The sequence below is a fragment of the Amphibalanus amphitrite genome, unplaced genomic scaffold, assembly GCF_019059575.1.
Source record: "Amphibalanus amphitrite isolate SeventyFive unplaced genomic scaffold, NRLGWU_Aamphi_draft 000618F_arrow, whole genome shotgun sequence".
In the NCBI taxonomy this organism is placed as follows: Eukaryota; Metazoa; Arthropoda; class Thecostraca; order Balanomorpha; family Balanidae; genus Amphibalanus; species Amphibalanus amphitrite.
This window is the reverse complement of record NW_024882112.1, coordinates 321,102-393,190: the sequence shown is the minus strand read 5'-3', so window position 1 is coordinate 393,190 and position 72,089 is coordinate 321,102. Positions and strand designations below refer to the sequence as shown.

The following is a 72,089-nucleotide window of genomic DNA, read 5'->3' as shown; positions in this document are numbered from 1 at the left end:
CAAGTTGTGAGACTCCAAATGGATACTAGGTACTCCAAGGCTCATTTCCCTGTGAAATCTCCTCTGGCAGTGAGGGCGTTGCGAAGTTGCGACATCTGAAGACCGTGCAGAGGTTCACTTATGACCTCATGGGTCAGTGACCTGATCTGACCCGAAAATATGGTTGGTGTCAAAAGATCCGGCTTGATTCAAAGGTCAGGTATGCTCTCTATCACCGGCGTGTTCGGAGCTATCGCGAAAAAAAACTATGGAGGGGCGGCACCCCCCCCCCATCGGCCGGTGAGGGTTAAGGCTCTCAGAGACCAGTACAGGGCCTGCAAAGGGCAGGATGAGACCTTAAGATGCCGACTTGGGCCATCAGAGGCTAGTGTGGGTCCTTACAGGCCAGCATGGGCCTTCAGAGGTCAGAATGGGACCCTAAAATGCCGGCATGGGCCGGTGTTGGACCCCAGAGGCCAGCAGAAGGCCCTCAAAAACCAAGATGGGCCTCATAGGCCAGCATCGGGTCTTCAGAATCCAGTGCAAAGCCCTCAGAGGCTAATGCGGGTCCTTATAGGCCAGCATGGGCCCTTAGAGGTCAGTGTGGGGCCGTAACAGACCGGCATGGGCGGGACCTGAACCTAGAGACCAGCGGAGGGCCCTCATAGGCCAAGGTGGGCCCTCAGAGGCCGATGCGGACCCTTAGAGACCGGCATCGGATCTTCAGAATCCAGTGCGTGGCCCTCTGAGGTCAATGTGGGACCCTAAAATACCGGCATGCAGTGGCGTATCCAGGGGGAGGCCAAGAGGCCATGGCCTCCCCCTTTGGCATCAAACATGCAAGTGGGCCCTTTGGGTCACTTGAGTGCAGTGACGTACCCAAGGGGGGCCACGGGGGCCCGAGGGGCCCCTGGTCACTTGAGGGGCCCCTGGTTATCTGAGGGGCCCTTGGCTACCTACGGGGCCCCTGGTTATCTGACAGGCCCCTGGTTGTCTGAGGGGCCCCTGGTTATCTGAGGGGGCCCTGGTTACCTGAGGGGCCCGTGGTTATCTGAAGGAGTCCTGGTTACCTTAGGGGCCCTGGCTATCTGAAGGGCCCCTGCGTTACCTAAGGGGCCCCTGGTTATCTGAGGGCCCCCTGATTACCTAAGGGGTCCGTAATTACCTGAGACCCCCTGGTTATCTGAGGGGCCCCTGGTTACCTGAGGGGCCCCTGGTTACCTGAGGGGCCCCTGGTTATCTAAGGGACCCCCAGCTACCTGAGGGGTCTCTGATCCCTTGGGTGGCCCCTGGCCAGTGTCCTGAAGAAACCCTGGTCGCCCAAGGGGCCATGTTTACCCGGGGATTACCTGGTTATATGAAGGGCCCCTGCAGTCACATGAATGCATTTAGGTACCCGTGGAGCCCCTGGTATAACCGGCCCCCGGTTATCAGGTCCCCTGGTCACCTAGTGGGCCCCTGGTCGATTGAAAGGCCCCTGGTCACCTGAGAGGCCCCTGATCACCTGAACAGCCCCTGATCACTTGGATTCAACGGCATAGCCAGGGGCGAGGGGCACATGTCCGTTATAAGGTTTAGGGTCCCCTCGGGCCCGAGGGACCCTGCGGTGCCAATTGGCAGCAGAGGGTTCGCGCTGGCCACGCTTCAACTGGAAAGGACACCACAGGGCTTGTGAGAACACCCCATGGTCTCTTGTGTAGTCACACTTATCTCCAGAAGGGTCCCACGCCGGGTTCTAAAGGACCTTGCCGGCCTCTGAGGGCCGTTGCCGGCCAATCAGGGATCAGCTGTAAGGGCCCCATACCCGTTTGTTATGGCCCCACGGTCCACACCAGTTTCTGATGGCCTTCACTGCCACATCTAAGGGTCTCACACCAGTGCCTCTTAAGGGCCTACTTCGGTGGCTCTGAGGCGCCTCTGGCGCCTCCGAGGGCCCTAGGCCAGCGCATCTGACGACCACTTACCAGCGACTCTGAGGGCCTCCCGGCCTCTGAGGGTCCCTTGCCGGCCTATGAAGGGCCACCAGTAACTTTCAGGGTCAAACTGCGTCAAACTATCTTAAAATGCCATTTGATGGCCCTCATAGGCCAGCGTAGGGCCCTTGAGGCCAAAGCTGAGCCCCCAGAGGCTAGCGTGGAGCCCTCAGAGGTCGCTTTGGCGGCCATAAAAAAGCTTAGACTTGAGCGTGGGACCCTTTGACGCTGGCGTATAGCCCTAAGGAGCCAGCGCTCAGCCCTCTAAGGCCAGCGTGGGACCCTCTAAGGCCATTGTGGGGCCTTCTAAGGCCAGTGTGGGACCCTCTATGTCCAGCGTGGGGCCGTCGATGTCTAGCATTGGGTCTTTTAAGCCCAGAGACATGGGACCTTCTTAGGTCAGATTGAGGTCCATTGGCCACGGAGACCAGCTTGGGGCCCTCTGAAGACAATGTGGAGCCCTTTTAGGCAAGTGTGGGGCCCTCTGTGACCAGCGTGAACCCTCTGAAGCCAGCGTGGGGCCATCTGTCATCTGACTCCAGACTTGAGGGGCTGGTGCTTGGCCCTCAGAAGCCAGCGCGGGCCTTCATAGGCTGGCGTCGGGCCATTAGAGACCACCTCGAGGGCCTCGGCAGCCACTCTTCAGACCTTATGCATGTTTGGGACCCCTGAGGCCCTAAGGTAGGGGTGGCCCTTAAAGGCATGCGTGGGACCCTCAGGGGACATCGTGGGCTTCTAGAGACCGGCGTGGGTTCGAGAGCGGCATAGGGACATCAGAGTCTGACTCAAAGGCTCCCAAGAGCCAGCGGGGGGCCCTGTGAGGTCAGCCATAGCATGGGTCTCCTGAGGCCATTTGGGGCCCGGAGGCCAGCGTGGTTCACTCTGATGCCGGTGTGGGGCTTTCAGAGGCCAGAATGAGCCTTCAGAGGTCGGAGTGAGGCCAATGTGGGCGACATAGAGCCATCAGAGTCTAGATCAGAGCTCAAACCGAGTCGGGCCCTTCTAAAGTTAAGGGTACCAGCCCTCAACCAGCGCAAGACACTAAGAGACTGACATCTGCCCTTTGAAAAATGTTACAATCTTTAACCCTCGCCGGCCGAGGGGGGGGGCGGGTGCCGCCCCCCCATAGGGTTTTTTCGCGATTGCTCCGAACACGCTGGCGATAGAGAGCTGAAACTTGGCATACCTGACCTTTGATCCAAGCCGGATCTTTTGACACCAACCGCATTTTTGGGTCAGGTCAGGTCACTGACCTATGACGTCATAAGTGAACCTCTGCACGGTCTTCAGATGTCGCAACTTCGCAACGCCCTCACTGCCAGAGGAGATGTCACAGGGAAATGAAACTTGCAGGATCTAGTATCCATTATGAGTCCCACAACTTGTATATCTCGGATTTTTCCTAAAGGTCATATGAGGTCAGGTCATTTTCGTGACCTCACCATTATAAGTCAATGGGGAAAAATTCAAACTGCTATTCTGGCGCCGGGAACGATGTCCAACTATCTCAAGCACGCAGAATCGTGATTTGATGCACTGCTTGCAAGGTTAGATGCGTCACTTTTGCAATGTTGACCTTGCGTGACGTCATTTATGACGTCATCAAGGTCATATTAGTTTTTCGTCAATAACTCTTGATCAAATTGAGGTAGCGAGTCGGGAAAGCCACCAATGGACTCAGGAAGACCTGCCGAATCGAATGATATGCAACATGACCTCTTTCGACCAACTTCGTGACCTGGGGGTGCTGACCTGACCTTGACCTGAGGTCAACACCCCAAGTTGACCTGACCCGGACAAAAAGTATATCATTCGACACGCCTGAGCGAGACGAACACGATGCTGCCAAAATCGGCGCTCTGCGGCCGTTTTTTGCGAAGTTATTCACCAAAAACTGAGCCGTACCTTGGGGCACTTGACCTGACCTCAGAGGTCACCGGTTGACCTAGGACCTTAAAATCGGGTACCAATCTCTGCGTCTCGTAACGGCGCACACGCTCGTTTTTCCGCGACGCGCTAGCTCCACCAGGGGCGAAACGGCGAGGGGGGGTCGTACCCGCCCCCCCCCCCCCTCGGCCGGCGCGTATGTAGAAAACCAATAGGTCCGGCGAGGGTTAAAAAAAAATCGGCAAAGACATTTTGCTTTTGATGATCTTTAGTGACCCTAGCGACGACCAAAGCAAAAAAAACTATATGCCTACTACTGAAATAAATTGTACGCTATAGAGCTATCGATATCGATGCCTTTTTCACGTTTCAACATTTTTTTAGATTGCCGAGTGTGCCTAAAAAGGCTCCCTCACATGGCAAAAGTGGCAAAGAACCGCACCTGGGCGTGAGTTAAGTACGCTATACTAATGGGGCCCCTAAGGTAAGGATGGGGCCCCTCGAGCAGGTTTGGCCTCCCCCTTTCCAAGATCCTGGATACGCCACTGCCGGCATGGGCCGGTGTTGGGCCCCAGAGACCAGCAGAAGACCCTCAAAAACCAAGATGGGCCTCAGAGGCCGGCATCAGGTCTTCAGAATCCCGTGCAAGGCCCTCATAGGCTAATGTGGGTCCTTACAGGCCAGCATGGGCCCTTGGAGGTCAGTGTGGGGCCCTGAAAGACCGGCATGGGCCGGCGTTGGACCCCTAAGGTCAAGATGGACCATCGAGAGGCCGATGCGGACCCTTAGTGGCCGGCATCGGGTCTTCAGAATTCAGTGCGGGACCCTCAGAGGCACCTAAAGGTTAGTCTTGGGACCCCAGAGACAGAAATGAGGCCACCAGAGGCCGGTGTGAGGCCCTCAGACGCCGGCTGGGCCCTTGAGGCCGGTTTAGGGGCCCTCAAATGAGGTCAATGTGGGTTCTCAGCGGTCAATGTGGGCGCTTGACCGCCACTGAAGGGCCCTCCGAGATCAGTGTAGGACCCTCAAAGACTGGTTTGGAAGCTGTTAATAGCTAGCGTGGGATTCTTGAGCCTCGTGACAATCGAATAAGGGCCAGAGCCCCATACGCCCATGGGGGCCCATTAGTTGTTTGGGGGGGGGGGGGCAAATGATATGATGGCCCCCTGATTAGCATTTGGAGGGGGGAAGGGCATGGCCCTGATCCCCCCTCTGCGACCGCCACTGTACTGAAAGTGGAAGGGGGAGGGGCAGATACAGACATTGCTGGCCCACAGCCTGTTTGAGCCGAGGCGGAGGCACGGTCACCCTGGCCCCCAGCTAGTACGCCTTTGACGAACTATGCCTACCCCAAGCAGATCCGGTCAAGCGTTGGTCGTTTTTATACGCATTCTCCTGCACCGTGCTAGTATTGTCTTATACCTATTCAGTGCTCGCTGTCCCGCGCCTCGTGTTCAACAAAATGCTGTCACCAGGACCCACAGTCTTGTCTCTGATATGGTTTCATTCATTGAGTGAAGGAAATTGCGGTCAATAACGCTGTAGAAACAAAAGGGAATCTTCATTAAAAGGGCAAGCTGAATAGTTGTCAAGTTACCGGGTGGTAGGGTACAGACAGACACTTAAGTCAGCAAAAAGTGTGTGTGTGTGTGTGGGGGGGGGGGCAGTTAACATTGCTGGCCCCCCCACCTCCGAAAGTGGAGGGGCCATGGCCCCCCGGCCCCCCTGTTCCTACGCCTATGCGGCACCCGTGACCCTTTGTTACATCCCCGAGGTCATCTGAGATATTGAATGGTATCTAACAGTTTTCACTTATAACCTTTAATAGAGGCGTGCTAGAGCGATTAACCTTCGCCCCAGTGGGGGGGGGGGCATATGTTACCACCCTGTCGCGTTTTTTGCGTATAAATAAAAAACCGCGGTGCGTAGCGCCGCGCCGCTTGGGGTACCTTTTGGTACATCAATTTTGGACAATGTGTGAAATTTTTGACCCCAGGTCATGTCAGGTCAGGTCACCAGGTCAAGTTAAATGACCAAGCCTAAAACAAAGTTTGCAATTATGTCCAGCCTGCAGTGTTTGTCAGAAAGGTTTTAAACTTGGTGGATTGCATGCTGTTATGGGCGCCTACAATTTGTATATCTCGGATTTTTTTATATCCGTGACCTAAGGTCAGGTCAGTGGCGTGACCTTTCCATTACAAGTCAACGGAGAAAAATGAAAATGCCTCTAGATCCGTGTGTACGCATCGGAACAGTCCAAATATTTCAGAACCACAATGATTTAGTCCACTCGTGATGACCAAGGTGTCATTTTTGCTGATAGCCTCTAGACAGGTCATCCGAGGTCACTTGAGGCTACAAACAGTTTTTTGCCAATAACTCGCGATTGGAAAACGATAGAACGCTGGGGATGGTCTCATTGTGTTTGTCTTGTTGAGACGCATCGACTGATATGCAACATGACCTTTTCCGGTAAGGTCATGACCTTGACCTGAGGTCAAATTTTTAAGTTGACCTTTCAAGGTCAAATTATAGTTCATTCGACGCGTCTCGGCGAGGGGAACACGATTCTGGCAATAGAAATGCCGTGGCTTTTTGTAGTCGAAAGTTATTGTCGAAAAACACTTTTCGTAAAAACAGCTATTTTGGGAGTTTTTGCCCTCTGGAGGCTAAACCGTTGACCTGAGGTCAATATTGATAATGACCTTTTCAAAAGAAGAGTTCAAAAGCTATCGATTGCCGTTCCATGCGTTTTTCTAGTTACCATAGTTCCTGAGATAGCGGCATGTTTTCTGAAAAATATAATGACAATTGGCAAATTTTGACCTTTGATGACCTCTGGTGACCCCAATATTGCTCTAAGGTGAAAAATGACCGAAATACTTACTTTCAAACGTACGCATTGAGAGCTATCGACTTCTTTTTACCGCGTCTTTCTAGCCCTCTTGGTTTTTGAGTTAGAGGTGGGTGGTAACATATCCCCCCCCACTAGGGCGAAGTTGGCTGAGACCGCCACTGGGGCGCGGGTTAAAGCGGTCGCCAGCTCCTCGATTTTGGCATCATCGTGTTTGATTCGCTCAGGCAATTCTCGAGAAGTAACGAGAAGTATACCTACCACCCCCGCACCCTCAGCCGGCGAGGGCTAAAGCATGTGTCGACTGTCGCACATAGGTATCCTATTCTATAGTTCGTCTTTGGTAACCTGACCTGACATTGATCTTGATCTTTGCATGACTCTGTGACCTGTGTGCAATGCATCATGTCTTGTTAGCAGAAGAACGCGTTTTGGGCAATCAATTTCAGTCCATTCTTCGCAACCTGCGCTCCAAAGCTGATAATGTAGAAACTTGTATTTTCTACCATTGACCTGACTTTGACCTGACTTTTGCATTTTTTACCCTTGACCTGGCCTTGACCTGACTTTTGACGTACTTGAAAAAATGTGTCAAGTGTCCGTCTTGTTGGGAGCTTTCGATTGCCATTTTCTCCGTCTTTTTACGACAATCGGCGCAGAATCTGCCCCTCGCCCGGAGACAGAGCTGTTTAATTATCCTATGTCCTTTCCCATTTTAGAAACGAAATAATGTGCATGCGTACGCACCTTTTCTAAAATATTTATTTCAGTTGAAAACAGCATCTGGACAGAAGAGAGCGGCTAATAGGAGAATTATAACAGTTGATACCTCACTGCTCAATATCTTGGCTACATCATTCACATAGCAAAGGCACTTCAATTAACCCTCGCACGACCAGGCCATTTCTCATAACACGAACGACCAGGGGGGGGGGGGGGTGTTACGACCCCCCCTGGCGTTTCGAAACGGAAGGTTGTAGAGCTTAGCGAAAAAAACCAACGGATTGCTCTCAACGAGATCTCGCGATTGGTGGTATATTTTTTGGTTCTAGGTCAACATTTGACCTACTTATGACCGGTCAAAGGTCAAATTTTCCGAAAAAAAATCAAACTTTTTCAACTTTCCGCGGCGATTGCGGCAAAACGGTAGGAGATATCGACTTGAAACCTTCACTATCGTGTTCCTTGATCAATTCTCTATCGTTTGGTATGTATTTCGTTTCCCTAGCTCTAAAAATGGCGCGTTGGGAGCGCCGGAAGTCGGCAAGGCCACAGTCGGCGGCAGAAATTCGAAAAATCAAAATTTGAATTTTTGAAATCTGATTGTATTTTTGGATTTGGGAGGTCCATTTGCTCCCTATAGAAGCTAATATTGCTGCATATTCCCATTGAGGTGACAAGAATTAGCAAAATAGTGGTTCGGGCGCTTTTCAAAAATAGTACCGGACGCTGTTCCTCTTGTGACGTCATAGCTCCGTGACCTGACCTGACCCGGTCAATTTTCTTGCACCACACGATAGCCAATGCCTGCCCCAACATGCATGGGAAGTTTCATCATGATCCATCAAACAATGTGGGTATCACCGGCAGAAAACCTAGGGATTCGGCGCACACGTTTGGTAACTGTCGGCCGGAGGCTGTACCTCTTATGACGTCATAACTCCGTGACCTGACATGACCCGATCAATTTTTTTCGGCAAAAGATGCGCAAAGGTTGCCCCAGAGGGTATTGAAAATTTCAGCCCGCTACGACAAGCCGTTTAGCGTGCACTTCGAAAAAACCTCAGGGGGGGGGGTTGATACAACCCCCCCCCCCTAGGCGTTCTAGGGTTAATAAGAGTAGCGCATGTAGGCCCCACCCAAGTTGCCCCAATATCAGGCAAGTATGCAAAACACCCCAAATCTGATTGAATTCCCATAGAAAAACACAATTCTAACGAATAGTGTTAAGGGACAAATCTGAAGCATTGACACATATTCGATATTTCACTACTAAAAGAGTATTATAATATGATGCAGGTATTCATATCAGGCCGTCAGCAAACTGCAAAAGCTGACTGCTAAAATAGATCAAACGGAAAGCTGAACACCAACAACAAAAAATCACATCCATCTCAAAGAGATAGCGATTTCAGGGTCAGCCCAGCACCGAGTCACGGTTGCGACGGCAGCCGGTTTCCAAAGACGGCCAGCTCGGCGAAGTCGAGGAGCAGCATTGCACGGGTCAGCCGGACGTAGCGGCCGGTCAGCGGAACGGTGCACCGGAACAGGCGGGCGTAGCCTTTGGCCACGAACGGCTGCTCCAGCCACACGCAGCGCGCCGAGTGAGTGCTGTTGAATGCCGTCGGGTGGCTGCCAACGCGAACCTCCGTCAGACGGTTGCGGTTCTCCGCCAGGGTTGAGCCGCAGCAGTCGACGCGGCCAGCGTACACAATGCTGGTGACCTGCACTGTCTGGCCGAGGTCGACCGTCCACGCCGCTGTGGGCACGCGTACCCCCTCGGTCGTGTGGGCGAAGGTACGCTCATCGCCGTCGTTGCCGTGCCGTGCCGGGTATTTTCTGTCTTGCATGGTCAGCCAGCTAGCTCGGTTCAGCGCCAGGTTATCGCCAACGTATTGACAAAGTGCATTGAACTGGTGTTTGAGGCAATGGCCGTCGTGGATAACCATGTTGCGGTTGATGATACCACAGTCATCTGGATCATGAGCGTTGGGCTGCCCCTGGTCCCAGGCGATGTCAGTCGCCTCCTTGCCGTCGCTGGTGACGTAGCGTCCCTCCTCCAGCATGTCCTCCATGCCGATCCAGATGTAGGTACTCGTACTCTGTCCCTCGATGTAGCTGCGGAGCGGCTCCAGGCCTTTGCGCGTCACCTCTGGTAGCAGTATGGCGCCGTCACGGAGACAGATGTTAGCCGCCCGTAGTCCATTACCGGCTGGGAGCATACGAAGCCATTTGTCACCTACCTCCTGGTAGGAGGCCGGCGGGGTGCCATCTGCTCGGGAAAAGCTCCACACAAACGACTTCACGTTGTCAGTGGAGTTGACTTCGTTGGTGATGCCTTCGGCGTACATCCGGCAGCGACTCTGCTTGGCGGAGAAATCGAACGCCACACAGCTCATCAGCGCCGCACAGGCCAACTTACAGGCGGTGACAGAGCCCACGCTCGTCTCGGAGATGAAACCAGACGCCAGTTGGCGGCCGCTGACGTCGGTGAAGTTGCCCGCCTTCCGACAGCCGCCGGTGCCGTCCTCCCGGACTGTGCCGTGACAGCCGCAGACGCCGCCCGCACACGTGGCGCCGGTCACCAGCAGCGAGCAGTCGTCGTCGACGGCGCACCGCTCGCCGAGCCGGCGCACTCCGTGGCGCGCGTGCCAGAGCCAGTCACCGGAGCTAGCCTGCGTGCTGCCTGGAGCGGGCAGCAGCTCGGTGAGCCGGCAGGTGGCCGTGCCGTCGCTGCTGCCGTAGCCGCGACAGGTGTGGTTGGCGAGACACAGCCGGCGGCAGTCGCAGGCGTTCACCGGGCTCAGCGTCTGCCCGTCGTCATCGCTCGACGAGACATCGCCCCCCGGCGGCAGGTCCTCGAAGGAGAAGGCGCGCAGGTGAGTGTGCACCCGGGACTGGAGGTCGACCTCCGCGCCGGCGGTGTGCCGCCAGCCGGAGGCGGCCAGCAGCGAACACAGCAGAGGCCACATGGTGACGCGTCCGACGGCGAGCGACCGTCGCAGCCGACTGCCGGCTGAACTGAAGAGCTCGTCGATCCTGCGCTGCGCGACCGTGGGGCGCTCAACAACCAAAGTGCACCGCGAGTTAGAGGGCTGCTCTTTTATTTCTATTGGTGGAGAATGGTAAAGACCTCCGACCATTTTTTAATGTTATCAGAGAAAAGTCAAATCTAGAATTTTGGGGTATATCAATGAGATGGTCACTTTCAATCACTCTTACTGGTATTTGCTCCCGTCCAGTCGCGTGGGCGGGGATGAGCTCATCTCTTGGACTTAGACTGAGATGTGATACATATATTATATCATACGATTACCGATATCAATACCGATTAGCATGCCAGCAGCTGTAGTCGACTGATATCAAAATAGGCCTTCCTTATGTAAGTTCAGCTTATTCCTTTCATTGTGTATTTAATTGCGTAGTCAATTAATTGTGTAACCAAATTTGAAACGCAATTAAAATTACTAACACAATTAGTTGTTCGAATTCACAGGTAATAATTCGATTACATAATTTTTGATTCAATTACACAATCCATTAATTAATCAGGCAACCAACTGAGGATCTAAATAATTAATTGCGTAATCAGTAATTGTGTATCCAAATTTGAGCGCAATCGGCACCGCCGTTCTTCAGATCTGAAAGCGACCCCCGTACACACGTGCGCACGTGCAGCAGCACCCTAACCAAAAAACATTTGAATTTTTTGCCAGGTATTCAATGTAATCAATAATAAACTACTCCTAATGGAGTAAATTTCATTAGCAAAGGAGGCAAGCCCCCTTTCAGCTGTATTTTTTTTTCTTCAAAAAGCAGGGATGGTCAAACTCCGGCTCGCGCGATCAAAACGAATTCGGGGTGCTGTTCGGTCCCCGTTTTTATCAGCAGACTGCCAGCCTGCAGGCGTTCCTAGGATTCGCATTGGTCAAATCCAAGTGATCTGCGAGGCTGCTCAATGATAGGCCAAGAACCGCCAGCAATGAAGCGCTAGATATATTGGAAAACCGAGAGCATATTGCCACTTATGATTTTTTTGTCCGAATATCTAAATTACATAGGCTGGAGCGTGATCGATGAGAGGTTATCACCCGCTGCACAGAGAATAAATGTCTTATACTAGGGTCTAGGTCTACAATACGCAGAGTCCCTTTCCCCCGAAATGTCCAATGAAGTATGAAAACACAACTCACGTTATTGATCGCGCAATGATAACATCGAACGCAATTATCAGCCGTTAGCCGGCTTCACCAAGCTCGGTATGCATTAGCGATAAGACCCAGACAGAACTACATATCTTGTATCTTTCGTTCGTAGTGCAGGCCATATATATTGTATGCACATCAATTATTTACTCGTTAGGCGGCACGGGCGGACATCGATAGCAGCGCCTCTATCGGTCACTAGGGAAAGCTGGGCTGTAGGCGACGAAATATCGGCTGAGTTGTCACACGTTGAATAGGTTTATAGACATCCGTCTTGTGAAAAAGGTGAACTTTTGCCTTCAATATTTCTACAGGCAATTTTAGAAGTGTCTTCACATGGATTACAAAACCGTTTAATTTATTGTATTCACTTCAAACCTTCCCTATTGTTCTTGATGATGCGGGAACTATTTCTACATTAGTGTTTCTAGCTTAGTAAAAGAACATACTGTGCAAACGATGAAAAAAGCATAAATGGAAGATTTTAAATGCAATTTTCTCTAACAATTAATGGTAAATTATCTACATATCAAGGAAAAGGTGCATGCTAACTGATAATTTAAAATTCTTGGGGCCAGTTGTTTTCTTCTTTTCTTACGTCGCCCCAATGGCCGCGAATACACTTGTGATAACGCCTATCGTTACATATGCATTGCAGCAAAGTTAACACATGCTTCAAAACATAGTGCAGTCCGGAATGGGCTACAACTGACGATGTTTCGTCAGAAACGGTGTTTGACCTATGCATGACCATGGGGCACATTACATAACGAGAGTGACGGGGGGGGGGGGGGGCTAGCTCTACAGAGCCCCCATTGTCAACATTCAAACGGCGTTAAAAAACAATGGGAACATTGCTTAGCAAAAGCTCATTTCACTGAACCCGAAATCACCGATCGCGTCACAGGTCAGGTCAAAATGAAAAGCATCAATATTAACCCTCGCACGACCAGGCCATTTTTCATAACACGAACGACCAGGGGGGGGGGGTTGTTACGACCCCCCCTGGCGTTTCGAAACGGAAGGTCGTAGAGCTTAGCGGAAAAAACCAACGGATTGCTCTCAACGAGATCTCGCGATTGGTGGTATATTTTTTGGTCCTAGGTCAACATTTGACCTACTTTTGACCGGTCAAAGGTCAAATTTTCGGAAAAATAGACTTTTTTCAACTTTCGGTGGCGATTGCGGCAAAACGGTGGAAGATATCGACTTGAAACCTTCACTATCGTGTTCCTTGATCAATTCTCTATCGTTTGGTATGTATTTCGTTTCCCTAGCTCTAAAAATGGCGCGTTGGGAGTGCCGGAAGTCGGCAAGGTCACAGTCGGCGGCAGAAATTCGAAAAATCAAAATTTAAATTTTTGAAATCTGATTGTATTTTTGGATTTAAGAGGTCCATTTGCTCCCTATAGAAGCTAATATTGCTGCATATTCCCATTGAGGTGACAAGAATTAGCAAAATAGTGGTTCGGGCGCTTTTCAAAAATAGTACCGGACGCTGTTCCTCTTGTGACGTCATAGCTCCGTGACCTGACCTGACCCGGTCAAATTTCTTATACCATATGATAGCCAATACTTGCCCCAACATGCATGGGAAGTTTCATCACGATCCATCAACCGATGTCCGTACCACCGGCAGGAAACCTCGGGCGTTGGCACTCAGTTTGTGAAAATCCGGCCGGAGGCTGTACCTCTTATGACGTCATAACTCCGTGACCTGACATTACCCGATCAATTTTTTTTCGGCAAAAGATGCGCAAAGGTTGCCCCAGAGGGCATTGAAAATTTCAGCCCGCTACGACCAGCCGTTTAGCGTGCACTTTGAAAAAACCTCAGGGGGGGGTGATACACCCCCCCCCTAGGCGTTCTAGGGTTAAGGCATGATCACACTTTGGGCTCTAGCCGCCATCATATGTCACATCAAGCTCGTTTTTAAAGCTCAGGGGCATTGAGAATGTACTCGGTACGTTTCAGGTCAAGGTTGGGTCAGTCTAGGTCACAAATGTTCAAGCCAATTCTGAGGCTCGTATAGGTCATGTGACATGTTTTATGATCCATTTCGGACACAAAATTCGAAAATGTTTGTGCCATCTGAAACCTCTTTAGCTGGATATAGCGAACAAAGGTCACGGTCAGCTAAAATGGGTTAAATTTCGATTTTTTTGACGAAATAGTCGACTTTCCGGTGTGGTGTGACCTCAGGAGCACGACGGTGTTATGTTTATGTATGTCAACTATGTCCAAAACGTGCTGAAAATTACACTTGAATTATTGATAATAGTGAATAATTGACAGTACCGTAAAATGGTGAAGCGAATAACATGGCCATTTTAAAGGATAGGTATGTGACTTAAACTGTATTAAGTAGGGGGGAGCGGGACACTTTCGTGCATGGAGCACATTCGTTTTCAGCAGTTTATGGGAACACGAGTAACTGCCCAAGCTCCAGGTAAATTATGAAAATATTTCCATCATTGCCGCCACTCGTTCACTGTAGAAAGCAACATTGTACATACGTTCCTGTTATCATGCTTGATAAAAACGCAAAGTTGTATTATTTGTGCGCTTTCCAAACTTTTCATTGTATCCATTTTCGTGATCCTGACTCGGAAATATGGTTCAGCTTTTCAAAATTCACGGCGAAGAAGCTCACTCTATGCTGCACGGAACCATGCTGCAAACTTGTGTGTTGAAAAAGTGTCATTTTTCAACAAGAAATTTTGAAATATATTGCAAATACACTGTGGGGCAGGCTCGTGTACCCACTGCCTAGGGGCACATTCGTGCAATTTTTTGTTTGTTTTTGAGATTTATGACTTGATCTGTACGGCATTAAGTCCTGTAGATACCTAATCTATGGTCGTGGGTGAAGAGCAGTGAGCAGTCAACTTTTCGGCCCTCTCCATCCCCTTCAGTCGATGGCATTCAGATCTGAACTCTGAAGGCTCAATCAAATGCAGGGCTAGTGCAAATTCCTACTGGGAGTAATCTCAATAAGGAGTGAAATAGATCAAGGATTGATAAGGCCCAGACTCCGGGCGTGTGCCGGTTAAAGTTACCAGTGTATTTTTGCTCAATTTTCTTAAGTTTGCCATATAATAAAATTGTCTCTTATAGAAACAATCATTTCAAATTAAGTTTAGTATATGACCTATGACCTTTCCTCCAAAAAAAATTACAAATGAACAACAAGTATTAGTTGATAATACACTCTGCTTATATCAGTATATATTTGTATTAATATTCATATAAATACAATTATATATTTAAACTATTTGTATTTGTATCAATATTAACATCAATATGATTATATACCTATTTTTTCGAGGAAGTCATATACAGGGTGTCCGGAAAAAAGTTTACCCAAAAAAATATTTAATGCAATTTGCAATTTGCATTCAACTCATCTGAAATTTATACGATGCTTTCACAATGCAATGAGAAGTAAGTGAGCAAAGTTTCATGCGAATCGGCCGTGTTTAGCAGGAATGGTGGCACGTCAAAAATCGTACGATTTTAGCGCCAGGGAGCATCCCGAAAAAATCCGCACATAAATTTCCATGCCACTTTTACCTCAGGATCAATCCATTTCATTTTCACACAGTGTTATCATAAGACCATTAGAAGTATATAACGTAATTTAGAGCGTATTTGGCTCATAGGTGCACTTTAAAGAAATGACCGTCTAAAACTGCGATTTTGCACATGGAAGAATAATTCATGGAACACAACGAATAATTTTTCCGTAGATAAGCCTGCACCTTATGCATCAGTGCAACAGCGAAAGAAAAGGAAAAACGGTGCATCAGTAGTCATTTGCAGCAGTGTTTCACTGTTTTTTAGTACAGTGGGTACTTTAAATGCTGTCACACTTGTCCATGCGGTCGTCGATGCATTATTAGCGCGTTTTGGCCAAAGGTTTCCAATCCATACAGTTTTCATTCATTCGTAATGGGCATTGTTATTGACAAGCCTAACTGAGAATTCGATCTTAAATAATAATTGTAGTATTTGTAGTGCCTATTTTGCTTCCATATGCTTTTTATGCAGCCTACGAGTCGCCAAATGGGGCAAGTACCTATAGACGCTGGCCACGGCGTGCTGAAAATCATTTGATTTGCCGCTAAAATCGTATGATTTTTTTGACGTGCCACCACCAGTAGCGGCGTAACACCTTCAATCAAGGGGGGCATTGCCGACTTTTGGTCCCATTCTTTCCATGCAACGCCCATAGGGCTAATGTTAAAATGCCAAAATCAAAGGAGGGCACGGTGCCCCGGTGACCTCCCCGTTCCGCCGCTTATGGCCACCACTCCTGCTAACAACAATCGATTCGCATCAAACTTTGCCCATGCTTAGTTCTCATTGCTTTGTTAAAACATCGTATAAATTTCAGATGAGTTGAATAAAAATTGCAAATTTTATTAATGATTCATTGGGTAAACTTTTTTTCCGGAACCCTGTAGCTAATACTAAACTGCTTATAGAGGAGAACGGGGTTATAGTCCATTTTATTTCAAAAGGCGCACGGCCCGAAAATCGATTTTAGAATTGTCACGTGCAAAGTGGTGGTTTTGACAAAAATCAACGAACACCGGCTTGGCACGTTTCGAAATGCTGATCGGCTGGTCCTGTCTCTGATTTGCGATAAAGTATAGACAAAGACTCATAATGAGGAACTGTGAATCGAAAATGCTTCCACACGGGGTTTAGCCATAGGCACTAAACAAATGATTGAAATGATCACGTGGATGACCTGTTTGCAGGCCTACAAAAATAACACACGGATTGACATTTTGTTTTAAATTTATTTCCTGGTAAGTACAAAAAGAAACATGCGCCAGCATATCTGCCGACCTATTACAATACTGATCGATCGATTTCTGCATTGGGAAAGTCGGTGGAAGGAGTTATTAAAAAGACGACCGAAGTTTCTACGTAGCATGCAAAAACACAATGTAAGACAACAGAGCGTCACCAGCTTCAGCGGCTGACAATGGCATGTTTTCCATGAGCCTGCCGTTCAGAATTATAGCCCCCGACAGAATATAGTAGCAAAAATCATTGTTCTGTCTTGGTTGTTTAAAGATTTGCCGCTTGCTAGTTTCTCAAGCGATGGGCTGGCTGTGGAATCAATGTTACTACAGGAGTGACGTTACATTAGCATGCAAAATTAACAGAATGGCTCAAATCTATGAATTTACAAACATTTTGAAACGTGACACAGAATATAAGCTCAACTGCAAGGCCGTATAAGTCTCAACTGAACAACTCGTTCCGTAGCACTGCGAGCACTGCGGTTATCCAAGCGGTTACCGTAAAGTGGGGCTATTTGAGACAGTGGGGCTATTTGAGTTACGAAAATCTTCTTTCGGCACATTCTTTCACTTCTCTGGCAGCACGACGGGTGCAACATGACTTGGTTTATGTAGCTCGTCTTTTCAAGCACAAAATTGACTCCAGTTCCCTGCGATCTCATTTTGGCCTCGCCGTCCCGCCTCGATCAGTTCGCCGCCGTGATCTGTTCGCCGTGCGGTTCGCCAGAGTCGAAACCATCAAGAATGGGCTCTATTGTAGGGTGCCGAGGCTCGCAAATGAATTTCTGCGTGAAAACAACCAGCTAGACCTGTTTACGGACTCCTTAGCCACAGTGAGGAAAACAGCTAAGTCTTACGCTGCTCAGCTATCCTCCCGCGCCTTTCCCACAGACCAATGATGTTGCCGTGTGTCGCAAGATTGCGGTCTGTTTTGTATCATTTACTGTATACCTTTATTACGTGTTTGTATGATCAGTGTGCCTATGCCTATGTGACTTTACCCGTAAATGGGCTTTTCCCGTGGGTGATAGGGGAAGTTGGGGGAACGCCGAATACTTTTTTCTGACGCCCGTAGCACGCAAGGTAGACAACATAAGCTATTCTTGTTGGCGTCATTCGAGAGGCCAGTCTTTTGCCTTTCAAACATACCAGGCGCATTTGATGAATTCGCATACCGTTAAGCGCACAAACTAAAAATATCAAAGAAGTGACTTTTTCGGCGTTGCCCCGGACTGCGGGGAAAGCCGAAAATGGGAGAAATGATCTACGGGGAATGCCGACATTGATGTTTTGCCACTTTATCTCAAACTTTATCCAGAATTTATCAAAGCTGACACGCGTTTTAAGAGCTTGAGGACGCTTGGTGCACACTGGAAGTTATAATTGTGTGATATAATAAGATAATGCCAGGTAAATAATTCCTTATAGGTAACAGGCCGTTGTGTCGGTTGAAAGTGTGATTTGTGTGACTAAAAATTCGCGTTGCTATTCTACAGCAGTAAAGTCCACGTAGCGTGCTTTAACGTGCGTAATTTTGCACGTTTTCGGCATTACCCCAGCCAGCCATACTTTCATTTGCAGGCCCATAACTTTTCAACGTGCCGTATAAATTTCAAATAGGCAGCACACTTATGCAAAGACATGCTGAAGATTACTTGACCGAATTGGCCAGACAAACGGTAGCATAATGAGTAAGAAATGCAGTTTCAAAGGCGCATGTAGTACAAGGAACGCGTACCTTGAAAACGCTCTTGGCGCCCTCACAGCCGAAGTGTTCCGAATGACGACTCGTAACAAACATGCGATAATTGTAGTCACTTAAGCTTCAGAGCATCACTGACAGGTGGCATCCATGTCTTACGGTTTTCGAAATATCTCGAATTTCGGCTTTGCCCCAACTCCGGCATTGCCCCAACTTCCCCTACTGTGAATAAATGAAATGAAAAAAATGAAATGTATTTAAAATCGCTATAAAATGAAGATAGTTTGATTTTTGTTTGATATGTTTTGCTCAGCGAGTTGTGGAATCGAGCATTAAATCGCCTGAGCAAAATATTAAGCATAAATTTTAGGTGGTTTTTATTCAATAGCAATTTTAAATACTGTCTCAAATAGCCCCACTGTCTCAAATAGCCCCACCTTACGGTATCTTTCAAAAATGGCCGAGAAATTCATCTCGGCTTTCGTTATTTTCTAGCGTCCCGCACGTGCTAACTCCAAAATAATACTTCGGGCCATGAGCCTTTTGAAAAAAATGGACTATAATTGTAACATTTTTTGCATTTTATCATCTGTTGCAAACACGTTTGCAGTTATAAAACTCTTTCTTTTATTTTCAGAAACTATGATGTTTTGTCTTTAAAATGCTGTTAAAACATTTCCGAAATAACTTATTTTTTGGGTCAAAATTGTTGTCCGAAAAAGTCAATTCATCTGTTACAATTCACCCCAGATACGGGGTCAAAAGTAACACCATCCGGGGACAATTGTAACATGCTAATTTACAGGCTACAGCAACACAATTTTTCCCAAAACTTTGATTTAACAAAAGTATTGAACACTTGTTCATCTTCCCAGACTTGGTAGAGACGGTTCTTCTCAGGAAAAAAGGCTTAAAACCTCGCACTTATACAGGGGTTGGACGGACCTCCTCTCCCTCGGTTTTTCGCAAATAAATCGCGTAAAAAGCTGTCGATTGCGACAAAACTTACAGCTCTCTTAATTCTAGCAATGTTTCATCTCCCTTGAAAATTTGACGACTTTGACATAATGGCCACTGACCTATAATCTGTTACATTTGACCCCTGCAAAAATGTTACAATTGTCCCCGTCGCGCCTTGACATATTTTAGACGAAACTGGCGCATAAAGATGTTGCATGTACAGCATTTAATGCTTTCAATTTATGTTCTATGTTCATAGAACACCTACCTATGTTCCTCGCACCAGCGCTCAACAACATAAAACATCTAAGATCTTCATGTTAGGCCTTGGTCCAACTAAAATTGGCATCGAGTCGGGGCACGTGACACTGTACGAGCCGTCGCGCCCATCGAGCCGCCGCTGGCAGCGGGCCTGCCTGCGGCCGGCTGCCAGCCGCGGCCCGGCGCGGCAGCGCCACCTCCCGCCGCCGGTCTCGGCGCAGCGCGGCTGTCGGTGCCGACGCCGGGCCGGCTGACACGCGCCGTCATTAATTTCGATCGACGGGTTCAGCTGGGCGGCTGGGCAGCGCCGCGCGCACGCGCCGCTCTGGCGGCGGCCTAGTTCGGTTTTCGGTCGCCAGGCGGCGGTGGGCCGAGCGGCGTCGCTGGCGACGATGTGTGGTGGTTGCTGGCCAAATGGCGGCCGCCGGCGGCGCGTTTAGTGCAGTGCGACACCCATGTTGGACGCCGCAGGCGACATGACCTAGCCGGCAGCAGCGGCGGGCCGAGCGGCAGTGCACCTGTGGGCCGCTGTGCCAGCCGGAAATATGGCGGCCGTGCCCAGCCCCGAGAGCCAGGGCCACTTCTTCGTGAAAAAGACCTTCCACCGGCCGACCTACTGCCACCACTGCACCGACCTTCTCTGGGGCTTCATCGGCCAGGGATACATCTGTGAAGGTGAGAGCCGAGTCTGCCCCGGTGCGGCCAGTATCGCCGGCAGACCATCGCGACCGTCTCACGCCCGCCGCTCGACCTGTTACGCATGCAAGCGGGGCCGCGGCGATCGATCGCAGCGTCCTGCACGCCCCGCACCGACTATGACCTTGTACAATAGCGAAAAGCGACAAATGGCCAGTTTGGTGGCATCCGACGCAAATGGCAGAGCATCAGGCAATTGGGTTTTAGCGTTCATCTACACAACGTCAAACAAACCTTTTCTCAGCGGCCGTCTAGCTTTGGGTTTTCAAGGTCACCCACAGAAATACGATAACAATGGCATTCTGTTGTGATGCGCTGCGCATTATTTAGCAATAAAATCAATGACCGTTTTTTTCTAAGCGTCTATAAGTAAAACGTGCTGCACTGTCTTTTCTAATTGTCCGTTTCTTTTCTCTCGACCGTTAAGACGAAACTATTTCCAAGAGAGAGCGCAGAAGCGTCGGTTCCGCTTCTAGGGAGACTGGAAACGCGTCCCCCTCAATTGGATTTCATTTGGAGGCTATAAGTTGCCCAAGCAAAATAGACTTAATGCGCTGAATGTCTCCGGACTCCCCACTGCCCATTCTGCAAGCTCTTCAGCTGTGTAAGTAAAAGCAATGCACTAAAACAAAAGATGGACTGTTATATAGGTAAATCGGCAGTGAAAGCAAATCGATAACCTTTTCAGCATTTTATTATAGGTTAACTCCAATAACATCGCTTTGATTCGCTTTCATTTGAGTTTATGTGTTTTATGTATGGTAATCGCAGCCGGTAATGAGAAAGAAGAAAAAAACGTTTGCTTTAGAATCAGGTCATGTGTGTACAAAGCAAAGTAAGGAAATAACAAAGTCAACACAAAATGTAGGTATTCCATGATTGCTGTGGATTTTTTTTTTCGAAATAGAAATAAACATTTGTAGGGGAGAACGGGGTTAATTGTAACATTTTTTGCATTTTATCATCTGGTGCAAACACGTTTGCAGTTATAAAACTCTTTCTTTTATTTTCAGAAACTATGATGTTTTGTCTTTAAAATGCTGTTAAAACATTTCCGAAATAACTTATTTTTTGGGTCAAAATTGTTGTCCGAAAAAGTCAATTCATCTGTTACAATTCACCCCAGATACGGGGTCAAAAGTAACTCCACCCGGGGACAATTGTAACATGCTAATTTACAGGCTACAGCAACACAATTTTTCCCAAAACTTTGATTTAACAAAAGTATTGAACACTTGTTCATCTTCCCAGACTTGTTAGAGGCGGTTCTTCTCAGGAAAAAAGGCTTAAAACCTCGCCTTATACAGGGGTTGGATGGACCTCCTCTCCCTCGGTTTTTCGCAAATAAATCGCGTAAAAAGCTGCCGATTGCGACAAAACTTACAGCTCTCTTAATTCTAGCAATGTTTCATCTCCCTTGAAAATTTAACGACTTTGACATAATGGCCACTGACCTATAACCTGTTACATTTGACCCCTGCAAAAATGTTACAATTGTCCCCGTCGCGCCTTGACATATTTTAGACGAAACTGGCGCATAAAGATGTTGCATGTACAGCATTTAATGCTTTCAATTTATGGTCAACAAGCTTGCCAACGCTTACAGAAAGTCTGAAGTCGATATCTTTTCAATGGCGGGAATGAGCTAATCAAATATAACGGTATAAAAATTTATAAAATGCACTCAAAAACACATTACTGTGCACAGCCATCGACATACCCGGCACTTTCGCTTCAAACTCCGTTGGGAAAGGCAGTAAAGAATTACGCATTTTCGGTCTTAACATCAGCTCATTCTATTGGTAAGTTTATGAATTATTAACACTGTTACAATTGCCCCGTGTTACATTTGACCCCGCTCTCCCCTAACTGAAATACAGCAGTCTTAGGTCTATGACGTGTTAACCCGCGCCCCGAAGGGGGGGGGGGGCGAAACGGCCCCCCCTGTCCCTTTCGGTCGATATCTCCTAAACGGCTGGAGATATCGCCACCAAACTTTCAGGACCCCTCCGGGCATCAATTTTACACATTGTGACCAAAAATTTTTTCCAGAGGCTATGATAGGTTGGCCACAAATGACGTCAGAGTGACGTCATGTTCTGTCATTTTCGACCGAAAAAAGACCTTCGCGAGAAGACCTGTCAGGACTACAGCTTTGAAGATACAGAAAAATGATCAAGACATAAAAGGTGTAGAATTGACAGGGCTACAAAACTGCTATCCCGAATTTTTGAAATTTTTGAGTTTTGACCCCCAAAAATCAAAAAAGGATTTTTTTTTATATATTCGCCAAAAAATCCAAAAAGTTTTTTGAGTTTCGAAAAAACCGGAATATATGTGATAGTGCCCACCGTCTTCTATCCACATACCAAATTTCAGATCGATACCTCGTTTTTTGGCCAAGTTATAGCGAAAAAACTGTTAAAAAATGATGACGTCAAATTTTCAAACTCAATTTTTGGCAATTCTAGAACTCGTAGAGCAAAACGAAGACCACCATTAGACTCCCCGAGACGAGCTGCATCGAATCGATACCCATTTTATGCAAAAATATCAACTTTGAAATTTGACCTAATTTGACCTGACCTTGACCTGACCTTCACCAAAACGTGACCTAGGCTGGCCCCAAAGGCTGCCTAACCCACATAATCGCATTTGTCATGTAAAATGGACCATGAAACATGTATCACACGACACATTCATATTGGCCGTTTTCACGACGGAATAGCAGGCATCTATTTGATACCAATATAATCCTTTGGTTCCTCAGGAATTTTAGTAGTTCTTTTTAGTAGGTTTACCAGCTTTCGAATGAATGGCGCGTTAGTTTGCTATTTTTCTATTAAATATCACATCGATTTACTTTATCTAAGGATTTATTACTAACATCAACATAAAGCGTAAGCACAATTACAAAATTATGAAATTATTAAATACTAGTACAATAGTTAAAAAAAGATACTGAGTTGCCACACTACAAAAGATATATTCATTTATGGCGCACGACAGACATTTAGAAAGCAGCGCCCTGTTTTATTGCACGCTGCTAGCCGCTTCCATTGGGTTTTGCAGGCCGACGTCATTGGTTGTTACACGTATGATGTCACGCGACTTGTGGCCTATCACGGCTCTTTAATGATCTCCACTAAATGAATGCAACAATGGCCTTTTAAGTTGATATCTGTGGCAGGCGCGGATACAAGGGGGGGCCATGGGGGCCATGGCCCCCCCCCCCTTGGCCGATTTTTTTCAAAAATAAAATAAGTTAAAAAGTTAAAAAGCTGAAAAGGGGGCCTCCTGAAAATAAAGTGGTCGAAATCCGATGAGTTTTTTTTTTAACCTACCCACTTAGTTATTTCTTAGAAGACTAGCTGAGAAGACTTCTTTGTTAGAAGATTGGTAAAGCTTTTCATAACTTGGAGGTCTCTTATACTCACAGAGATGACCACTTTTACAGGGCCTCCTAACCTGCACAGAGGGCCTCCAAGCCTGCACAGATGTTGAGATGTTGCCTGAACAGCTAGATAAGCTCAATAGACGCAGCTTTTTTTTGGGGGGGGCCAACAAGTGGGAAGATGGGGCCTCCAACAGGTGGGATTATGGGGGGGGCTCCTGGTTTCTAATGGCCCCTCCCTTGGAGATTTTCTGGATCCGCCCCTGATCTGTGGCCATCTGTCTATGGAGCGACCAATATGAAATTTAGATGAATTTACCGGGGTTACATGACTATGAGCAAGCAAATGTGTATCAGGAATGGATTCAGGTGGAGAATTGCGCTGGACCATGAGTGCTCGAGCGCTCCCAATTCCACGCCGGTTTGGCTTTGGAGCCGAGACAGACGATGCGGGTCAAGGTCACCGCTGGGGTAACGCTGGATTGGCTGCGCCCGAGCACCCGTAACGCGGCACAATTCTCCATCTATAGATTTTCCTATTCGCTCAGCATTGTGATACCTAGGTGTTCGTAATAGCAATTACTCTGCTTATGTACTTATCCCCGGTTATTTAAAAGAAGTTTTTGTGAGGGGATATCACGGCTATAGGTAGGTTCTCAGTTGCCCTATTCACGACTTTCAAAGAATGCTCCGATATCTAAATACCGCACAGACCTACTGCATTGGTGAGTCTGACAAAAGGTCTGTGGAATTACATTCCCCCTCACCACACCCCTAAAAACTCATCCAGTGTCCAAAACCACTTTTATCGACTCGCCAAAAAAAACACACACACACACACACACACACTCACACAAAGCATGGGGCATGTCAGCTCTCAGTTCATTTATCATTGTCTTTACCATGGTTCAATTGCATTGCGCGATTCAAAGCACGTGAGTGCCTATATAGTATATATGTAGAAAATAATACCTACAGCAAAACATAAAAAATTACAAAGGCTACAATGCTTAAAAAGTAGGTTCATCAAGGAAGCCCATTTTAGCTTGCGTGGTGTTGCCAACCATGCGATTCCAACGTGGGCTATTCACAACGTCTGCAAAGGCACGTTAACAACTGACAAGCCGCCACCGCTGCCACTTATTCATAGATGGTTGATATCGCAGCTTGAGCGTCAGCAGCGCGGCCCACAACGCGTCGGCGCCAGCGCACGCAGCTGTTGGCACTCGGCAGCCGGTGTTGCGACTTAACGGCCGGCCGGCCCCATGAAGGAGAAGCTCTTGCTGAAGCTTTGTGATCGCCTCATAGCCGCCTTGGATGTCATCTTTCTTGGCAGATCCATCCGTTCAGATGGTACGGTGCAGTCTGGATAAAGGACGAAGTCCAACGCCGCTAACCCCGCGACGGCCACCCCAGAACGTGGCCGCAGACCGAACGGGCGTGAGGGCCGTAAGGGCCACCCCGCCATCCGGTAGGTGGCTGAGCAGCCGGGCGCAGCGGCGCCTGGGCGGCGGCCGCGCTGAGATGAAGTCCCAAACCGCCATGTCGCCATCACCGCCATCACCATTGCTGCAGCTGTTCCCAACCGCCTCCATTGCCGCCGTTGTCAGGTATTGCCAGCAGCCGCGCCGCGGGATGTCAGAAGCCGCGCCTCCAGCGCCCCTCTCCGCACGTGTGCAGGTGCTCTGCGGCCGCCGGGTCCGACGTCCAGGCAGAACATGATATTTCCATGCTGCTCCGACGGTGGGCTGGTCTTGTTTGGGTGTTCCTCCACTGTGACGTCGGTCACGCCTACCCCGGCCAGGGCGCAGAGGCCGACGTCTCACCATCCGGTTGCGGTCCTCAGTCGGGTCGCAACGTGTGCCTCTACCGCAGCGTGGAGCGCGCTCCCGCTGGGCAGCGATACAGCCAAAAGTAGCATAGCATGCGGGCGGCCAGCGCTGCGCCGGACAGCGGACCCATGCCGGGGGTATGCCGGTCTCGGCCATTAGCGGGGTCGTCGGGGCCGAGGCTGTACATACAGCTGGTGACCGCGTGAGCCGCCAATCGAAGCTCACCGCTTATAAGCTCGACGCGGGCATCACACGTTGTCCCGATGGGAGCTCCACGACGCCGCCGCGAACTCCAGCAGCGCGGCTCGCAGCGCGAAGACCGGTACGGACGGCCGGGGCGCAAACGGCGTGCGGGAGTCGCAGGCGACGGAAGACGTTCTGCGGACAGAAAGGGTTGGGCATAAGCTGGTCGGCAGGACACTCTTGAGCCGAGCCTTTGATGTAATTACAGATGATCCAGAAGCATGCACAAAAATTCATGACACACTATTCCTATTTATGTATTTGCTACATATGATATGATATACCAGCTCATGATCAGTGACGCATTCTGGGCAATATGTTCTAAAGTGAAGTAACTGAAGTTACAATTGACAGCTTAAAAAAACACACACACGCACACACATTCGATAGCTTATGAGAATAACATGCCTTGTCTGTTTAATGCAGGAAAATATTTTTCACTTTTTTAGAAACAGCAAAACCGTTGTCAACATGCCATGTCAACTATCTAAACAATTTTTATGGAAACTGTTCTAGCTAGCTTAAAGTTCCACAACGTTTCCGGAGCACTGCACCCAAACTCAGTTCATGTTGCAAGAAAAAACAGTAATAATGCCTCCTAATTTTGAATGAAATATAGGTATGAGTAATTTGATTTGGAAATTGGAAAGCAACAAATTTCCGCACATCATTTTAGCAAAATTACTATTTTCTTCAGCCACCAGGTTTTGCACAAAACTATAGTAAACTTTATGATCTAGTTTACACCAAACCAAAGCCCCTTTTAACAAATGTTGAATAAATTTTAACAATTTTAAAAAATGTATCGTGGAAAAAATGAAAAGTGTAGATTTGTAAAGCCGGGATATTTCACGGATTAGGCACTTAAAGAAATATCTTCACCTTTCTTTGAGCCACCAGCCTTCACCAAGTTTTACACGAATGTAGTGAACCAGACAATGTGGCAACTCAAAATTGTGATGGTTTGAGATAATTATAACGGTAAAAGAAAAAGCAACACAAGGTTCCTTACCCTCGCTTTTTTCACTAGTCCAGATGAGGCTTCAACTGTTGCCGACCTGAGGAGCTATAGGGACTTGAGCTTTCCAAAACTCAATTTCTAAGGGCACTGAGCAGTGTTTGGGTTTCACACGTATGCGATCGTAAGTTATATTAAGTTGACAAAGCAAGCAAAGCAAAGCATGATGCCCCGCGCGTCCACCCGCGACCACGTCCCGCGTCCGACTCCCGACCGCCGCGTGACCCGAGGCTCCCGGCGGTCACGTGACCTACCGGCCGGGACTGCAAACGGCCTTCAACACCATTCTTGTATGACGTCATATCCTACTGAGGTGCTGATTGGTTATTTCCACCGTAGTTATTTTTGTTTCATTGTTTTGCGTGTTTTTCTTATGTGAAATGTAATTAAAAAATTTGCCATATTTTAATCACCATTAAAACATAACTCAATAGGCATAAAAGAAAGCTCGATATATACTTTCCTTGTTTTTAAGAATTCCGGAATTAGATACCCGAGGGAGTAAAGTTGCCACGCTGATTTGATACCTCATAGTCGAAAGGTGGGCTACTAGAACCAAAAATTGCTGTGTTTGTAAATAAATAAGTGATTTGAGGGCAAAAAATGCCCGGATTTAAACTTCTAAAATTATTTTGAACATAAAATATTTCAGTTTGAGGGATGTTAAGGCCTCAAAGGGTAGGTACTTTTTAGGTATTAAATAAGTTCCTCTGCGAAAGTTCCGTCGTGAAAACGGCCAATGTGACCCCCGGTGACCTGACCTCGCTGTGACCTGACCTGGTATCAGTGACCTCAGATAGCAAAGTATGTGTTTGACGAACAATGTACCATCGATGGTTTTCAATAAATTACCAATTTACTCGCTTTCACAGCACATTTCTTGAATTGCCTGTGAACGGTGAAAATCTGACCTTTGACCTGACCTGTGACGTCATCGGTTTGACCTAGGTCAATGAAATTTGGTCACAAGGTAGTTCCCGGGTGGGGCTATCGAACGCCGTTTGAATTTTGAAAATCGGCCGGTAACTTTCCGAGATCTTAGGGGGGGCCGAAACGGCCCCCCCCCCTACGGGTGGTAGGGTCCGCCGGTAGCCCTACGGGGCGCGGGTTAAATGCCTGAGCGATATGAAACTCAAGATTCCCGAAGAACGGTGTTAGATCGGTTGACACTAAATAACGGTCTCGTTGGAAAAAATAACTTTACCGGATTATTTGGTACCTACTTAGTACTTATGCTCAGCTTTTAGCCCGAGGAGACAATTTTCCGTAATCACAGTAAGGGTGAATGCATTTTGCTACTTAAATTGTTGCAGAAATAGCATTAATGGTTTAACAAGTATGTATGATGAATATAAAACATACATAACTACAACCTACCATTTACACCCCATTTTAATTTTGGAAACCCTGCTTTTTGTAAAATCTTTTCAATTTTCTTTCTTTACTTTCTTATTTATTGCTGCGTAGCGACACGCGATAGGTGTCGTTAGTGACCGTCAAAAATCATGTCGACGATTACTGTAGTCATTTTTAGGTCAGGTCAAAGATTTGGTCACCAGAGGTCAGCAAAGGTCAGATGTCGCCTATATTTGACAATATTCGACAAACCGGTGCATACCTCGGGAACAAATAAAGCTCCAGCACCACGGAAAAGACCATGGGATAGTCTTTTTAACGTCCTTTCTGAGCGATGCTCTCAGATTTGACCAAGGTCAACGATGTCAGAGACAATAACAATCCAGCACACGTGCAGGGGGAGTAGAAAGGTACAAAGGCCGCCCTTCCTTGCTAGATGCTCAGGCACGTTAAATGATATGCTTTTTGTTTGTGTGAACTCAACTTTAGGTGTTGACCTTAGGTCACAGTCAGAGGTCACGAAGCTGGCTGAAGGAGGTCACATTGCATATCATTTGATGCAGCAAGTCTTCCCGCGTTTATTGGTGACTTTTCCGACTCGCTAGCTCAATGCGAGCAGGAGGTATTGACGAAAAACTACTATGCCCTTAGTAATGTCATAAATGACGTCACGCATGGTCAACGATGCAGAAGTGAAGCATCGGAACTCCGAACTTGCAATCAGTGTATGAAATCACGAGTCTATGTGCTTGAGCAAGTTTTAGATCTTTCCCGGTGTCAATGTAACAATTTCTATAGCTCCCCCGTTGACTTATAATGGCGAGGTCACGTGACTGACTTGACCTGTGGAGACTTTCTGGGAAAAGGTGAGCTATCAAGTTGTTATATCTCTGATGAAATACTAGATTCCGTAAGTTTCGTATCCCTGTGAGAGCTCCTCTGTCAATGAGGGCGTTGCGAAGTTGCGACATTTCAGGACAGTGCAGATGTTCACTTATGACGTCACAGATCAGTGACCTAACCTGGCTTTAACCCGGCAGTACCTGGAGTATTCCGCCACCCGCCGTTTGCTGTTAAGGTCAATCAGTTAAAGGGACCCTCCCACCTTAACATTAGTTTTGAGTTGAGATAGCCAAGTTTGCGGCCAGGCTCAGAAACCACCATTTATCCTGGTCGCAACCCCCGCAGCTTTATGGTGTTCAAGAAATTTCTTCCCTTTACTTGCAGGGTGGGACCAGCGTGGTCCCTATCTCTTAACCATTACGGGAATCTGATGACGTCATCAGGCTTTCGAACGTCCGTTGAATGTTTGACTAAAACGTTTTGTAGCACGCGGTGGTATATGCTGCTTTGCGCGCAACAAATGCCGCACTTTCAAATAAAGTCGCTAGGAACAGCGGAGATCCCAAAAAGTAAACAAAAGTAAAAGTCTAATATCTTGAAAACCGGTGAATATTTTTCGATGAAATTTGGTAGATATTCGTTTTTGCTCTTTCTGAACCGAGCGACATCACTTTCATGCCAATTCATTAACTTTTCTGAAGGTGGGAGGGTCCCTTTAACCCGCGCCCCGTAGGGGGGGGGCGAAACGCCCCCCCTGTCCTTTTCGGTCGATATCTCCTAAACCGCTTCAGATATCGCCACCAAACTTTCAGGACCCCTCCGGGCATCAATTTTACACATTGTGACCAAAAATTTTTCCAGAGGCTATGATAGGTTGGCCACAAATGACGTCAGAATGACGTCATGTTCTGTCATTTTCGACCGAATAAAGACCTTCGCGAGAAGACCTGTCAGGCCTACAGCTTTGAAGATACAGAAAAATGATCAAGACATAAAAGGTGTAGAATTGACAGGGCTACAAAACTGCCATCTCGGATTTTTGAAGTTTTTGAGTTTTGAACCCCAAAAATAAAAAAAAAACATTTTTTTTTGATATATTAGCCAAAAAATCCAAAAAGTTTTTTGAGTTTCAAAAAACCGGAATATATGTGATAGTACCTACCGTCTTCTATCTACATACCGAATTTCAGATCGATACCTCGTTTTTTGGCCAACTTATAGCGAAAAAACTGTTCAAAATTGATGACGTCAAATTTTCAAACTCAATTTTTGGCAGTTCTAGACCTCGTAGAGCAAAACAAAGACCACCATTAGACTCCCCGTGACGAGCTGCATCGAATAGATACCCATTTTATGCAAAAATATCAGCTTTGAAATTTGACCTTATTTGACCTGACCTTGACCTGACCTTCACCAAAACGTGACCTAGGCTGGCCCCAAAGGCTGCCTAACCCACATAATCGCATTTGTCATGTAAAATGGACCATAAAACATGTATCACACGACACTTTCATATTGTGACCCCGGTGACCTGACCTCGCTGTGACCTGACCTGGTATCAGTGACCTCAGATAGCAAAGTATGTGTTTGACGAACAATGTACCATCGATGGTTTTCAATAAATTACCAATTAACTCGATTTCACAACACATTTCTTGAAATGCCTGTGAACGGTGAAAATCTGACCTTTGACCTGACCTGTGACGTCATCGGTTTGACCTAGGTCAATGAAATTTGGTCACAAGGTAGTTCCCGGGTGGGGCTATCGAACGCCGTTTGAATTTTGAAAATCGGCCGGTAACTTTCCGAGATCTTAGGGGGGGGGGCCGAAACGGCCCACCCCCCCTACGGGTGGTAGGGTCCGCCGGTAGCCCTACGGGGCGCGGGTTAAGCATATACCACCGAAAAGCAAAACTGGTATTCGCAGCATGTAACACATGTTTTATGGGTACTTTTGGGCGTAGAACACGACAGTATTACTCATTTTATCATACGAGTACGTGTTGTGTCGAAAAAGATAAAGAATGCGTGCATCAAGGTCGTGAAGTTGTCACGAGAAATTGCCAAAATTCAGTTCAAGATTTTGGAAAATGGAGAACGTCAATAAAAAAATCGAAGAGAAGCATTTGATTGTTCATGGTATTGGCAGTATAATGGCTTTTACGGCATGTCACCTCGTCTGTTCTGTGATTGTGTATGATTTTTCGCACACATGCCATTTTTGTCGAAAACTCAGAAATCATGACGTCACCAAAACCTCGATAGCTAAAAAATCCAACCATTTTTTCAATTGGCTACAATAAACTTCAATCAATTCCATAAAGGTGCGCAAATATTGGCACGCTCATTTCTTAGCTATAGCGTGACAAAAATGTGGGGGCTTTAACGTTCCCCTCTAAATAACTCGTGGACTTAAGCGCAGTTGATGTCATAGGATACGGCTTGAATGAAAGCAGGCTGACAAATTTCAGCTCTCTATTTTCAGCGTGTTCTACGCTGACGTGAAAACAGCAAGGGGCAGCACCCCGACCCGCACCCCCTACCCCCCTCCCCCCGGCTGGCGACGATTAACTTTGAATTGTACCTAAATGATGCATTGCAATTCATGTTTTACATTTTTCTGGATAAAACGCATCTCAGCTTTTTGAACGGTTTTACGCCCCACGGGCACACGTTGGGAAACAATTGTAATCGGATCATTGAAAGTAATTAAAACGGATCATTGTCGTGGGAATGATGCAGGAAAGTTGTGAACGTCCCGTCTCCGTATAGTGGAGAGCATCGGCAGAGCACGTGCTCCAACGACAGTTCACACTTGTGCCGTCTATTCCACCGACAGGTGTGCACTTGTGCCGGATCCTACGGAGATGCCCGCTTTCTTCTGCTACCTTTAGGTCAAATTAGGATATCCCGCTGATATAGCTTGAGGATCTGTGATGTGGAATTCGGAGCACCTATAATTGGGATATCGATTCAAACTGGTGCCGAACGATATTGCGCAAAATAAATACAACACAAAATCGTACTTCATCAGGGCCATGGATTAAAAATTTTATCTGCTTACAAACTAAAGTCACTAAAGGACTGAGGATTCCCAAAGGTGGCTAAATACAGTGTAAAATACTGAGGTAGCGATGAGAGCAACGATACGAATTTATTCAAACTACCGACTCTGGACATCTGATATGGAACTAATGAATAGATGGAGTGGCTCCAGCTGTACAGTCCTCAGCAGACTGCGTGGTAGGCATTCTTTTTCGACAAAACCGGTAATTACTCAAAGGCTATGTTATCAATCGGTCGGAACTCACTGCAAATAAATACGCCATGCTCCACTACTTCGATTGGGTCTATCACTAAACAAAGTATACAGTATACACCTTGTGTGGCAACAAAATGCAAAACTTTGTTTTGGGGGCAAATACACACTTTTCGGTTTTGTTGCCAAACTGGATGGAAAATGAAAACGATGATAATGCCAATCTAGAGTGCGGAGTCTCGCGCGTCTTGCTGTTACGATTTCTGAGTGACCGATAGCATAGTGTTCGCGTTATTCTCGGTTTTGTAAAAAAAAAAAGAATACCTACCACGCAGTTTGCACAGGGCTGTACATACTGTCGGTCTGTCCGGCCGCCTTCTCGTGTTGCCGGGAGAGCGGACGGTGATCACGGATCTCTAACCGGACGCGGCCACCGCGCCGGAACTACATGACTGGCCACCGGAACCTGTCGTATCACCGGGGATGGGTGACTCACGACACGACTGGACACTGCCTCCCCCCCCCCCGATCACCCTCACTGGCGAGAGTGTAAATACCACAACGGCAACAGATGTTCCATGCCGGGCAGAGTGGGCACGCGTTCATGGATCTGTGCGACTGACGTGACCTCAGGCACTGTTCCGTTCGCACTGTGTCATGTATTTTAGTGCGGCACGTTGCTTCAGCTCCGTTTGCAGACGTTGCACACAGGATGTGAGCAGAATACCGCCAACTGTTGTTCATTCAACTTGCTCCCGGACACGAGGCCTCGTGTAGCAACGTCCCAAGTTGGCTGCGACGGGGTCGCTATTGGTACTTTCTCACGATGACCCCTGGGGGTGGTAGGTACTTCCATGGGGGCTGCGCTGAGCAGTGTGTCTCACACCGGTGCGCCCAGCGGTGTTTCAACAGCACGCTGCTAGCCGCTGCCAGCACATGTGGCAATTTGGGTTTCCATGGAGACATCAACAAGCCCATTGCTCCAACACTACCATAAGTGTGGCGCCAGCTCGCGAAATGCGCTGGCAGCGTGCCGCAAAACAAGGCCCTAGAAGAGCAGTGCCGGGGAGGCCCGTATTGTATCGGCTCTATCAGATACTGTGCCGCCATGCAGCCATGCTGAGCGGCACAGTCTACCCACTCAGTGAATGCTGAACAGCAAACGCCACGGCGCCACGAATGAAAAGAGAAACTGCATGTCCTGTCCTGGTGAATGCTGTAACAACACTAAGGTCTGAAATTTGTATTAATGGCACCAGTACCCTTAATTGACTCACAATAAAAATAATTGCTTTTCTGATTGTCAACAACTGACGTGCGTGTCTGTCGTTTGTTTCAGTTTGTAACTTCGTCATCCATGACCGATGTCGGACCAACGTCGTATCACCTTGCTTTACTATCGCGGCAGCTTTTATAAAGGTAAGACATGTGTGGATGCGTAGTATGATCCTTGGCGCAAGGTATGGAACTCAAAAGAGGGAGTCAAGATAAATGCTTGAATACAGTAATTAAAATATAAAATTCGCTCATATTCATCACCGACCTCATTCGTTGTAAGTTTGTAGATAGTTAAATTCGTCCATGACGTTCCTGAAATATAACCAACAGCAAACTTGATTGTTTAAGCTTGCTTTTTCAAATTTGTGCTGAGAAAGTGGTAACAAATTATATGCATGGTAAAATGAATAGAAAGGAAACACATTCGTTACGACGCCCGTGCCCCGTACGTAAGTACAAACAATAGTTTCTCTGAAGATCAAATGCAAACCTAAGCTCTTAGCCTGCACTTGAATGGCCAATGGTCATCCCGCCGAAATGCAGGGCTGTACCTGAACAGTGCTCCTCCGTCGGCAGAACCCTGTGGCCCACTGCTGGGTGGAGCCTGGACACTACAAGCGGCGCTTCTGCAACATTTGCAGGAAACGGCTGGACGATACCTGGGCTCTGCGGTGTGAAGGTAACCAGCCGCTCACGCGAAACGCAGCGAGAAAGTGCTGCCAATGGGGAGCTGTTAATTCCGATTTGGGGAAGGTCAATAGTTTCCGCCTGTGTGAACGCCTGGGATTTGTTTAAAATGCTCGAGCATAAGAGCTCCAATCTTATCCGTCAGCCAGGCTGACGTTTTATGTGTCACATACCTACAATATATAGTAACATATGCAATTTCAGAGTTTTGTATTTTAATGATGAATGATAAATAGAAATAAGTGAATTAATGAACCTTTTACACCAGTTTTTGGTTAATACAATGCGCGTATTATGTCTAGCGTGAACATATATGTATCACATTGTTCGCAAAATCCTGTATGAAAAACATGCCTCCCTGAAACAGCGCATACCCTGTCGTTACAAAGTCCTGCTTCAGTAACCCCACATAATGTCTGTTCTGACGCCGCTCTGCCCTGTCCCTCGGGCGGCGCAGTGTGCGAGTATTACGTGCACGTGGACTGCCAGGAGTTCGCCGTACCCAACTGCAAGACCAGCTCCGAGTTCATCCCAGGTCAGAAGGTGTCCGAGGTGCAGCACGCGCACCTCTGGCGCGAGGGCAACCTGCCCAGCAACAGCAAGTGCGCCGTCTGCCGCAAGACCTGCTGGTCGTCCGAGTGTCTGACGGGGATGCGCTGCGAGTGGTGTGTGACCACGGTGAGTGCCAACTCCCTCCCCTCCCCTCCCTCTCCTCCCCTCCCCTCCCTCTCCTCCCCTCCCCTCCCCTCCTCTCCCCTATAGGCATGATTCTTTTACCCTCCAACACAGTGCAACTTGGAGTACAGTTTGCAATGTAATTGTTCGATACTACCGTACCTTTGTAAGTTAACCTAAGCAAATGCCATTTACAGGTGCCTTTAAAAGATAATGATTTGGCATATTGCTCAAACTACTTTTGTCAAAAACATATAAACCACCTTTTCCGATGTCCCTTCTCATCGTAATTAATATTGTTATGCGTTAATATTTTGTCAACAATATGCAGGCGCTCTTTTGAATACTATTGTATCAAAGTATGTTTTTACCAAGGGCATAAATATTGTCCCTATGTGTTCATTATACGTCATCGCGGTTCATTTGGCAGGTACACGCGCCATGTATGAAATACATTCCACCTCAGTGCAAATATGGTGCAATGGAGCCGCTGGTTCTTCCTCCAAGTGCAGGTGAGGATATAAATGCACCCTCGGCAGAGTGTACGTACGAGTATGTCCGACAGATATGACCACAGCCTCGGCAGAGTGTATCCAGCTGGACGGCAGACTGGTGTATTGCTGCTCAATCGCTGTTAAAATCACTCAATCACTCAATGATGCGTTCTTATGTCCGTTTGTGCATTTGAACGTTTATTTTTATCTTTGGAATCCACAAGTGGATAATTTGAAAAACGGTTATCATGCAACTATCTAACGTATACGTGCTAGATTATTGTAAACATATTGCACCATGAAAGAAAGCATGCTAGACGGATTGCCAGAACCATTTGAGGGTCAATGAAAAATATCGTTTTATACCCCTTCCAGCCACTGGCAACCAAACCGCTGAACTCATCCAAATAGCTGGAAAGGACCAGCCTCGCTTACCGACTTCCGTCTGATGTGTACACCATTGCACTGTCTCATGCAACAAACCATACCTACTTGGTAACCAACAAACTAAAGCTGAATGAACTTAAACAGAAATCCCAGACCGCATTGGCTTCAAATACCTACCGTGTGTGATGATGACGGAAGTATTTGAGTTACGAGGCTTGAAATGATCTCACGCATGTCAAAGTGTTTTTATTTTAGGCAAAATAAATATCTAAAACAGTAAAACACGTTTAACGTTTAAACAGTAAAACGTTTTACTGTTTTAGATATTTATTTTGCCTAAAATAAAAACACTTTGACATGCGTGAGATCATTTCAAGCCTCGTTATATTAATAATAATCATGTCATCCATCCTCGCCCATATAAAAATATTTGAGTTACTATGTATTTTTATCATTGCAACGTTTCACTTGGTATATGCATGGATGGTATAGGTATGCGCTCAATGCATAAAGCCAAGAGTTTCAACCCCTTTTCAATGGCTTTGTCATTCAATACCTAATCTCGAGTGACGATATGGCGTTCGACAGTTGGCATTTGGCTGAGTAATACTCTAAAAAAATGGTGGACAAGTTTAAATAAATCGCGAAACAAACTGAAAAAGACTTGCCCGCAGCTCGGTGGAATACTGAAAATATAATTATTCTTTTGAAAATGCAGCTTGGGTGTTTGTAATGGACGAGTCGCGTGGGAAGTCCGTTATTACCCTCACATCCCGCGGTTCCTTATTATGGGATTCTTCCCCTTGGTTAGCAATCTCACACCGTGACACATTATCTTTTCTCGTGCTCACTAATCATGTCGGACGTTTGCCTGCAGTGAGTTTTCCACGCACAGAGGTGCCCAGGGATATCCTTCTTGGTATGATCAGCAAACGAAAAGAAGCCATTCCGAAGGATTTTTCTGCGCGTAAGTAGACTAAAAAAGGAAACATTTGCATTACTTCAATCCACCAATCTTCTAGATTTGATATTTTGATATAATAAAATGTATATTTTGGCACGTTTATGAGCACAAACTGTAAAAAGGTTTAATTTTGGAAACGGGTAGGTAAGTAAGGATATTCGCTGACGCGCTATGCATGTTGCCCTCTTTCAGCTCGAAGCATATCGGAAGAGTTCAGTAGCGGTGAAGTGAAAAGTCACGAAGACGGGCTGGAACAAAAGAACAGTCGAGAGTCCAGCAAGAAGAAACAAAACGATGAGCAGGATGATGGTAACCACACCCTGGGCGAACGTATGTTGTGAAAAACGTATATTTATATGGATGGGAAATTCGCATTGGTTCAGTCACCGATAATGCACACCACTTCCATAGTTGCCTGTCACAATATGTAACTTCACTCCTCAGCGCTGCCTGGTGATCCTTACGGAGCTGGTCTGCCCCTTTGCCACTGTGTGCAGTTCGTAATGTTTGGACTATCTTCCAGTCTCTCCTGTAAGCCCTTTTCATTCAGCCAACTGACCCGCCACTTTGCCGCCGAGCTTTGTTGTCCGATTTACCACGGCGCAGTGCTGACCTGGCTAACGGAATCCCCGCTCTGCTGTCATGCAGTATTGATCAAGGTGTTTGACGGCAACTGTTCGCTGCGGAGACGGATGTTCCGGACGATAGCAGTCAGCAGGTCGGCAGCCACCGACGCCATCTTGTCCACGGCGCTGGCAGCCTTCCACATCGGCTCCAAGTCAGGTCAGTCTCGGCAGTCTTACTCTATGATAACAGAGCTGCAGAATTCCTCCATATCGGCTCCTCCAAGTCAGGTCAGTCTCGGCAGTCGTACTCTATGATAACAGAGGTGCAAACTTCCTCCATATCGGCTCCTCCAAGTCAGGTCAGTCTCGGCAGTCTTACTCTATGATAACAGAGCTGCAGTGGAACATTCTCCACATCGGCTCCAAGTCAGGTCAGTCTTGGCAGTCGTACTCTATGATAACAGAGCTGCAGAATTTCTCCATATCGGCTCCTCCAAGTCAGGTCAGTCTCGGCAGTCGTACTCTATAAAAGAGGTGCAAACTTCCTCCATATCGGCTCCAAGTCAGGTCAGTCTCGGCAGTCGTAACTCTATGATAACAGAGCTGCAGTGGCACTTCTTCCATAGCGGCTCCAAGTCAGGTCAGTCTCGGCAGTCTTACTTCATGATTGAGTAGATGTAGATGTAGATGTAGATCGGGGTATAGCCTTTGTAACGGCACCCCTTGTTTCTTAACTGTCACTTTAGCCATAAATATGGATGCTACGACTAAGCAGGTTGACTAAGCACTAAGCGTAAACAAAATGAGCGTGCGTGCCTGGAATTTGCTACTAGCGGGGGTTGGACAAAACAAAAATTACAACAATGAGCGGTCCATTCTTCTTCAGATTTATACGCCTGCATTTGCATTGGCCTGCTTCAAGCTTATTCTCCGCTTTCTTGCTTTCCACATATTGTATTATTGTACAGAATATCTTTTTTAACTTTTATCTCTTCATGGTTCGAACAAAAACTTCCCAATAATCATTGCTTGGTTTTCCTGCATAGGTCTTTGTAGTAAAGTTGCTTTTCTCCTCTCTTCGGTTATCTCTTCATCTGTGCATTCTAGCAAAAAATGTTCCGTATTTTCTAGCTCACTTCCACATAGATCACATTCTGTGCTTTGTCCAATGTGTCTTTTCCTGTCATTCAGTGGGAGGGTTGCAGTTCGAGCCTTGAATAATATTATTGATGATGGCCTGTTGTCATACACTAAATCTTCCTTGACTTCATTTTTCCATTCTCGGTATAATGTTAGGCTTGTCTTATTTTGTACTTCTTCTTTCCATCTCTCACTGTCTAATTGCCTCGCTTTCTTCACTAACTCTTGTCTTGTCATTCTTTGCATATCATCTGCAATTCCAAATGCTTCTGCATATTTGAGATTTGTTTTTGTCCAGTTACTTCTTGTGTGCGTTTTCATTTCTTCTGTGATGTTCTTCAGAAGCTCATTTTCTCTCATCCATGTATATTCTTGAGATACATAAGTCGTCCTTTCATTATTCTTGTTTTCATTTCTGATGCTCCTATTTCTCCTCTCAGTGAACAGTTAGGTGCATAGATAGGAGCTCCTAGTATGCTTCCGTATACCTTGTTCTCTTGTCTTTGGAGATGTCTGATCTCGGAATCTGTCAAACTGATAACGCTTGATCCATATAATATTGATGGTATTGCTACACTTTTCCAGAAGGTTTTCCCAATCAGTAATCTTGAACAGCTTTTGTATACGATTGGTAGAGTAAGATTTGCCATCTTGCATGCCTTTTCCATCATTTTTCTCTTCTGCTCTGTTACTCCTCCTGAGTAACAGAGCTGCAGTGTGACTTCTTCCACATCGGCTCGAAGTCAGGTGAGGATAGGCATCCTGTAAGAATGCATGTGAAGTTAACCCTCGCCGGCCGAGGGGGGGGGGGCGGGTGCCGCCCCCCCATAGGGTTTTTTCGCGATAGCTCCGAACACGCTGGCGATAGAGAGCTGAAACTTGGCATACCTGACCTTTGATCCAAACCGAATCTTTTGACACCAACCGCATTTTTGGGTCAGGTCAGGTCACTGACCTATGACGTCATAAGTGAACCTCTGCACGGTCTTCAGATGTCGCAACTTCGCAACGCCCGCACTGCCAGAGGAGATGTCACAGGGAAATGAAACTTGCAGGATCTAGTATCCATTATGAGTCCCACAACTTGTATATCTCGGATTTTTCCTAAAGGTCATATGAGGTCAGGTCATTTTCGTGACCTCACCATTATAAGTCAATGGGGAAAAATGAAAACTGCTACTCTGGCGCCGGGAACGATCTCCAACTATCTCAAGCACACAGAATCGTGATTTGATGCACTCCTTGCAAGGTTAGATGCGTCACTTTTGCAATGTTGACCTTGCGTGACGTCATTTATGACGTCATCAAGGTCATATTAGTTTTTCGTCAATAACTCTTAATCAAATTGAGCTAGCGAGTCGGGAAAGCCACCAATGGACTCAGGAAGACCTGCCGAATCGAATGATATGCGACATGACCTCTTTCGACCAGCTTCGTGACCTGGGGGTGCTGACCTGACCTTGACCTGAGGTCAACACCCCAAGTTGACCTGACCCGGACAAATAGTATACCATTCGACGCGCCTGAGCAAGACGAACACGATGCTGCCAAAATCGGCGCTCTGCGGCCGTTTTTGCGAAGTTATTCACCAAAAACTGAACCGTACCTTGGGGCACTTGACCTGACCTCAGAGGTCACCGGTTGTCCTAGGACCTTAAAATCGGGCACCAATCTCTGCGTCTCGTAACGGCGCACACGCTCGTTTTTTCCGCGACGCGCTAGCTCCACCAGGGGCGAAACGGCGAGGGGGGGTCGTACCCGCCCCCCCCCCCCTCGGCCGGCGCGTATGTAGAAAACCAATAGGTCCGGCGAGGGTTAAGCCTTCATAATGTATAATTATGTTTGTTTTAACATAAAATATTTACCTTATATTGGGCGTAGCTTAACTTGCATTGCTGATTTGTCTGTTGTAGCGGACAAATACCACCTGAGTGACGCCTATATAACCTATGCCTATGTTACAGCGGACAGGTATGTACTACCTGAGTGACCTCTATACAACCAATCTGTTACAGTGGACAAGTACTACCTGAGTGACGTCTATGTCTCACTGCTCGTTACAGCGGACAAGTACTACCTGAGTGACGCCTACTGTGAGGAGGAGGCGGAGCTGGACGGTGGAATGCTGGTTAGGCAGCTGTGCAAGCGCGACGGTCGCCGTCCGGCGGTGTTCCTCCGGCTACGACAGGAGACAAACCACTCAGGTACCTACGCGCCAGATTACGAGAAGCCACCACACTGTCTGCTCTTCAGGCACGGCTTTTGTGTTTGTTTTGTTGGTTTAAGCTCTTTCGGTCGAACGAGTCCATGGTATGGTCGGAAGGATGATAGGGAATAGAGGGAGACATTGGTCTGGGCGGGCACCCTGGTGAATTGTCGGGGCTGAGCCCATCCAGTGGACAGGCCCCTGACACTCACCGCGCCCGACTATGGGTCTGCTCATAGGGAAGCTTCCCGCATGGGAGTTGCCCGTCCAGCCAGGAACAGGGGGTTGAGGTGTGGAGAAGGAGGATTTGAATGTCCTGAGGATGGAAACGATGGAACGGATGCTCAAAGTTATGGTCATTCGAGTGACACGATATACTGTGGAGAGACCGACCCAGCACGAACCATTCAGCCCCAGGGACCCAGAGGGCAGACGACTAAAAGTTTGGAGCTGCAGACATTCTGCTACAGATATGAATCAACCAACAGTGTCTGCTTTGTAGCACTTTCTTTATTGGAGGAATTGCAGTTGGTCAGGTAGCTGACTTGCAGTCTTGTATCAACAAGAATGTGCTAGTAGCGCCACCTGCAGAATATCGATTCCGGATAACCTAGCACACACCAGCGCGGCGGGGTATCACTGCCATGTCAATTAGAACCGATGTCGTCACTGATCTAAGGCTCCCACAAGATAACGTTCGAAGTATACCGTAGGCTCTGTGGTCCCCATTGTGCCCTCTGCACTACATACTCGTGTCCTTGAATAGGTATATTTATGTGAATACCTACACATGGCCAAGCCTGTGCCTTGTACATATCTGTTAGATCTTTTCACCTGTGTCCTGTCATACCCTGTGACCGAACAACCTGCCAGATATTTGCCATTTTCTGCCTGTAAACCTTGCTGTGACCGCCCCTGTGACCGCCCCTGTGACCGCCCCTGTGACCGCCCCTGTGACCGCCCCTGTGACCGCTCCTGCTCCTCCACCTCTGATCACGCCTGCTCTGTTGCCAGGCTACATCCGCGTGCACCCGCAGCAGCTGCGCGTGCAGGAGGAGCAGCTGGACGTGCCCGTGTCGGACGCGACCACGAGCCGGCAGGTGATCGAGTACTGTCTCCGCCAGCTGGGCCTGACCGGGCCGGACGACTACACGCTCAGTGAGGTGCTCATCGACCGCAACGGTGAGCGCCATTAGACCCACTGCACTGGCGGATAGAGTTTAGCACGTACCTGCATTTACAATTTACATGTGTTATAATATATTTCTACCTAGGTTTAACTAGGTGGATGTTAATGTTTGTTATCTTCACTAGAGCTTGACAGTTGTCGAATACTCATGACAATATCGAGGCATGAATGTCTAGAGGCAGATTGCCACCTCGCACGCGAAAATGATGCGAAAACAGATTCGCTAACCTCATTTGGTTAACCCGCGCCGGGCCGGTGCTCTGAGATTCCGCACCGGGCCAGGAGGGGTGTATGAACACCCCCCCGGTCAGGTCAAAGGTCAGGTCACCAGAAGTCACCAAAGGTAAAATGTTGACTATTTCAACATTTTGGAAACTGCCGACGGCTATCTCGGGAACCGATAGAGCAACAGCGCCGCGGAAAAGCGCATTCGATAGCGATTTTACAAACCTTTCTGAGTGATATTCTCAAATTTGACCTCAGGTCAACGGTTTAGCCTCAAGAGGGCAAAACTCCAAAAATAGCCGTTTTTACGAAAAGCGTTTTTTCGGCAATAACTTTTGACTAAAAAAGCCACGACATTACTTTTGCCAGCATCGTGTTCCTCTCGTCAAGACACGTCGAATGAACTATAATTTGACCTTGAAAGGTCAACTTGAAAATTTGACCTCAGGTCAAGGTCATGACCTGACCGGAAAAGGTCATGTTGCATATCGGTCGATTCGCAACGTCGAGCCGAACACATCTAAGGCATTTTCAGCGCTTTAGCACGCCTCTATCAGGAGTTATTAGCGAAAAACTGTTAGATTCTGTTTGTGACCTGAGATGACCGCGGGGACATAACGAGGGGTCACAGTTGCCATTTTCCGGTTCAGTATGTCAATTTTACCTACATCTCGATGTTTGAGTGTGTCTAGAATAGTGTTCGTGCAAAACAGACGCTTTTCAATTTTCTCCCATTGACTTATAATGGAGAGGCCGCAAAATTGACCTGACCTTAGGTCACCGATATCAAAATTCCGAGATAAACATTTTATAGATAATGTTGCTGTAATCAATCGCTGAAAGTCTCAAGGCAATCGATCAGTCGGTGTAGCTATGACGAGTATTCTTATTTTTTTCTGAGGTGAGGTCACTTTGCGTGACCTGGTGACTTGAACTAAGGCGACCTGGGTCTGAATTTTTTACAACATGTGCGGAAAAGATGCACGAAGAAGTGTGCCAAAAACGGCGGCGCTTTTTGAAATATCTGCGAAAAACCGCACGGGGGGGGGGGGGTTCAAACAACCCCCGGACCGGCGCGGGTTAATCTTCTCGAAGATAGTATCAAAATTTCAAAAAAGTGTTCTTCAATATTATTGCAAAATATGTCTTTATTTATAACGTTTTTGCCAAGGTCAACAATGAGGTCACCATTAGTGGTCGGCTGAAAATTCATAAGTCGTACTTATTAGCATAGTCGTCACGTATCCTGGAGCTATGCGGACAAGAAATCGTGAGGTACCTATGTACATAAGCGGGTATTGCCATTTCAGTGTATGGTGTTCAATGCCCTCGCCCCGTTGGGGGAGGGGCAAAATGGTCCCTCATGTGTATTTTTTCTAAATAGCAAGAACACGACGGCGAGCAGCGCCGCCAAATTTTCAGAACCTTTCTAAGCATCAATTTGACACTTTCACACAAATTTTCAAGTCATAGGTCACCTTAGGTCAGGAGTTATTGAGGTCGAACTGAGGTCATGTTCGAGCAAAAATGAGCAAAAAACATGACATCTTGAAAGGCTCATACAATCTACAGTTAACAAGCAATTTCAAAGTTCTTTATGTGGTCGTGTAGAAAAGAGACGGCGCTACAAAACTGCCATCTCGGGTTTTCAACATTTTGGGATTTTGACCCCCAAAAAGTAAAAAACATTATTTTTTAGAAAACTAAAAAAATCCCAAAAATGTTTCGAATTTCAAAAAAAAAACTGGAATACACATATATGATAGTGCTTCTATCCACATACCAAATTTGAAATCGACACCTCTTTTTTAGTCAAATTATAGCGAAAAAACTGTTCAAAATTGATGACGTTAAATTTTTGAACTCAATTTTTAGCAATTCTGGACCACGTAGCTCAAAACAAAGACCATTAGACTCCCCGTGACGAGCTGCATCGAATCAATACTCATTTAAAGGGACTATCCCACCTTTAACATGGGGTTTGAGTTGAGATAGCCAAGTTTGCGGCGAGGTTCAGAAACCACTATCTATCTAGGTTGCAACCCCCGCGGCGTCTTGGTGTTGAAGAAATTCGTTCCCTTCATTTGAAAATGGGCCTTGTACAAGGCCCTATCTTCACCATGGAGTGACCGTTAGTGTGACGTCACCTCGTTTAGTCATTCTGATTTAAATGGGTTTGTTCGTTGAAAAATCGCTTAAAACTTGGTCTGAACTTTGTTGTGGTGCCTACAGAGTAAAAAGAATCAGCTTTATGACAGTAATGTGGCCTGGGGAAGGAGGTAATTTTGGGCTGTGACGTCACATATTTGAAAGTTTGTGTTTGGAATATGGGAAGCCTAAGATGTTTAACCCGCGCCCCAGTGGCGGTCTCGGCCAACTTCGCCCTAGTGAGGGGGGGCATATGTTACCACCCACCTCTAACTCAAAAACTAAGAGGGCTAGAAAGACGCGGTAAAAAGCAGTCGATAGCTCTCAATACGTACGTTTGAAAGTATTTCGGTCATTTTTCACCTTAGAGCAATATTGGGGTCACCAGAGGTCATCAAAGGTCAAAATTTGCCAATTGTCATTATATTTTTCAGAAAACATGCCGCTATCTCAGGAACTATGGTAGCTAGAAAAACGCATGGAAAAGCAATCGATAGCTTTTGAACTCTTCTTTTGAAAAGGTCATTATCAATATTGTCCTCAGGTCAACGGTTTAGCCTCCAGAGGGCAAAAACTCCAAAAATAGCTGTTTTTACGAAAAGTGTTTTTCGACAATAACTTTCGACTACAAAAAGCCACGACATTTCTATTGCCAGAATCGTGTTCCCCTCACCGAGACGCGTCGAATGAACTATAATTTGACCTTGAAAGGTCAACTTAAAAATTTGACCTCAGGTCAAGGTCATGACCTGACCGGAAAAGGTCATGTTGCATATCGGTCGATGCGTCTCAACAAGACAAACACAATGAGACCATTCCCAGCGTTCTATCTCTTTCCAATCGCGAGTTATTGGCAAAAAACTGTTTGTAGCCTCAAATGACCTCGGATGACCTTTCTAGAGGCTATTAGCAAAAATGACACCTTGGTCATCACGAGTGGACTAAATCATTGTGATTCTGAAATATTTGGACTGTTCCTATGCGTACACACGGATCTAGAGGCATTTTCATTTTTCTCCATTGACTTGTAATGGAAAGGTCATGCCACTAACCTGACCTTAGGTCACGGATATAAAAAATCCGAGATATACAAATTGTAGGCTCCCATAACAGGATGCAATCCACCAAGTTTAAAACCTTTCTGATAAACACTGCAGGCTGGACATGATTGCAAACTTTTTTTAAGGCTTGGTCAGTTAACTTGACCTGGTGACCTGACCTGACCTGACCTGGGGTCAAAAATTTCACACATTGTCCAAAATTGATGTACCAAAAGCTACCCCAAGCGGCGCGGCGCCACGCGCCGCGGTTTTTTATTCACACGCGAAAAACGCGACAGGGTGGTAACATATGCCCCCCCCCCCCACTGGGGCGAAGGTTAATGAAAAATAAATGCCAGAACCGAGTTCCTGGTCATCCAATCTATATAAAGTCGGGCACAATTTAAATGGTTTTAACAATATTTTAGAAGGTGGGATAGTCCCTTTAATGCAAAAATATCAAGTTTGAAATTTGACCTAATTTGACCTGACCTTGACCTGACCTTCATCAGAACATAACCTAAACTGGCCCCAAAGGCTGCCTGGCCCACATAATCGCATTTGTCATGTAAAATGGACCATAAAACAGGCATCACATGATATTTTCATGTTGTGACCCTCAGTGACCTGACCTCTGCGACCTGACCTGGTATCAGTGACCTCAAATAGCAAAATATGTGTTTGCCGAACAATTCCCCATCGATTATTTTAAATGACATGCATTTTACTCGATTTTACAACACATTTCTTGAAATGCCTGTAAACGGTGAAAATTCGACATTTGACCTGACCTGTGACGTCACCGGTTTGACCGAGGTCAATGCAATTTGGTCACAAGGTAGTTCGTCATTGGGGCTATCCAACATTGTTTGCTGCTTGTCGCTATGTTGCGTGGTTCTCGAGATCTTAGGGGGGCCAAAATGCACGCCGTCCCCCCCCCCCCCCCCCCCCTCCCCAACAGGGCTCGTTGCACGGCAGACCCCAACGGGGCGCGGGTTAATAAAAAAGAGCCCCCGGGCCATTGTTTATGTACCGATTTATCCCCTGCCCTTCCCTACCCATTCTTTCATCCGCTTTGGCATTCCATAGATCGATATCTTCTCCTTCAAAGGCCTTTCTGTCCTGAATATTGCTCTCAGATTTGAACTCAGGTTAACGGTTTAGCCTCCAGAGGGCAGCAACTAGAAATAGCCGCTTTACATTTTTTTTTAATAACTTTAGACCCAAGGAAGTCACGACATTAATTTTGCCAGCATCGCGTGTCTCTCGTCGAGACGCGTCAAATGAACTATAATTTAACCTTATAAGGTCATTTTAAAAAATTTAACCTCAGTTCAAAGGTCACGACCTGCCAATAAAGGGTCATGCTGTTTATCAGTCGATCCGTATCGTCGAGATGAACACATTTGAGGTGTGTTTTCACCGTTCTAGCACATCTCTAGCAAAAGCTATAATAAAAAACTGTTGGGGACCTTTCATTACCTGAGATGACGTAGCATATACATGGGTCACGAGTGCAATTTCCCGATTAATTGTGTCATTTTTACCTAGAAAATGATATTTGAGACTGTTTAAAACGACATTCTTCCAAAAGAGGCGCATTTCAGTTTTCTCCCGTTGACTTATAGGTAATGTAGAGGTCGCAAAATTGACCTCACCGCAGGTCACAGATATCAAAATTCCGACATTAACCCGCGCACCGACGGGGGTCTGCGCCAACTTCGCACCGACGGGGGGGGGCGGATGACCGCCCCCCCCCCTGAGATCTCGAGAACGAAGCAAGATAGCGACAAGCGGTAAACGGCATCGGATACGCACGGCCAAGATCTACAATTTTTACTAAGGTAATTTTCAGGTCAGGTCAAAGATGACGTCACAGGGGTCGAAAAAGTCAAAATGGCGGCGCTAGATATGGAGAGAGTTTTTCTCGAATAACTTTCGAATTAGTCAAGATAGGAACAAACTAAGGGCATCATCGTGATCCTCTCGTCAATCCGCATCGAATGATATATATGTTGACCTCGAAAGGTCAAGGTCAAAGGTTGACCTCAGGTCACGTGACCTCGAGGTCATCATGTATATCATTCGATGCGTCTTGACAAGCTGAACACAATGAGACCATCCACGCGTCTGTATCTTGTTCCTGTACGGAGTTATTGGCCAAAAACCTTTGGTGACCTTTGATGACGTCACATGACCTCACAGCTGCCCAACAGCAAAACAGACCTCAAGGTAGTGATGGTTGATCGTATATGAAGTCATGTAAAGTATATGGGGCCATTCCGACCCGTTTTAGTGGTAAAAACAGGGAGTTGATTTTTCCCCCATTGACTTATAATGGGGAGCTCGCGAAATTGACCTGACCTTAGGTCACCGATATCAAAATTCCGAGATATACAAATTGTAGCTACTAATGACCTTATAATATCCTGCGACTTTCAAAGGCCTCCGACATCTACTGTAGCTGTGGCACGGTGACAAAGTTGCAAAAAAGTGACTTGAGGTTGGGTCATTCAAAGTGACCTGGTGACCTGACCTTAAAAGGTAGGAAGTTCAAACTTGCACACCATGTGTAAAATTGATGAGGTTATAGTCATACCAAATTTCGTGGCGCTACGCGCCGCGGTTTTCCCGCTATTCGCGAAAAACCTCAGGGGGGGCGGATATCCGCCCCCCCGTCGGTGCGCGGGTTAAAATTTTATACATACTGTTAGTCTTATCAATCGCTGAGCGTTTCAAAGCGATCGCTCTGTCGGTGTAGCTACAGCGAGCATTTGATTTTTTTCTGAGGTAAGGTCACTTGACGTAACCTTGTGACATGATCTTGAACGACCCGGGTCTTAGGTTTTCACGACATTTGCGGAAAAGATATATTAAGTAAGTGTGCCAAAAACAGAGGCGCCGCGCGCACCAGTTCTTTCAGATATTCGCAAAAAAACTGCCCCTCCCCAGGGTGGCGTGGTTAAATTTGGTATTCTGATGAAGAGCTGTTCTCCAAATTATGAGCAAACAAGCGTTTTGCCTTAACATTCTTAAACTACGAGGATAAGGTCACTAACCTAAATGCCAATTTGATATCAGTTTGCTCAAGCTATTAGTATGATATCAGTAGATACCTATCGGCAACATATCTATATTATTGGGTCGGTTGACAGCCTCATTGATGTACCACTTCAGTGGCAAAGACATGTAAAAAAATACTTCTCTTGGAAAACATGGTGGAAGAAAATCATCGTGTGATCCTAAGGATCTTAAAAAAAAAAACTTAACCAGATATGTTATGCGTTGGTTGTTGGGAGCTCCATTGGCGCGCAACGGAGAATCGATGAGCTCTCGACTGCTCGGCCGGCAGTCGGCTGCGACGGTCGCTCGCCGTCGGACGCGTCACCATGTGGCCTCTGCTGTGTTCGCTGCTGGCCGCCTCCGGCTGGCGGCACACCGCCGGCGCGGAGGTCGACCTCCAGTCCCGGGTGCACACTCACCTGCGCGCCTTCTCCTTCGAGGACCTGCCGCCGGGGGGCGATGTCTCGTCGAGCGATGACGGCGGGCAGACGCTGAGCCCGGTGAGCGCCTGCGACTGCCGCCGGCTGTGTCTCGCCAACCACACCTGTCGCGGCTACGGCAGCAGCGCCGGCACGGCCACCTGCCGGCTCACCGAGCTGCTGCCCGCTCCAGGCAGCACGCAGGCCAGCTCCGGTGACTGGCTCTGGCACGCGCGCCACGGAGTGCGCCGTCGACGACGACTGCTCGCTGCTGGTGGCCGGCGCCACGTGTGCGGGCGGCGTCTGCGGCTGTCACGGCACAGTCCGGGAGGACGGCACCGGCGGCTGTCGGAAGGCGGGCAACTTCACCGACGTCAGCGGCCGCCAACTGACGTCTGGTCTCATTTCCGAGACGAGCCTGGGCTCTGTCACCGCCTGCGAGTCGGCCTGTGTCGCTCTGATGAGCTGTGTGGCGTTCGATTTCTCCGCCAAGCAGAGTCGCTGCCGGATGTACGCCGAAGGCATCACCAACGAAGTCAACTCCACTGACAACGTGAAGTCGTTTGTGTGGAGCTTTTCCCGAGCAGATGGCACCCCGCCGGCCTCCTACCAGGAGGTGGGTGACAAATGGCTTCGTATGCTCCCAGCCGGTAATGGACTGCGGGCGGCTAACATCTGTCTCCGCGACGGCGCCATACTGCTACCAGAGGTGACGCGCAAAGGCCTGGAGCCGCTCCGCAGCTACGTCGAGGGACAGAGTACGAGTCCCTACATCTGGATCGGCATGGAGGACATGTTGGAGGAGGGACGCTACGTCACCAGCGACGGCAAGGAGGCGACTGACATCGCCTGGGACCGGGGGCAGCCCAACGGTCATGAGCCGGCTGACTGTGGTATCATTAACCGCGACATGGCTATCCACGACGGCCATTGCCTCAACCACCAGTTCAATGCACTTTGTCAATACGTTGGCGAGAACCTGGCACTGAACCGAACAAGCTGGCTGACCATGCAAGACAGAAAATACCCGGCACGGTACGGCAACGACGGCGATGAGCGTACCTTCACCCACACGACCGAGGGGGTACGCGTGCCCACAGCGGCGTGGACGGTCGACCTCGGCCAGACGGTGCAGGTCACCAGCATTCTGTACGCCGGCCGCGTCGACTGCTGCGGCTCAACCCTGGCGGAGAACCGCAACCGTCTGACGGAGGTTCGCGTCGGCAGCCACCCGACGGCATTCAACAGCACTCACTCGGCGCGCTGCGTGTGGCTCGAGCAGCCGTTCGTGGCCAAAGGCTACGCCCGCCTGTTCCGGTGCACCGTTCTGCTGACCGGTCGCTACGTCCGGCTGACCCGCGCAAAGCCGCTCCTCGACTTCGCCGAGCTGGCCGTCTTTGGAAACCGGCTGCCGTCGCAGCCGTGACCCGGTGCTGGACTGACCCTGAAATCGCTATCTCATTGAGCTGGATGTGATTTTTTTTTTTTTGCTGGCGTTTAGGTTTCGCTTGACATTTTATCAGCCAGCGTTTTTAGTAGTCACTGCGGTAATGTTGGGCACCTATGTACAGCCCACCGCTAAAGTAATGTAGGGTTTTACCAATCTCAACGGTTGGCTTTGACTGGCGATTGTTTAATGCGGAGTGATCGAAAAGAAGATGTCAATAGCTAAAGTTGCACCTGCAAGGGTGACGATACATATAAGCTACATTCAAAGTTTCATTGTAGTCTGGCTAATCGTTCGTAAGCTTCAGAAGCAGAACATACCCATGACTGAAACCCCACATTACTTCTGCTGTGGACTGGTCTGTACATAGTACATCTTGGTTCTACAACACTCCTGTAATGGTGAAACACCGAACAGAGGATGTGGGCGGTGTACATTGTCCCTTTCCATGCCCTACTCTAATTAACCCGGTAGTTGCTGGGGTATTTCATCGCACACCACTTGGTTGAGGGGGGGGGGAGCGTGAGGGGCTTAAACGCCCCCAGTCGAAAAAAAAAACGAGAACCAATATGCATACGGGGGGTTGCTGGGGGGGGGGGCGTTAAACGCCCCCACTTTTTCGCCGGGCCATAGCATAAAAACGGCGCGCCGCAGGCGCGCCAAATTTTGAGTACCTGTAGGGAATTGATTGAAGTTTATTGTGACAAAGATTCAAAAAAATCGGTTGGAAAGTTTTTGAGCTATCGAGGTTTTAGTGACGTCATGATTTCTGAGTTTTAGACCAAAAACGGCATATGTTCAAATAATCATATAAAATCACAGAATAGACATACAGGCATGCCGTAAACGCCATTAGACTGCCCATACCATGAATAATCAAATGGCTATCTCCGATTATTGATTATCGTTCCGCATTGTCCAAAATGTTGAACTGAATCTTGGCAATTTCTCGTGACTACTTCACTACCATGATACATGCATTTCTTAAATTGAACTTTTTGAGCCAAACACGTACACATATGATAAAATGAATGTGACCATCGTGTTCTACGCCCCAAATTACCCATAAAACATGTGTCACAGGCTGCGAATATCAGCCTACCCGGTTGACCTGACCTTGACCCTGACCTATGCTTGACTGACCCCTACATGGAGCTGACGCTCTTGTAGGCCTTATATGATGGATTGTGCACCGTTTTGACAGAGTTTATGACGAGAGGCGCCCATTGCGAAGTCCTGAAATCCATGCTCCTGAAAGCCCGATTTCAGGTGTTTGACCTGACCTTGACCCGACCTGTGACCTCAAAATTCAATTTTAAAGTACTCATCTGAAGCGTCTCGACGCGTTCTTTCGTTTGCCGCCTCGTGCGTTTCGCTGCGCCTATTGGTTCTCGAGTTATCGGCTGGGGGCGTTTAACGCCCCCCCCCCCCCAGCAAACGGTGGGTGGCGAAATACCCCAGCAACTGCCGGGTTAATAAGTACTTTGAACTTGAATTTCGAGGTCATGGGTCGGGTCAACGTCAGGTCAAACATCTGATGTTGGACTTTAGGTAGTATGGGCTTTACAGCCTCGTACTGAGCGTCTCTCGTCATAAACTTTGTCAGCATTGTGCACAATCTTTCATGTGCTACACGATTGTCAGATTCATGCAGAGGTCAGGTAAGCATATATATGCCACGGTCAAGATCAGGTCAATCAGAAAAGAACATATCCCCGAAAATGAAAGCTGCATTCGCGGCATATTACTCAGCGCCCCGTGGGGCTATCGGCGGACCCTATACCACCCGTAGAGAGGGGCGTTCCCCCCCCCCCCCCCCTAAGATCTCGGGAAATTACCGGCCGATTTTCAAAATTCAAAAGGCGCTGGATAGGCCCACCGATGAACTACCTTGTGATCCAATTTCACTGACCTCGGTCCAAGATGACGGTACAGGTCAGGTCAAAGGTCGAATTTTCATCGTTTACAGGCATTTCAAGAAATGTGTTGTGAAATCGAGCAAGGAGCATGCTATTGAAAATCATCGACGGAAATTGTCTGCCAAACACATATTTTGCTATTTGAGGTCACTGATACCAGGTCAGGTCACAGAGGTCAGGTCACTGAGGGTCATAATCTGAAAGCGTCGTGAGATACATGTTTTATGACTCATTTTACATGAAAAATGCGAATATGTGGGTCAGGCAACCTTAACCCTCGCCCGTAAACGGCGATCTGCCACCTTCGCCCATGCAGGGGGGGGGGGGGTTGGTGCGACCCCCCCCTTGGCGTTTGAAAACGGAGCGTCGTAGAGCTTAGCGGAAAAGACCAACGGATTGCTCTCGCCGAGATCTCGCGATTGGTGGTATATTTTTTGGTCCTAGGTCAACATTTGACCTACTTTTGACCGATCAAAGGTCAAAGTTTTCGGAAAAATAGACTTTTTCAACTTTCCGCGGCGATTGCGGCAAAACGGTGGGAGATATCGACTTGAAACCTTCACTATCGTGTTCCTTGATCAATTCTCTATCGTTTGGTATGTATTTCGTTTCCCTAGCTCTAAAAATGGCGCGTTGGGAGCGCCGGAAGTCGGCAAGGTCACAGTCGGCGGCAGAAATTCGAAAAATCAAAATTTAAATTTTTGAAATCTGATTGTATTTTTGGATTTGGGAGGTCCATTTGCTCCCTATAGAAGCTAATATTGCTGCATATTCCCATCGAGGTGACAAGAATTAGCAAAATAGTGGTTCGGGCGCTTTTCAAAAATAGTACCGGACGCTGTTCCTCTTGTGACGTCATAGCTCCGTGACCTGACCTGACCCGGTCAAGTTTCTTATACCATATGATAGCCAATACTTGCCCCAACATGCATGGGAAGTTTCATCACGATCCATCAACCGATGTCCGTACCACCGGCAGGAAACCTCGGGCGTTGGCACTCAATTTGTGAAAATCCGGCCGGAGGCTGTTCCCTTTGTGACGTCATAACTCCGTGACCTGACATGACCCGGTCAAATTTTTTTTTATCAAAAGATGCGCAAGGTTTGCCCCATAAGGTCCCCAAAATTTGGCGGCGCTGCGCGCCGCCGTTTTTGCACTATTTCCGAAAAACCTCAGGGGGGGTTGCACCAACCCCCCCCCTACATGGGCGAGGGTTAAGGGCAAGTTTAGGATATGTTCTGGTGAAGGTAAGGTAAAGGTCAGGTCAAATGAGGTCAAATTTCAAACTTGACATTTTTGCATAAAGTGAGTATCGATTCGATGCAGCTCGTCACGGGGAGTCTAATGGTGTTCTTTGTTTTTCGCTACGTGGTTTAGAATTGCTAAAAATCGAGTTGAAAAATTTGATGTAATCAATTTTGAAGATTTCGCTACAACTTGGCCAAAAATGAAGGTATCGATCTAAAATTTGGTATGTATATAGAAGAGAGTAGGGACTAGCATATATTCACCGGTTCTTGGAAATTCGAAACATTTTTGGGATTTTTTTATTCTATCAGAAAAATTGTTTTGGGGGTCAAATTCACAAATTTTTGAAAATCCGAGATATCGTTTTTGTAGCGCCATCTTGTCTCTAAACGACCACTTAAAGAACTTTGAAATTGCTTGTTAATTGTACCTTTTGAAAGCGTTTCAAGATTTTATGTTTTTCGCTCATTTTGGCTCGAACATGACCTCAGGCTCAGTTTGACCTCAATAACTCCTGACCTATGGTGAGCTATGACTTTAAATTTTGTGTGAAGGTGTCAAATTGATGTCTTAAAAGGTACAAAAAATTTGGCGGCGCTGCGCGCCGCCGTTGGTTTGCTATTCAAGAAAGCCATAGAGGTGAGGGGGGCTAATTAATGCCCCCATCAGGGCACGGGTTAACTGAACGTGACTTAATTGATTAAGTTTAAGTTACCCAAATCGTATCATTTCGCATATTATTCGCTTCGGCTGATCACAAGGAACACAATGACACTATTTTATAAGTTCTACCCTCATTGTGTCCGAAGTTATCAACAAAAATGTAGTTTGACTGACCTCATCCTGATCTTAGTGTTTTTCATTAACCCGCGCCGGGCCGGGGTTGTTTGAACACCCTCCCCTCCCTGCGATTTTTCGCAGATATGCTCCACGCCACCGTTTTTGGCACATTTGTTTATGCATCTTTTCCACATACGTTGTGAAAATTTCAGACCCAGGGCTGTCAAGGTCAGGTCACCAGGTCAGGTCAAGTGACCTCACCTCAGAAAAAGTTTCAATCCTCGTCATAGCTTCACCGACTGAACGATCGCCTTGACACTTTCAGCGATTGATAAGAGTGACAGTATGTACAAAATGTAGGTATATTTCGGAATTTTGATATCGATGACCTAAGGTCAGGTCAATTTTGCGACCTCTCCATAATTATAAGTCAATGGGAGAAAATTGCCCAAATGCACCTCTTTTGGACGAATGATGTTCAAAGTCCTCTCAAGCATCGGTTCATAGGTAAACATGACACACTGAATCGGAAAAATGCACCTGTGACCTCTCTGTGTGCTCCTTAGGTCATCTCAGGTCATGAACGGTCACAAGCAGTTTTTTGGCTATAACTTTTGATAAAGACGTGCTAGAGCGATGAAAACACGTCAGATGTATTCAGCTCGACGATACAGATCGACTGATATGCAACATGACCCTTTCCGGTCAGGTCATGACCTTGACCTGAGGTCAAATTATCAAAATGACCTTTCAAAGTCAAATAATAGTCCATTTGACGCGTCTCGACGAGAGGAACACGATGCTGCCAAGAATAATGTCGTGGTTCTCTTGAGTCAAAAGTTATTGACGAAAAACCATTTTCATGAAAACTGCTATTTCTACAGTTTTTGTTTAACAATTGGAGTTATTCAGATAAATTTTCTTTTAATTTGTCGTGACCCTAGATGACCTCAGGTCATCTGAACTTGAAAAAATCTGGATGTAGGTTATACAGCTCGGTGATCTTAGCATATTCTCCCAGCTTGAATCATATCGATGAACAACTCTAGATTTCATTGACATAACAGTGTATTTTCATTGCCATTTTTAACCTTCGCCCCAGTGGGGGGGGGGGCATATGTTAACACCCTGTCGCGTTTTTTGCGTGTGAATAAAAAAAACCGCGGCGCGTAGCGCCGCGCCGCTTGGGGTAGCTTTTTGTACATCAATTTTGGACAATGTGTGAAATTTTTGGCCCTAGGTCATGTCAGGTCAGGTCACCAGGTCAAGTTAACTGACCAAGCCTAAAAATAGTTTGCAATCATATCCAGCCTGCAGTGTTTGTCAGAAAGGTTTAAAACTTGGTGGATTGCATGATGTTATGGGCGCCTACAATTTGTACGATTCCCATACAAATGAGCTAGCCACAAAAGAGCTAGTGTTGTTTGAACTAGCTCATTTGGGCTAGTGCCACAAAATAGCTAGTGCGATTGTAACTAGTCCCACCAAATAGCTACGAGCAAAATGACTAGTGTTGTAAAGGGCTAGTAGATCGGGACACGCCGTACCTCTTCGGGATTTTATAAGCAAAGTTCAGTTCAGATCAGATCGGTCACTAAAAAAGGTCGTAATATTGAAAAAGACAGAAACATCCAACCAGATTTTATTCTCAAACGTTCATCGAAATGTCGTATCCAACTCCGCGAAGAAACTCCTGCCTGTCTATGATGTCTTCTGCGAGACGGCGAATGAGGACCTTAATTCGTTTATTTATATCGGCATAATTTTTCTCTTGTTTTTGAACTTCGGTTCCTGCTTTGAATTTGCAAAGTTCGGCAGCTTGCAGCGCTTCTTTTTTTTTTTGAAACACGGCCAGACAACACCAAAGTAACGGGTGTGGTGAGTCCACCATTCCTTGGATTGCCCTGTGCCACCCTTCAATTTTGTTGTTGGTCCTCGACATTCCCTCGTCGGTGCGAATTCTGACATTCCACATGTCTTTTCCGAAATTTTTGTGCTCTCCTTTGCCCCCTCCGTCCCTGCCTCACAATGTAGATATCTTCAAAGTAATTGTAACAGGTATCTTCAAAGTTCTTTGCACCACTAGCTCTCCTTGGGACTAGCTCTTAAAAGTTACTAGCTATTTTAATTAGCTTTTACATCACTAGCTCTTTTGTAGCACTAGCTCAAACGTACTAGCTCAAATGACACTAGCTGTTTTGTCGCTAGCTATTCCGACACGAGGCCAATTTGTATATCTCGGATTTTTTTTTATATCCGTGCCCTAAGGTCAGGTCAGTGGCGTGACCTTATAATTATAAGTCAATGGATAAAAATGAAAATGCCTCTAGATCCGTGTGGCGTGTGTAAGCATAGGGACACTCCAAATATTTCAGAATCACAATGATTTGGACCACCCGTGACGATCAAGGTGTCTTTTTTGCTGATAGCCTCTAGAAAGGTCATCCGAAGTCATTTGAGGCTACAAACAGATTTTTGCCAATAACTCTCGATTGGAAAGAGATAGGACGCTGGGGATGGTCTCATTGGGTTTGTCTTGTTGAGACGCATCGAATGATATGCAACATGACCTTTTCCGGTCAGGTCATGACCTTGACCTGAGGTCAAATTTTTAAGTTGACCTTCCAAGGTCCAATTATAGTTCATTCGACGCGTCTCGGCGAGAGGAACACGATTCTGGCAATAGAAATGTTGTGGCATTTTTTAGTCAAAAGTTATTGCCGAAAAACACATTTCGTAAAAACAGCTATTTTTTGAGTTTTTGCCCTCTGGAGGCTAAACCGTTGACCTAAGGTCAATTTAGGTCAGATCTTATCAAAAGAAGAGTTCAAAACATATCGATTGCTTTTCCATGCGTTTTTCTAGCTATCATAGTTCCTGAGATAAATGCATGTTTCCTGAGAAATATAATGGCATTTGGCAAATTTGGACCTTTGATGACCTCCAGTGACCCCAATATTGGTCTAAGATGAAAAATGACTGAAATTCTTTCATACTGTACGCATTGAAAGCTATCGACTGCTTTTTACCGCGTCTTTCTAGCCCTCTTAGTCGCTGCCGTTTTCTTGCTATTCAGGAAAAACCACGGGGGGGGGGGGCAAATTGGCCCCCCAGCGGGGCGAGGGTTAATAGAAAATTAAGCTTAATCAATCCCCATCCCCGGTTGTTGCCGTTCTACCCACAGTGAACGTACGCGAGCTGGCGCCCGACGAGCGACCCTGGGAGCTGATGAAGTCCATCAGCCGCGACTCAGTGCTGCAGATGACTCTGGCCCGGTTCCACCTGGCCGAGCGGAGGGACCCTCACGGGCCCAGCGTGCCCCTGTTCGTGGGAAACCTGCCGCTCAACCTCAACCAGCGCCAGTACGAGAAAATCCTGCTGGCCATCCTCGGCAGAGGTCAGCGAGGGGTCACCGGGGGGACGGGTCCACGGCATAGGCGGCGGAACGATTTGAGACAAGGGGGGGCACCATGGCTCAAGGAGCCAAACCTAGGGTACCCCCAAATCCTGTTTTCTCATCGGATTTAGGCCACTTATTTTTCGTCACAGCCCTGACACGATGATTTTTTTTTTTTTTTTTACTAAACGAAAATTGCAGTTCACCCCCGTATGCAGGGGTGTACCTAATTTTATATCTCTTTGTGGGGGCATATGCACCCACAATCCTGAATTATGCCCCCACAATGATGAAAAAGCACCCACAAGTCTTTTACAAGGCTGCAAGCGTCCTTTCGAGAGCACGGTGCCCTTCGCATGCTCTAACGGCGTCCTCCTAACCGTCTCGCGTTCATGTACCGGGGTTACATGAGCAAGTAAATGCGTATCAGGAACGGATTTTCCTATTCGCTCACCATTGTAGTCCGTTTGTAATGCGTATTAACTCTGCTCATGTAACCCCGAGCATGGATAGCGTTTTTAATCATCACTCGGCGCCCTTCTGGGAGAATGGCGCACTTTTGACAGCACCGCGCCATTCTCATGGTCTAACGGCGCCCTCCTGACCGTCTCGCGTCCTTAGGTCTCTGTTCACCGTGCATCCCTCGACTATTCGGCGCCCTTCTGGCCTCTCAGCGCCCCTGAACCACATATAGCGTTTTCAATCACTCGGCACCCTTTTACGAGAATGGCGCCCTTTTCATGATCTCAAGGCGCCCTCGTAACCATCTGGCGCCCCCACGTCCCCACCAACGTAGCACTACTGACTGTGCGGCGCCCTTCTGGCCTCTTAGCGCCCCTAGACCACATAGCGTTTTCAATCACTCGGCGCCCTCCTAAGAGAATGGCGCCCTTTTCATCGTCTCACGGCGCCCTCGTAAGTCGTAACCGTCTGGCGCCTCCACATTTGGTGCCCCTCCTACTGGATGGCGCCTCTCTACATATTTTTTACGTCCTTCCGGTCAGTTTCCACTTTTAAGCGTGTATTTGCTTAGTCAGACACGTCACTTGAAGCGCCATTCGGCTAGCAATGTTATCAAATTCGGTGTTAATTTAGGCTCCCACATAAAGAATATCTATCGCGCCCCAAAACGGCCTGGCGCCGGGCGCCCCTACAGCTGGGCACCCACAATCATTTTAGGAAAATTACACCCCTGCCCGTATGTGTGGTTAACTTTAAGCTGATCCTCAAGTACCTATGTGTTTGTCTCTTCCTTATTGTCGTTTGATAAATTCCATTTATCCTACATGTATAATTCCCAAGAAGCCATCGCAGTACTAATCAGTGGCGAATCCCAGGGTGGAGGTCACATGTGTCATGACTTAGGGCCTGGGGTCACCACATGCCTGCCAGGAGCACCACAGGCCTGACAGCCGACAGGGGCACCACAGGCCCGCCAGGGGTGCCAAAGGCCTAGCAGGGGCACCACGGGCCTGTCAGTGGCACCACAGGCCTGTCAGGAGCACCATCGGCCTAGCAAAAGCACTACAGGTCTTCCAGGGGCACCACAGACCTGCCAGGGGCACCAGAGGCCTGTCAGGGACACTATCGGCTTCGCAGGGGAACCACCGGCTTCTCAAGGGCACCATGGGCCTGTCAAGGGCACCACAAGCCTGTCGTTGGCAATTTAGGATTGTCAGAGGCACCACAAACCTGTCAAGGGCACCTACGTTCTAACAGGGGCACCACAAACCTGCCAAGGCCCAGGGACACCACATGCCTAGCAAGGACACCACAGGCCTGTCAGGGGCACCACGGGCCTGTCAGGGCCCATGGGCACCTAAGTCATGTCAGGGCCCACCGTAGGCTTGTCAGGGGGCAGGGTAGGTAGGTACCACAGTCTTTCCAGGGGCACCAGCGGCTTAGCAGGGGCACCAGTCATCACATGACTAACCAAAAATAAAGCAAAAAAAAAACTGAAAATAGGGCACCACCAAAATTAAGTGGGCGAAATCCGTTGAGGTTTTAATTTTGGGCATAGGTACTAGGTAGGGGCACCACTTCGATTCATGAACCTCCCCTTTCCCGAATTTCCCGAGTTTTCCCGAATCCGCCCCTGGTACTAATACATCAAATTTAAGGGGGGGGCACCTTGCTATTGGTGCCCCCCTTGCAGAATCCAAGGGGGGCACGGTGCCCCGGTGCCCCCCCCCGTTCCGCCGCCTATGGTCCACGGCCACCGGGGAACGGGGTCCGCACCGGGGAACGGAGTCCACGGCCGCCGGGGAACAGGGTCCACACCGGGGAATAGGATCCACGGCCCCTCCGTTCTTGGTTGGTGTTGCTGAAGAAGAACTGTTGGACCTATGGGGTGTCACGCCCTGGCAAGTTGTATCGGTGGTAAATGGATGAGATGCACATGTTTCCTTTAGAATTGGACGGGAGTAACAAGATATGAGGTTATGCGTTGACAGGAGTGAGTGCGCGGTTGGCTAGATTCGTGAAGAACGTCTCCTAACTTCAGTATTTATTTTGCGTTAGCTTCCGGGTTTGTTTAGAAATAGATAAAACAACCCAAAAAATGTGCTAAGATGTTCTCAGAAATCCTGAGGGAAATCAATAATAACCTGTTTGTTGCATGCTCCCCATTTTGCAGCAATTTGTGTATAGATACTGCTTCTACATTATGTATAATCCTTAGATATACAATTGCCGAATATACCTATTAATTACAATTAGATTATGTTCTTCTCTCACATTCAGCAAACAAATTTTCATCAATCGGGCCCATCTACTACGAGTACGGCTCGCTGGTGATCGTGTACAATAACGCCGAGGATGGCACCCGCGCCTACTACGCCCTTCAGGAGGCCTCGTACGAGGACAAACATCTGCTGGGTACGTATGCGATGAGAATAAACAACTGCTTGGTAGTATGCGGCGGGGACAAACTACCACCCGACACATAGGCGGCGCGGCGGCTGCAGCGGTCTAGCCCTCGCCCTGGCAGGGGGGGGGGGTCGATGCGACCCCCCCTAAGGTTTTTCGAAGATAGCGTAAAAACGGCGGCGCGCAGCGCCGCCAAATTTCGCACAGCCTATGGGGCAACCTTTTTACATATGACCTGAAACTTTCAGGTCCGGGTCACCTTGGGTCAGGTCACCAGGTCAGAAAAACTGGTACAAGGTCATGGTCAAATTTCAATTTTCTTTTGCACCTGTCCAACTCACAGTTTTGAGCTGATTTCCTTCAAACTTTCAGGATGTGCTAAGTTCACCGAGTTGTATAACATATAGTTCGGGGTTTTTAAGGTCACTGACCTGAGGTCAGTTAGAGGTCATTACGTCGTAATGTTAAGCCTATGGGAAAATACTAAATTCGGAAAATACTGGAGATATCCGCTTCGTTCTACCACTTTTGTGCTTTGAAACCACAGTACTTAACAGCAGGTCACTTGGTGCTTCTTTGTTTGGTGTACTTATCCATGGGTCAGGTCAAATGAGGTCAACAGAGGTCAAATGACGTTTTTGCCAATAACTTGGCACATAATGACGCTAGAGCTTTGAAAATGGTATCTTTGTGTTCCTGGTGATCAGCCGAATCGAATGATATGCGATGTGATGCAATTTTGTTAACTTGAACTTAATTTATTAATTTAAGTTTACTTAAAATTTAAGAAAAACTTTATGTACACTTAAGCAAGCTAAATAGTATATCATTCGACGCGCCTTGACGTTCTGAGTTCACTGGTGCTTTTCTTTTTGCTCTATCTTAATTAGATCAAAAGTTATAAGCGAAAAACTTTTGACCTGTTTTAGCGAAATTTTTACATTTATACCCCCCAAAACCCCCCTAAATATTGACCTAGAGCAACCAAATTTGCACAGGGGCGAGAACTCCTGGGGGCCCACCTACCTACTAAATTTGGTGTTTCTAGGTGCCATAGGAGCCAATCGCGAGGGGGGTCGCATCGACCCCCCCCCCTGCCAAAAATGCCCTGCCAGGGCGAGGGCTAGTAGCTCAGGATCGACAAACACCGACTTACCTCACATAAGCTCTGGTCGGTATATAAACACAAATGTGGTAATAAGGACCGCGCAATGTGCTATGTGTCAATTGTCATGGACGAATGCCGGTAATTATGGACCTTTCATGTTCGTAGGTCTATTCAGCATCTCTGTTTGGGCACATTTGCGAAAGTGCAATTAGCTACATTGCCAGCCATTGCTGAGGTGATCATTGCTGTAAGCATTAAGACATGCGGTGTATGTAAGCTTGAGTATAAACAATCACTATTCCTGGGGTGGCGAGTTGATGCCACCATAGGAACGCCAGCTACACGCAATGTGTATTGTGCATGAGCACCGTTTGTTAGCTAACTAACTATACATACGGACAGGAGATATATGGCTTCGTGACAAAGTAAAGTATCAACCTCCTTTTGCAAGAAACTCCAATATTTCTGGCTGTAACCGAAACCCCATGGCACGAAGCCTCCATTGAATGACCGGTTGTCATAGCGGACCCAAAAGAGCCGATAGCAACCCCGGTGACTGTTGCGCTGGGCAGCATGAGGGTGCCGTCAAATCGCCTGCAATCACGCGTGTATGGAGCTGCCACTGCTCGGTTGGTGATTTCAGCTTGGACTAAAACTAAATGTCTGCTTGACGGAAAATCTCATTATCTGTGGGTCTCAGCATATTTTGTAATTCCTTCTACGTAAATGTGTCTTGCAAACTGACCCTAATTATAGTGGCAGGCTGCTGGATACAAAAGGTAAAAAAAAACAGAGACTAAACTGCAGTTACCAATTTGGGGTGTCAAGGGTTACCGGTGCGACGAAATACATCAAGCATGGGGTATTTGAATCGGATGACCATTACAGCTTTTTGTTTAAAGCGTTATGTTGGTGAAATATTGAGCGCTATAATTGACCTATGTAGCTGATCTGGATCTGACTGTGCCCATGGAAATGGTGTTTATCAGCACCCGAGCCCAACCATACGAGTAGCGACCGGCGCCATCAGGTAGATCGCCTGCGGGAGCCTATACGATTTTTTTATGAACCTGACAAGTACTGTTTAGGCCCCAATCAAGTTGCCCCAAGCTCAGGCAGGTATGGAAAACACCTCCCGACCGAGAACTGCTCCGGTTGTTTTTTTCAATAGAAAAAACACAATTCTAACGAATAGTGTTTGTCTATCAACCTGCGGTTATGAAGTGTTTGATAATGAATAAAAGTTACCATACTTTGACGTGAACTATTAGCTCACACCACACATTTCCCATCTTCCACTGTTTTCAAGGTCGTACGTTTGCTTGTTTCAAGGTCGTTGCAAAGGTGACGTTACAACGTTAAAAAGGACGATATCGCCGTCTCGTCGGGCGGCCGATGCTCAGTAAGTTAAGACCCCTCCCCTGTGTTGCAGTGATGATACTGCCGTCACTGTCACCGGAGCTGATACCACCCGGGGTGCGGCCCGTGCTGTTCTTCGTCAACGTCAAGTCGGGCGGCTGCCAGGGCCTCGAGCTCATCACCAGCTTCAGGAGGATGGTCAACCCCAGCCAGGTTTTCGACCTCGACAACGGCGGCCCGCTGCCCGGGTCAGTAGATAGAACAGTTGTGCTATAGGGCGCATGTAATCCTTAACGGGTGATTGTTTACAGTGCTCAATTGTTAATTGTTATGCTATATAGTCAAGCCTTTTCACCATAAAACCGTACGTAACGATTTAGGAATCAATATTTCTGAGAAAAAAAAAACGATGGCATGGGAGGAGAGATGCCGGTTTTTCAAAGCACTCACATCGCACTCGCTTGTTTTTTATCGTTAATATTTCTTATCCGTGATAGTGAGAAGTGACTACTATCGATGCGGTTCGTATTGCGTCTGTTCGGCTCAGCAATGTTCGCAGCATGTCTCAATAGGCATCGACATGGACCGTGTGCAGAAATTTGGTCTGAGTCCATGCTCCGAAAGCTGTTTACACTGACCTAATAATGATCTAATAATGACTTACACTACTGGTAAGTCATTATTAGACACTCGGACGATTCAGCTGTGATCGATTTTTGTAAATAGTTATATCCCAAATCCTTGTCTGCATTTGTCGGAATGTTCATAGGGTCAACTACTCTGGGTGGGAGTCAAGGTCAAGTGAAGGTTAGGTCAAGGTTATTGACCTTTGATGGCCTTGGCTCACTTTTTCGAGGTTTACATGTTCCTAGGGTAGTTTTTAGAGCTGATTTTGACAACTGTCATTGCCCAAGTTCATCTACTGCGATAGTTGCTTTGAAAAAAAAAAACAAAATGCAAAACACTATGTCGAAAAGGCTGTAAATGTATATTGGGCAAAATGCCTCTTGAATATGACAATTTTCAAAAGACAACCCACACACAAATACAAGCGAAGACAAATAACATGTATTTGTCTGCCCCGTGTTCCTCCGTGTCCACCTTTCCGTGACCGGACACTCTGTGAGTCTGACAGTGCCTTCACACCTGTGTGTCTGTCTGCCGGCAGGCTGTACGTGTTCCGGAAGGTGCCCGACTACCGGATACTGGTGTGCGGCGGAGACGGCACCATCGGCTGGGTGCTCCAGTGTCTGGACAATGTTGGCCAGGACAGCGAGTGCTCCTCCCCACCGTGCGCCATCGTACCACTCGGCACTGGTAAGCGCACAGTGGACTCCAATGGGGAACACCAGTGGGTAAAGTGTCCTCAATGCAGCCAGTGAGGTCATGATGTGCTCTCAGAGCACCAGTGTAGTGGGGAGAATGTGCTCAGAAATGTTGTTCAGTAAAAGTGCCTACGTTGTAACTTCTCTGGGCAGCGGCGATATATGTAGTTTGTGCCGTATAACGCATTTTACTCGGCCAGCAATAACGGTGTTCATGGTGATTACGAAAAAAAAACGTTGGTTTCTTGACCATGGGCTCCTGTGAAATAACATGTGAAGGAAGCTTGCCTCGCAAAATGCACAACTTTTGACTCCCACTGACAAAGAGAGGTCAGACCGCGTAAAGTCTATAGTGGCGTCCCAGGGAGGTTGCACAGTGCGCAGCGCAGCGAATACCGTGTGATGTTAATGTGCCGTGTACTGACGTAAATCCTTCGTGTACACGCTCGTCGCTCACTCCGAAGTCCCACTAGGCGAGCTCCTTTTCGGTCTATGACTCATAATTACCACTAATGCACTATGGAAACGGCTGCAATAAATGCGTGCTGCAACGTTTACTACCAGGCACCATTCGAGGTTTGACCGCGGGAGCGAGGTTAACGAGTATCGCAGCCTAAAATAGTCGAGTCTGACTGTCCAGTCCACTAACCACCGAAATACATGGCGCAATTACGCATATTTGGTTCAGTCATTGGTTGATAGTATAAAGTGGCTTTGTTCATGTAAAATGCTATTTGGGCGCCTCGAAACCCTAGCTGCTGCTCGTGAAACTGTAAATATGCCAGCCTGTCGGTGGCGGCGCAAAGACGCCTTTTAATTGCCTTCAAGAAATGGGTTGGGTAGTCATGCCGACGAGCTAAATCGTGATATTAGCCAAGATTCTTGATATTAGCCACAACTATTGGCCTTATCCAGCCAGCACTTACTGCCTACTTCATGCCCACTTCTGTGGGGAAAGCCTTTTGAATTGCTCCGCAGTCTTCACTAAGTACTAGCAGTGGCTAAATGACCATGGAGTGGCTCAGTTCACTGGTAAGTCTAGCAGTGAACTGCGGAACTCACTGCGAAATTGCGCATTGGTGCAAATATTCCGCCTTACATACACTAATTCACATAAAAATGTCAAAAATTGGGTCATACTGTTATGTGAAGCGGCAACCGACGAAAAAAAAAAGAACTGTTCATAAAAACTTCGTTAAATATATATTTGCAAATTATGTGGATGTGATTGTCATACGAATGCCATTTAGGTCAGGTTCCTCCAGAGCTCACTGTCATGCAAAAATGCATTCAAATACCTATTGACCGTGAAACCAGCTTTTCGGCTGCTTTCGAAGGTCGAACTAGCCCGTAACACACATCACTCACTTCATTACAATGAAATGTTGTAGATATAAATCCGAGCAAAACTATAGCATACAGCAAAACTGTAGCATTTGAGCTGGCCAACAAAGAAAGCCACCAACTGAGCCTCCCCATGCCCGCCGCCACAGGGAACGACCTGGCGCGAGTGCTGCGCTGGGGTCCCGGCTATTCGGGCGGAGAGGATCCCAACACGCTGCTGCGAGACGTCATCGATGCCGAGGAGGTCCGCCTGGACCGGTGGACGGTGGTGTTTCACCCGGACGACAAGGGCTCAGAGGTGGACTTCACCAAGTCAGCGCTGCCCAACTCGCAGGGTGAGACGAGCGCAATGACAGTCATCAACACCTTCATCATTCTCATCATCATCATGGTCATTGATTGCTCTCTGTCCACTCAACAGTCAGCATGGGACTCAAGGTCTATGCAGAGTCATTTTGGCATAGCCCTATTGACTGACAACAATGGTCGATGGAAATCATTCATCACTAAATCCCCATTTGATAGTGTGCGATTGGATGCACGGTAAAAAAGCGGGTGATGCCATCGTTCAAATAGCTTAGTGTTAAGGGCCAGCAATTACGTGTCTACACGCTACAACAGCCACTTCCGCTGGGAGAATATGAGGGAAGTTATATCTCATGCGTGTACTCTGTTCATAGCAAGCGCTTGCTGCAAGCCGCTTTGCTATAAAGCCCTACTTACTGCAGTCGTTGACCTTCACAGCATGTCTCGCTAATTGTTTTTTGAATAATGTATCACCCATCGTACACGCGAATATGATTGCCAGCATTGAAGGATTCCTAGGAACTGATTCTGCCCAACGACGAGCATTTTCAGCTTAGCCGTTTGTCCAATGTTTGGGTAAATTACTAACCCGTGAACACTTCAAACACTTCAAATATTCTAAAGAAGCTTTGATTCTAATCCCGCCCTTCGTACTTATTACGATCAGATCACTTTACCATGGGTTATCGCTGTTGCAGGTTCCACCAGCGAAGACAACACACAGATTTTCGTCATGAACAACTACTTCGGCATTGGGATCGACGCTGACCTGTGCCTGGACTTCCACAACGCCCGCGAGGAGAACCCGGACAAGTTCAACAGCCGGCTGCACAACAAGGGCGTCTACGTGAAGATGGGCCTGCGGAAAATGATGAGTCGGAAAATGTGCAAGGACCTCCACCGGCACATGAAGGTGGAGGTGGACGGAAAGCCCCTGGAACTGCCGCCTGTCGAGGGCATCATCATCCTGAACATCCTCAGGTGGGAAACGGTCTAAATGGTTAGAGTCTTTATGCTATAATTGCATATTGATGGTATGCACAATGCACATGCTATGACATGCTATGATTATTGACTGCCACGCACAGTTGGCAGTGCCAACTGTACGTAATGTAAAGTTTGTACCGATATATGAACATTGCAGTTCTATTTATGTTTCCATGAGTCCCACCCGACACCCGCGCGACCTCTGCCGGTGCCCGCTGACCCTGTCGCACCGCGCGCGCAGCTGGGGCAGCGGCGCCAACCCGTGGGGACCGGAGAAGGACGACCAGTTCGGCACGCCCAACCACTGGGACGGAATGCTGGAGATCGTGGGCGTGACGGGCGTGGTGCACCTGGGCCAGATCCAGTCGGGCCTGCGCTCGTCGATCCGCGTGGCGCAGGGCGGCCACATCCGCATCCACCTGCACACAGACATGCCTGTACAGGTGGACGGCGAGCCGTGGGTGCAGCCCGCCGGAGAGGTGGTCGTCCTCAAGTCGGCACTCAAGGTGAGCGGCAGCAGAGCGAGGAGGGATCACATGGAGATCGGGTGACAATGAAAGAGGTCAAAAACGACGTAGGGTCTTGGGGGAGAGCGAAAAATAATTTATTGAGTAGCGAAAAACATACAAGCCCTTTTAAAAGTCAAAAAGAGATATTTTCCCCATTGACGCTTTAAATAGTTGTATTAAGATGCTCGGATGATATTTAACGAAATAAAACATAAGCCATAAGGTTTAGCGGGAATTGATCATCAATTTAATTGGGGCATTTGGCCTTTGTGACCTGACCTTTCGTATCAAAACCGTGTATTCGTCGGTGCTTATTTTCAATGGCTAGTCTGTGCTTTGCTGTGAAACATGCTCATGGCATTTCATTCATGAATGATATTGTGTTTATTTGATTTACTAATGCTCGTAAAATTTGAGCTTTGCTGGAGTCATTACGAGCGAGCGAGCGCAGCGAGCGAAGTGAGTCTTTTCAATATAACGGAAAAATCTCAGTATGAGCGGCCCGGCCCGGCCCGGCCCGGCCTGTAACCCTTTTGAGAGGCTTATATCTCAGCAACCGCTGGACCGATTGGCCTGCGGTCTTTTTTTGTTGGGTAGCCCCATCCCTTCTACCCCGTAATTGACTACTTTTGATACATCTCAGTGACCGTCGTGGCACGTGCCACGTGAAAAGTCAAGGGTGTTCAAGCTGTTTTGCAAAAATAGTGATTTTGAGAGGCTCATATCTCAGCAGCCGCTTGGGCGATTGACTTGCGGTAATTTTTGTAGGGTAGCAGCATCCCTTCTACCCAAAATAGGATACTCTCGATGCATGTGGGTCACCCCCAGTGCACGTGCAAAATACAACAATAAGAGGTGCCAAATTTGTTTCCATTTCAGTAACTCGGTAATTACTGGGGCGATTTCGCTGAAACTTGGCATACAGGTAGGCACCCACCAGGCAATGCATTCCCATGTGTTGCGGTTAGGGTGCTACTGCACGTGCGCACGTGCAGGGGGCGTTTCCAGATCTCGAGAACGGCTGGGCCGATTGCGCTCAAATTTGGTACACGGTTGGGGACCAGTTAGTAGGGTGCCGTGCAAAAGTCATTTTGGACCCCGTTTGCACGTGCGCACGTGCAGAATGCCGCTTCCAGATCTCAGGAACGGCTGGGCCGATTGCGTTCAAATTTGGCACACCGCTAGCGACCGGTTAGAAGGGTGCTTTGCGCAAGCCCGTTGGAAGCACCCTCTCGCCCTTCCGCACGTGCAGGGCTCACTATCTCGCTCGCTCGTTCTTCGCCCAAAAGGCGTTTTACTGGTATTAATTTGAATAATTATTAGGAAGCATCATATCCGCCGATTCCCCACGGTCATGCCCAGAAACTGTCAGCATTATTCCTCGGTTCATGTTTGTGTGATCTGTGTTTTAATGGTAACTTTTCTGTTCCGTTGACATTATTCGAAATTTTGTTTTAGGCGACAATGCTAAAGAAAATCAAAATGCGCCGCCGCAATACAGAGTCCTCGCTGGTATCCACGGAAGGCGAGTCGACCCGCGACTGAGAGTCCGCACCAGCGTCGCCCCTGCCCTCCCTCCCCGTCCGCCCTGCCCCGGCCCCTCGCTGTCGCGCGCGCGCCGGCCGCCAGGGCGGCACAGAGGGAGCATGCGACCACCTCTGGTGCCGCCGCGGCGCGCCGCAGTCTGTGACCCTGCCCCTCCCCCTCTCTTCTTTCTCGCTCTCTGTCTGTGTCCACCCGTGCGCGCGCGGCGCCTGGCGCGTGCAGGCCACCATGCTGAAGAAGCTGAAGTCGACCAAGCTGCGCCGCAGGAGCACGGAGCCGAGCCTGGGCGGCGGCGCTCAGCTGGTGCCCACGGTCTCCTCCCCGGCCGGCGAGCGGGTGTGACCGGGCCGGCGAGCGGGTGTGACCGGGCCGGCGAGCGGGTGTGACCGGGCCGCCGGCGCCCTAGGAGCTAGTGGTCGGCGCCGCCGCCGCCCCAGTGGGTGTTAGTTGATGTGTGCACAACCCCGCACGCCCAGTAGCGGGCAGCGCACACCGGACTCGCGCCGAGCTTAGGTGTGTCAGTATGTGGTGGGCGCAGTGCCGTTTTTGAGGTATGTATTTATTTGTTACGGCCATCGGCGACGCTTGCTGCAGACGCTGCCTTGTTGTTACCATAGTCTTAAATATCACTTTGTACGCGAGTTTACCTAGATATTCCGTAGAGCTTGTCAGATTATTTTTATATGTCCTTGTTGCGGGCGAACTGGCCCGCTCACAATCGGTTTGCGCAACAGTGGGACGGCCCGACAATCGTATACGCGGCGACATTCCAGACGTGCGGGGCGGCACCGCGAGCCGCCCCGGGGCACATGTCGCAGGTCACAGCGCCGGCCGGCGGCGGCGTGTCGTCGCCGCCGCTGCGCTCGTGTAGCATTGTCTCCGAACGGTATATGTTGTTCCGGTTGATTTCGAGACAAGCTCCGAGTATGGGATATTTTCTCACACCCCTCACCTAGTCCGTGTCGGCGGGTCGCGCCGCCCCAGAGTAGCCGGCCGTCGGCGCGACGGCGCCCCGACAGTGCCAATCTTACTGCTTGTCTCGTGCTCACTGTTCTGATGTACCGTGCATGTATAGGTGTTAGAGTAGCGCTCGACCGCATGCCTCCCGCGACCGGTGGCGCCCTGCCAACATCGAATCGGCCGCCCCGGGCCGCTACCCTCCTGTCCCCGCCGCGCCGCGCCACTCCACAGGGTCTGCCCCCTCTCTCTATCTCTGCCCGGCTCGCGCTGTCCTCGGCGGCACACGCCGCCTGTGTGTGCGTCCGTGTGGGTGGGTGTGCGAGCGAGAGCGTCAGCGAGACGAGCTGGCCGGGCGGCGCTGCCGGTCGACGACAGCGCCGCTCGGCGGTCGTGGTTGGAACCAACCACACCATCGGGCAGTGCCGGCCTGGGGCTCAGTTGTTGTGTGGCAACCCATCCGTTCCACTCAACAATACGCCGGCAAGGCCCGATGGCGCGAACCGAGACAATCTCATGTTTTCTATGTGTTGTACGTAGGGTTGCAGTTTCTGATCGTCGTGATTCGCTGGCGTTGGGTTTTAGTGTGGCGTGGCGCTGTTGGGCCCGGCCGCCGGTGTGTCCGTACTCGACTCGGCTCCGCCGGCCGGCCTGGCCCGACCAGCGCCCTTTCGGTTGGTTTTTTATTGTTATGTCTGCAATAAATATACCAGCTGTACCCGGTCGTGTCGGGCCAGAGATCAGACTGGGCCGGGATGGTGGCCAGAGCAGGCTGAATGCCAGCTGTGCGGAAGAGCCATGCGATGCAGGGTGTCTGCGCAGAAAACCTAGGTGAACAAGAAGTAAGTACACTCCTTGCTGCTCAATGAACACCTGACACTGTCTATTTTCCACAATTTGCACTGGCCAACACATTACATGGTTTTTAACTACACATACATGCAATAACGATAGCAAACACTCTACGAAAATAACACCCTTTTAGTTTGCAACTCAATGTTTCCAAGTCTTTCATCGTGTGATGAAATCGGAATAGAAATATTGTACGCCCGAGCGTAAGAGGAGAGGCAAGACACTCGAGAATAATTGCCGCCTTTGCCGCTATAATGCGGTAGATATGAGCGCCTGAAGTTATGCTGTGCCGCCCGGCACCAGCGGAAGGTGCCTACTAAGACTGCCGCTAGATGGCGGGGACGCAGGCGCCTGTGGGTATACTGTGCCGCCTAGCACGAGTGGGAGTGGTTTAGCCGTATTCTCGCTAGATGGCAGTGGATGTAGGCGCCATCTGTTTACCACAATTGACGCTAGATGGCAGTAGAAGTAGGTGCCTGAAAGTATACTGTGCCCGAACACCGAGTTTATCATTGCTGTCACCAGATGGCAGTGTAAGAAAGCGCCTGCTGGTATACTGTGCCGCCTAGCACAAGTGAGAGTTGTTTAGCCGCACTCTCGCTCAGGCAGTGGATGTAGGCGCCTGTGGGTATACTGTGCCGCCTGGCGCCATCTGTTCACCACAGTTGACGCTAGATGGCAGTAGAAGTAGATGCCTGAAAGTATACTGTGCCGCCGAGCACCAACGAGCTTATCACTGCTGTCACCAGATGGCAGTGTAAGTAAGCGCCTGCTGGTATACTGTGCCGCCTAGCATCAGAGAACGTTGCCCGCATACTCTGCGCTGTGCATTTGAGTCGGCCGTCGAATAGGACGTCGCGAAACGCGAAAGACGCCGAACAGAATGTAACGGAAGATCCGTGCAGCGTGCTGCCAGAAACGGGGTGAACATTTCGAAAATCTGCTCTTAGTGCCGGGTGATAAAAATGACATTCTTTGTCTGTACCTACCTATAATGACCACCGTTTGCACTTTAAAAACGAAGTAGGTACCGCCTTGTGAATGCCAATGTTAACAAATAATAGTTATACTACCTTGCCTTTTATTGTTCACTCATCATTTATGGTCAGCCGATAACTAATGACTGATCGGGCGGCATCACGAGACTCGTCTGAATGGATAGACATTAGTGATAAGTGTTTGTAAAATCGCATAAGCGTAAGAGTTATTTCATAACGATCAACTGATTCCAAAGGTCCCAAGGTGAAAGGCATCATCGCCTCCCTCAACTCACTAGCAATTGACCATTTCAATTCGTCATTATATTGCCGTAACGCGTAACGCGCATTACCTATTAACCCTAGAACGCCTAGGGGGGGGGGGTTGTATCAACCCCCCCCCCCCTGAGGTTTTTTTCGAAGTGCACGCTAAACGGCTTGTCGTAGCGGGCTGAAATTTTCAATACCCTCTGGGGCAACCTTTGCGCATCTTTTGCCGAAAAAAAATTGATCGGGTCATGTCAGGTCACGGAGTTATGACGTCGGTACAGCCTCCGGCCGACAGTTACCAAACGTGTGCGCCGAATCCCTAGGTTTTCTGCCGGTGATACCCACATTGTTTGATGGATCATGATGAAACTTCCCATGCATGTTGGGGCAAGCATTGGCTATCGTGTGGT

The 72,089-nt window shown here is 47.9% G+C and overlaps 1 protein-coding gene across 2 annotated transcripts; it reads left to right on the top strand.

The window, feature by feature from the left end:
- Positions 1 to 19,708: 19,708 nt before the first annotated feature.
- LOC122363379 (diacylglycerol kinase theta-like) lies at positions 19,709 to 70,298 on the top strand. Of its 2 annotated transcripts, none has more exons than XM_043332584.1 (18): positions 19,709 to 20,033; positions 33,339 to 33,418; positions 33,854 to 33,956; positions 34,422 to 34,642; positions 35,070 to 35,151; positions 36,398 to 36,487; positions 36,677 to 36,793; positions 37,133 to 37,267; positions 40,254 to 40,394; positions 41,411 to 41,578; positions 57,060 to 57,272; positions 60,015 to 60,149; positions 62,681 to 62,855; positions 63,776 to 63,924; positions 65,426 to 65,611; positions 66,281 to 66,563; positions 66,811 to 67,075; positions 68,537 to 70,298. In XM_043332584.1, exons 1-18 carry the CDS (start codon positions 19,904 to 19,906, stop codon positions 68,621 to 68,623), a joined length of 2,760 nt encoding a protein of 919 aa, XP_043188519.1. In that variant the 5' UTR covers positions 19,709 to 19,903; the 3' UTR covers positions 68,624 to 70,298. The 2 variants fall into 2 exon arrangements, with proteins under 2 accessions (XP_043188519.1, XP_043188518.1); XM_043332583.1 differs by having other exon boundaries at positions 19,718 to 20,033; positions 68,846 to 70,298.
- Positions 70,299 to 72,089: the final 1,791 nt, after the last annotated feature.

What these genes read in the sequence shown, in the direction of transcription:
- LOC122363379 (XM_043332583.1), top strand. Translation starts at nt 19,904, where the DNA reads ATGGCGGCCGTGCCCAGCCCCGAGAGCCAGGGCCACTTCTTCGTGAAA. An exon ending in CCACATCGGCTCCAAGTCAG is followed by an intron (nt 37,268 to 40,253) that starts GTCAGTCTCGGC and finishes TGCTCGTTACAG; the next exon opens with CGGACAAGTACTACCTGAGT. An exon ending in AGCGCTGCCCAACTCGCAGG is followed by an intron (nt 65,612 to 66,280) that starts GTGAGACGAGCG and finishes TCGCTGTTGCAG; the next exon opens with GTTCCACCAGCGAAGACAAC.